The 61098-nt window shown below is 35.7% G+C and overlaps 1 protein-coding gene across 3 annotated transcripts; it reads left to right on the top strand.

Moving 5' to 3' along the window:
- The first annotated feature begins 557 nt into the window (after positions 1 to 557).
- Positions 558 to 36119, top strand: COPS4 (COP9 signalosome subunit 4). Of its 3 annotated transcripts, XM_074324126.1 has the most exons (11): positions 725 to 848; positions 2564 to 2646; positions 9360 to 9439; positions 12065 to 12216; positions 12785 to 12888; positions 16789 to 16942; positions 17106 to 17256; positions 23022 to 23192; positions 27004 to 27119; positions 28877 to 28961; positions 35598 to 36119. In XM_074324126.1, coding segments are annotated over exons 3-11 (1068 nt in total). In that variant the 5' UTR covers positions 725 to 848; positions 2564 to 2646; positions 9360 to 9438; the 3' UTR covers positions 35732 to 36119. The 3 variants fall into 3 exon arrangements, with proteins under 3 accessions (XP_019586885.1, XP_019586886.2, XP_074180227.1); XM_019731326.2 differs by lacking the exon at positions 2564 to 2646 and having other exon boundaries at positions 558 to 848; XM_019731327.2 differs by lacking the exons at positions 2564 to 2646; positions 28877 to 28961 and having other exon boundaries at positions 670 to 848; positions 35598 to 35790.
- Positions 36120 to 61098: the final 24979 nt, after the last annotated feature.

Here is a 61098-nt window from a genome sequence, read left to right as displayed (position 1 = left end):
AAATCAAGAGCAGAATAATGATGTGGGGTGACATCGTTTGTGAAAGCAAGAAAGGAGAGATAAAAACTTACATTTATTTATTTGCTTGTATTTGCAGTATTCTGTAAGGATAAGTAATGAATACAATTACATATAAAGAGAGGGTGACTGTATAATTTGTCATCCAGATGGTACTGTTTCTAGAGTGAAAGGACGTGTTATTAATAATTACTCCTGGACAACAGACGGAAAATGGCACTGTCCTGGACAAACTGGATGTATGATCAACCTATAAAAAGGATATAGAGTAGGAGGGGGAATGTGGACGTTTTATATTGTATTTTACAAAAGTACGGGGCTGTGATAAATTGGCAATAAAAGCAACTCGTTCTTTACCACAGATAGTTTAAGAGCTGCCTTAAAGAACGAGGAACGGTAAACCACAAACGTGAAGCACGGAACACAATGAACACGCGGTGGTTCTGCGTACCCGGCACTTACTGGAGTTGCACAAGTGACGCACGGTCTGTGAGTTCATCCGCCAATCCGAACAGGGAGCGTGCGAGCTTGAGCCTGCGGGAGAGGCCAGGGCGGGCTCCGGACTTGAGGAGTGGAGCCTTCGCGTCACTCAACCCTGGGGGCGGACGTAGCGCAGGCTCACACACCCGGCGCTCTGGCCCACACAGACGTTACTCTATGGCATCTCGGGTTCCCTCTGGCTGCGCTCTGGAGGACTACACTCGTTTTCTTTTTGGCTGTGAGAGGCCCGGCAGCCTCGGCTGAGCTGGAAGAAAGATGGCGGCAGCCGTGCGACAAGATTTGGCCCAGCTCATGAATTCGAGCGGTTCTCATAAAGATCTGGCGGGCAAGTGAGTATTTCCCAAGGCCATGGGAGGTGGGGAGGGAAGCCACAGACTTGTTCCCCTTGGGTTGACGGAGGCTTTCGGATGTGTGGCTAGGAGCAGCCCTGAGGATCAGGGGGGCGGGCCTGAGGTCGGTTGTGGAGGCAAATGTTGGGAGCAGCAGAAAGCTGGAGTCCTCGTGCAGGGAGCTCTTGGGACCATAGACCTAGGGTGACTGTCAATTTGTTCAGCCCTTGATAGCATCCTTACTGGTCTCTTAAGATTGTGGAAGCGCGGTCTGAGGGACGACTGCTCCCACGGCCTTCTCAGCCTTCCCTGGTGCCTTTCTCCATCGCTGGCTGGACTCTCACACCGAATTCTGGCACCTCCTTGGACCTCTTTTTTTTTTAATTGAGGGAAATTTATATTCTGGGACCTGGATGCAGAGTTTTTTTAGGGAGATGGCTTCTTGAGGCTCTTGGGGATTGAGGAGGTATGGCCGCTATCATGTCGTCCGGAACCACTCGGACCATCTTCTGTGGGTGCTTGTGTTTTGGGTACTGTCTCTCCGCCACCAACTCTGAAGAAGGGCACATGGTCGGAATGTCCTTATAATATGGGTCAGGATATCGAGAGTAGTGATGTTTGTAGGAATCTGGATTGGTTAGGAATTTTGTCGAAATTTATGTCGAAGATGGCTTATTAGCAAGTTAAAATTTGTGACAAGTGCCTGCACTGCAAGCAGTTATTATACAGTGTTAATCATAAATAGATAGAGATTGTCTATTTTTCTTTGTAGATTTCACATTGCTGTTCTTTTATAATGAACATGCATTCTGTTTAAGGTATGCTTCTCAATTTGATCCTATGTAGTATTTACATCCTGACAGCTGAGATCACTTTGATATATAGGATACACCTACTCTTACCTGGCTATTGAAACCTTGACTGTGTGTTATGTGGGCTTTGCTGCCTTTTCTTCGGTGGTAAATGTAATCTACTTTTATCAGTAGGAAATTTTGCTGTGTATCATAGGCTTTTTCTTCCTGTGGCAGTTTCCCCCTCAGGAAAATGGGGATAATTAGAGGACTTATTCCTGTCTGAGGACAAAATGAGTATGTGTGTATAAACACTTACATCACTTAGAACAGTACCTGACACTTAGAAAGTGCCACAAGATTGTCACTATTATTATTATTATTATTAAGCAGTTAGTAATTACATATTGACTTATTTATAGGTTGAAAATAAGTTGAATATGTCTTCATGGCTCAATCCTTTTTGCATGTCATTTCTATAGGTTTGGATGAAAGTAAAACTAGCTTGTATTTCTTTCCCATGCTTGCTTTCTTTGTTTTCTTGAAGAAAATAAGTGCATTAGTTGTCAGAAGAGATGTAGTTTTTATGTATTTGCAGAATTCTGAAACTTAAGCATTTAATTCCTCAGTTCTAATTGCAGATAAACAATAGTACCAATCTTATTGGGTGCTCCAGTTATTTATTGCTGTATAACAAACCAAAAACTTACTGGTGTAGAATAACTATTATTTTTTAGGATTCTTTGGGTTGACTAGACTGTTTTGCTGGTCTTGTTTGGGCTCACTCAGACAGGTGCAGTTAGTGGCAGCTCAGCTGGGGCTGGTGGGGCTAAAATGGACTCACATACATATATGGCTGTTGGCTGGGTCTCTCTCTCTCCACATGGTCTTTCATTCAGTTGTTTAGCTAAGGCTTCCTTACAGGACCAACAAAGTGAGAGTGGAAACTGCCAAGACCTCTTAAGGCTAGCTTGGAAGTCTTACAACATCACTTCTCAAGTACCAAAGTAAGTAACAAGACCAGCGCAGATTCAAGGGGAGGGGAAATGGAGTTTACCTTTTAATGGAAGGAGTGGCCGAGTTACATTGCAAAGGCTCATTGTCAGAGGGAGGCATAATTCATTGGAGGCCAAACAATCTATCCCATGGAGGTCTGTGAAGATTAAATGAGATAATGTGCTTGATGACTGATAGCCAGTGCTTTCTGAGGAAAGTTTCAGCCTTGCGTGCAGGTACATATCTGGTTCTATGTGGGCAAGAACGCGTCAGGATATTTATTTTAGTAACAAAATAGTTCTGCCAGCTACATGCTTTATGAGAATAACACTCATGAAATATAGCAGTAGTTTTGGGTTTCCATTAGGAGTCGAGTAACATAGCATTCCATATTAAGGAATGATGGAGAAAATTTGTTTCTAAAATATTGATACTGTGTTCCCAGCAATTAACAAGATATCTATAACAGAGCAGTCATTCAATAAATGTTTGATTCAGTGCATATCTAGAAAGGTGCAGGACTAATGTTTGAATCCAGGTTCGTCTACTCTAAAAAGCACATTTTTAATCTACTAACCTCTACTGCTTTTCTGGCCAAAACTTCAACTAGAAATACTTTCCCATAACTGTGATTTAACACAGCAGTGTAAAATTGATATAAGAAATTGGCCATAGGAGAAGCATTTTTGCAAATTTATAGGCTGCTTTTGTACGTGTATGCGTTGTGTTCATTTTCCCAAAATAAGCCTTAGACAAGAAGGAGAGAAAGAGAGCCTTAACAGGGAACATTTGAGTAGATAACTGTTGTGATAGCCTGTCTTATTCACTTAGCTAAAACCTATTTAGTTTTTCAAAACTCAGTTCAGATGTTACTTCTTCCAAAAATCTTCTCTAAATAACCACTATCATAAACTCAACCACCCACACATAGGACCTGGTTAGTTGCTCTTCTTATGTCCAGTGGCATCCTATATTTCCCTGTATCATAGCGCTTAATTGTTTTGTCTGTTTACTTGTTTGCTTCTCCAGTTAGAACGATTTCTTTGAGGGCAAGTATGAGGTTGGATTATAGGTTTTTGTTGAGTTAATCCTATAGAAATAGAACCTTTTATATTTTTCTTTTCTTTCCAATTTTGGGGTACGGAGGGTACTCAGAGGAAGCTATCAGACCTTTGGAGTCTAAACATTTCATTTTATAAGAAGCTGTTAGCCTGGAGAAAGGGAAGTAATGGGAGACCTTTTAGTGCCTTTGACTAATAGAAAAGCTGTTTTACAGAAAAGAAAAGAGACTCCTCTGCATTATAAAAGTAGACTTTGGATTAGAGTGGAATAAAACTGTCAATAAATGGAGGACACACACACACACAAAACAGAAGATAAAGACGATGTGCATATAACCTCAGAGGCCCCTTCTAACTCAGATTCTCTGGTTCTTGTTCCCACACATAACAGTTTTAGTGGTTTCCATCGCAAGAGTGAAGTTCCCTAATATCTAGTGTTTACTCTGTGCCAAGCACAACTTTACTGACATTTTTAATGATTCTTAAAAAGTAACATTTATATTACATGAGAAAATTGAAGTACAGAGGTAGAATACCTTGTTCCAAGGCCACATAGCTAGCTAGTGGCAAAGCCAGAATACAGCGCTCTTGGCTCATAGCCCTCACCTCTAAACACATCTGCCTTTTGGCTTTACATTATTTTCACGAAACTGGATTGCATTTCAGATAATAATTTTTATTTATTTATTTATTTATTTATTTATTTATTTATTTATTTATTTATTTTTGCCTAGCATGCCTGTCTTCCCCCACTCTTTCCCACTTACCACGAAGTTGAGATATTTAGAATGCTTAGAGATCAACCTCTTTAGGAAATTATTTCTCCTAAAAAATTATATTAGCCCTTACCTGTTTTTAAGATTTTGTCTTTTAATCTCTTGCAACTTCATTTTGATGGGTCTATGTGGATTTTTTTTTAACTTATTAGTTTTTGTTTTGAAATAAACCACTGTAAAACTTAGTAAGTTAAAACAATAATTTATTTAGCTCATAGTTCTGTTAGTTGGCAGTTTGGGCTGGGCTCAGCTGGATGGTTCTCTGCTCCACATGGCCTGGGTTCCACATGGGCTCGAACATGTGCCTGTAGTCAGCTGCAGGTCAGGTAGGCAGTTCTGCTTCTGTGTGCTGGCTGGGGCAGTGGAGGTGACTGCGCCACATATTTCGTTATCCAATAGGTTAGTCTGCCTTGTTCATGTGACAACAGCAGGGTGCCAAGAGATAAAGACGCATGTAAGGCCTCTTGAGGTTTAGGTTCAGAATAGGCACTTCACTTCTCCATTCTATTGGTCAAAAGTAGCCCAGATCAAAGGGTGGGGAAATAAACTACCTCTCATTGTGAAGAGCTACAAAGTCACATTGCAAAGGAATATAGATACAGAGAGTGAAAGAATTGTGGCCTCTTTTTGTAAATGCTCTACTGTATTATCCTTGTTGAGCTTCACTGCATTTCTTGAATCAATAGGTTGGATTATTTCATTGCAGTGGGAAGTTTTCAGCTATATCTCTTTTATTATTTTTCCCCCTTTTTATAAATTAGTTTCATGTGTACAAAACAACTTAATTGACATTTATGCCCTTCACAAAGTGATAAACCGCCCCTCTCAGCTACAGCTCTTTAAATGTTGCCTCTGTCCCTTTCTGTTTTCTCCTCCAGTGTCACCTGTTGGCCCTCTTACTGTGGTCTCTGTCTCTTACCCTGTCTCCTATACTTACTATGTCAGTGCTTTATTCTGGATAAGTTCTTCTGACCGGCTTTCTAGTTTATCAGTTCTTCACATGTGCTGTTAAGAACACCATTGAGTTTTTAAGTTTGATTATAGTATTTCAGTTCTACAGTTTTTCGTAGTTCTTTTTTCAAATGACACCTTTTATGATTCCCAGTTTCTTGCTGAAACTTCAGTTTGTCTTTATGTCTATAAACGTGGTAAGCATAATTGTATTATAGTTTTTCTGATAACTAGTATCTGGAGTTCCTGTTTGTTGTTATTGCCTGTTGCTTTTGTTGATTCTAGTTCATATTGTCATGTGCTTTGTAATCTTCATTTGTTAGGCCAATTATTTAAAAATGTATTTTTAGAAACAATTGGAGGCCTAAGATGTTACCTTTCAGGGAGGATGTTCATTTCCTTCTGCCAGGTAGGTACCTGGGGGTGCTAGCCATCTAGGTTCCAAGGCTTCAGAATTTTTTGATTTACCTAGGTGATCCTTGGAATAGATTTTGTAATCTTATTTCCAAAGTGCCAGTGTTTCCTCCTTTGGCCAGCAAGGAACTGAGATCCTTGTTTTTCTGGTATAGCTCTCTTCGTTGGCCAGAAATTGCAACTCGCTTCTCTGTTTTTCCAGCAGATGGCGGAATGCCTCAAAGCAGAACCCACCTCCTTCGCCCCACCAAAAGTGCCACTCTACCTCTTTGTCTTGCCACAGTCAGCAAGTGCTTTCAGGGAGAAACTATGATTCACGTCTTTATGCTCTCACTCTCACCTGGTTTCTCTTTCTTGTTAGGATTTTATGCTGTTTGTTTTTTTACATTTCTTTTAGCTTACTTTTTTTTTTCTTTTTTGAGGTAGGATTGGTCTAATCACCTAGTTCACCGTTACTGTAAGTGAAATATCTTGTTAATACATGCCTAAATAGTGACTGTGATACATTTTCATGTGTATATGTTTTATTTACCTCCAGATTCCTTTTAAGTGCCAAGCAATCAGGATTGACATACTGAACTTTAGTTCACATGCATATATATTAGATGCTCAGTAAACATTTGTTGATGATACATGGATAAAACAGATATAAGGTGCCTTACTTAATGAAATTTGTTTTCCTTCACATTTTTTAAGGAAAAAATATTTGGTACTTGTCATGTTCTCCATATGAATTACTTTTCCTTCTTTTCCACTGAGTATATACTGAGTGCTCAATAAAAAGCTATTATTGTTTTCTGTGAAACCTCCTCTGACTAATCTAACCCATTTTGGTTTTACTCGCTTCTGAATTAAGATACTTAATTACTTGTCGTATCTCTTACACTGTTCAGTTTCATTTTAACTTTTGTTTGTTTTTGTTTTATTGTAATTTAATACTTGATATGTTATATTATTTTTTATTTCCCAGCTATAAGATCTTCAAAGTCTAAGTTTATTTGAAATTTTTTTAGTGTCACACACAGAATCTCATATAGCATTTTAAAAAGCCTAGGTGCTCAGCATTTTTGGATGATTTTTATATGGCAGTATTAAATGGCTATTTAAATCTTTGATTTAAAACAAGTGTTTTAGTCATTCTATATTATTCTTGTGAAAAAAAGTAAGTCCTTGTTCTTAGGTGCTAGAAATTATGTATTAGAGAAGGAGCAAGGTAGCATCTAGCCCTAAACTCTTAATCTATAAAAGTCAAGAGTTTAAGTAGGCAATTTCTAAGGCCCTGGCAAATTACGCAATTTGTTACTATAAAGCTTTCATTACTTTTTAGATTTATTTTGGTGTGTTCCCAGTACACACTAGTTAATAAGTTATGAAACTGTTATTAAAAACTCAGGTTAATCAGCAAATTTCTGTAAGTGAGACATTATCATCTTTGAATGTTATTATTAGTATAAAATAATCTATGAGGATGTAAGAATAAGAGGGCTTAGCCATAAGCCTTGATTTAATTGAATATGAAAAATATCACCAGAGGGTAAGGGGGGTGGGGGGGTGGGAGATGAAGGTAAGGGGGATCAAATATATGGTGATGGAAGGAGAACTGACTCTGGGTGATGAACACACAATGGGATTTATAGATGATGTAATACAGAATTGTACACCTGAAATCTATATAATTTTACTAACAATTGTCACCCCGATAAATTTAATAAAAAAATAAAAAAAGGAAAAAGAATATCAAAAAAAGAAATAATAAATCATTGACTGTATTAACTGAAAGCATGCCCAGGGCAGTAAAATACATGTATAAATATAGATAACGAAAAATGTGTGTGTGTAGACAGAGAGAAAGAATGAGATAACTGAATTTTATGCCTCAAATGTAGCAATTTTTTTTCTGGAATATAAAGCACTTTTTCATTAAAGTATAGTTGACATACAATATTGTATTAGTTTTAGGTGTACAACATAGTGATTAGACATTTATATAACTTACGAAGTGATCACCATCAGAAGTCTACTAAACATCTGTGTATTGCGATGTTGACCGTATTCACTATGCTGTATATTACATTTCCGTGACTTACTTATAACTATAAGTTTGTACCTCCTTATTCCCTTTACTTTTTTTGTCCATCCCCCCACCACCCAACCCTCTGGCAACTAATCAGTTTGTTCTCTGTATCTATGAGTCTGTTTTGTTTGTTCAACAAATATCACAATTTTAAAAAGAACAATTTCTATTTTAAAACAGCAGTATTTCCTTGCTTTCTTACATAGCTCTTCTCTTTTGGAATTTGCTGTCTTTTCTGTCCGTAGACCTGCTTTCTTACAAAGTCAGTTTGATTCATTGTAGTTTTGAGAAATCATGTAACCAGGGTTGTGAGACTATTATTGTGTGAGTTGAGAATCAGTAAATGCTGAATGGTAGCTTGATGGTGTATCCTACAAAACGCAAGTCATAAATTTGAATGAGTTTGGACCCTATTTACGTATTTTTATTTTTTTGACTAAATTCTTGATGACATTCTGAATAATTGCAATGCTATTACGTTTGTAAAATGCTTTCAATAAGTATTATGATGAAGACAAACGAGATTAAAAAATAGTTTAACACTCAAGTACTCACCACTCAACTTGAGAAATAAAATAATTACCAATAAATAAAATAAAATAAAGCAATAAAATATTACCAATATAAACCTGTAAGTTATTTGAGTGCTTATGATGTGTCAAGTACTGTTCTAGGCATTGTGTATATAGCAGTGAACAAAACAAACAAAAATCTCTGTCCTTGTGGAGTTTATATTTTAGGAAGGAATTTGCCATTACCTAATAATTGTCGTTGTTGCTTTTTTTTTTTAGCATTTCCCCATCCTTTTTAAAGTGCTGATTTGGATCATATATGGTCATGGATATTAGGCAGAATAGTTATTAGCATTGAATGCAAATAAAGAATAGGCACTGACTGACAGCATAAAGGGCATTCTATCAGTGCATTTCGCTTGGTAGAGTTTATTTTGTACATACTAAGACATTTATTCTCTAATATTTGGTTTCATTACCTAGTCAACATTATTCTATTGTCCACAAGATGAAAAGGTTCTAGAGGTTACCTCATCTACTCTTCTTGTGTGTCTGAGTAGTTCATAATTGAAGGAAAAATGGCTTATATTTTAAGACATTTGAAAAGAAATTTACTTTTTAGTTAAAATTCAAGACTAAAACTTTCCAGCAAAAGTGGCACCTTACATCCAGTAACTTGTGATAGGCTTTTGAACTTTTTAAAAGTGGTGTACTGTAAAGAAAACTAGAAGAAGTGGCACCTTAGAATTATAGAGTTAGTGTGTCTCGTAATGGACTGGAAACTTGGAGAAAAAAAAAAAGTGGTGTTCTTTAAAGAAAACCAGAAATGAGAGCACTATGAAAGAAACCATGGGAAACAGACATGATTAAACATCAAAGTTAGCATTCGAATAGATAGTGCCCTCTGAACATTATTTTTATTTGGTGTTGTTTTAGGTATCGTCAGATCCTGGAAAAAGCCATTCAGTTATCTGGGGCAGAACAACTAGAAGCTTTGAAAGCTTTTGTGGAAGCAAGTAAGTGCAATGAAAATTCCATGTTTGCCTTGTATTACTGAGGAGGACTTTAAAGCTTGCCCAAGCCTTGTTTTATATCATATTATCAATATAATTTTCATGAGAATAAATTAAATATACTTTGAGATTGATGGACTGATTTTAGAATTTAAACTATTTACAGCTTGATTTTTTTAATGAATTGTCTTCAGAGTTACATTCTCAATTAAGGTTTTGTATAGTTATTGATACAGTAACCGATGAAAGACAATATGTTAATAGCATAATGATGAAGAGAATAGTCTGAATTCAAATCCTAGTCTGCTATTTTATAAGCTATTTAACCTGGGTAAGTTATTTAACCTCTTTGTGCCTCCTTTTCCTTGTCTGTAAAATGAAGATATGATACGTACTGTGTAGAATTGTTGGCAGGTTAATGAGTTAATATACATAATAAAGTACTTAGCATAGTATCTGGCATATATTAAGTGCTATAGAGTGTGAGCTGTTATTAATGTTAAAAGCATTCCTTTTGAATGGGGACTAGAAATTTCCATTTTTCAAGATACTCTCCTCTACTCCCTGACATCAGTTATCTTGAAAATTACTCAAAATTCAGGCTAGAATTTATACTGAGTTAACAAATTAATGATACTTGATAGTGCTTTATAGTTTACAGTGTGCTTTCACACACATTATCCATCACACAGGTTCCTTTTAATAACTGTGTGACTTAGACGATATAGATACAGATATCCCTGTATAATATATTGCAAGGTGAGTCTCAGGATTAAGTGACTTTTTTTTCTCCAAGTTAGTCAGTGACAGAGCCCAGACTGGAAATTAACTTTGCTGATTTATAGTCCTTATTTAATTACATTTCCCTGAAAAGCGCTAGTTTGCATAGTAATTTTCTAACATTTATGTGTCTAATGGCACTTGTAATGAAACTGTTTTCTAAGTCACATCCAGTATTATCCTATAATGAATTCCAATTAATATATTATAAACTGATTAGTTACAAGACCTGTAAGTTAACTGTCTCAAAAAATTGGAGCCTGTAATGTGAGATGAACTAGCAGTGGTTTCAGAAAAACTTTTTTTTTCTTTTTTTAAAGATTTTATTGGGGAAGGGGAACAGGACTTTTATTGGGGAACAGTGTGTACTTCCAGGCCTTTTTTCCAAGTCAAGCTGTTGTCCTTTCCATCTTAGTTGTGGAGGGTGCCGTTCAGCTTCAAGTTGATGTCCTTTAAGTCTTAGTTGTGGAGGGCGCAGCTCAGCTCCAGATCCAGTTGCTTTTTCTAGTTGCAGGCGGCACAGCCCACCATCCCTTGCGGGAGTCGAGGAATTGAACTGGCAACCTTGTGGTGGCCCATGTGGGAATCGAACCGGCAGCCTTCGGAGTTAGGAGCATGGAGCTCTAACCGCCTGAGCCACCGGGCCGGCCCCAGAAAAACTTTTAAGACTGGCTTTACTGAGAACATTGATTGCACTGTAGTAGGAAAAGAAAAGTGCTATTTGTAAACTGAATCCAGTGAACTGCCAACAAAAGCAGTCTAATGTTAAAATCATTTATATCAATTGAATAGTTTTTGAACCATCATTTATTTTCACAGTAAATGCTGATTTAAAACATTTAAATCAGCAGTGAGTGGGTCACAAGCATAATGCATTTTTAAAACACGTAGTAATAGGGGCAGCTGGATAGCTCAGTTGGTTAGAGCGTGGTGCTCTTAACAACAAGGTTGCTGGTTCGATCCCCACGTGGGCCACTATGAGCTGGGCCCTCCACAACTAGACTGAACTAACTACTTGACTTGGAGCTGATGGGTCCTGGAGAAACCCACTTAAACAAATAAAAGTTTTTAAAAAATATAAGATAAATAAAAATGTAGTAATAGTGATGATAATAATAACTAACATTTGTTGAGTGCTATGTTCCCTGGTATTGTTCAGAGTGCTTTATGTGTATTGCATTTAAGCTTCACAACAACCTTCTCCACATTTTACAGATGAGGAAACAGAGAAGTTTCTTGTTTGGAGGCATATAATCAGGAGTGGTGGAAGCAGTTGGCCCCAGAGCTTTCATCCTTAATCACATACAATAACCTCACAAATGTTTATAAATAATGTCATAAAATATGTCAATACATCTAGTGCTGACACATAATTTCTTATCTGTTGCTTTTATTGGGAAAGCACAAGTGGCAGTAACTATCACTATTGCTTTATTTAAATTTCATGAAAATTATTTTCGTTTTCTTAATTCCTTTTGGTAGCAAGATGGGATATAAGTACATAATAAAGGTGTTTCTGCCTTTACTTTGTAGAAGAATAAAGAAGAGACAGAAAGAATATGAAATTCTCAACTGTTAAAACTTTTTTCCAACCATTTCTGTTTCTTAGAAAAGTTATGGTATTTTTACTATTTTGGTGTAGTCATTTTGTAATCAAATAATCAGTGCAAGGAAAATTTACTCTGTAATATAAGATAATAGGGGTATGGAAATTCCTGTATAATTCGTTGCAGGTTGTATAATATATATTGTTTTTAGTATTAATTTTAGGTAAAGATTGATTGCTTAACAAAAAAAATTACTCATGTTTTCTTATCTCTTGGTTTTTTGTGTGTTTTTTTTAACAAGTGGTAAATGAGAATGTCAGCCTCGTGATCTCTCGACAGTTGCTGACTGATTTCTGCACACATCTCCCTAACCTGCCTGATAGCACAGCCAAAGAAATCTATCATTTCACCTTGGAAAAGATCCAGCCTAGAGTCATTTCATTTGAAGAGCAGGTAAAAATCTAGAGCGGTGATTTTTGAATTTGAGATAGCAGCAATTATTTTGGGAGATATTATTAAATTTTTAAAGGACATGATCATTCAATGTCATTTTGCCAAAATAGTATGGCAGTCAGCATTTTACACTGTAAAATAAAACAAATGTTAGGATGTTGTGACTCCAGCTGACATTTGCTCATTTATTACAATTTGATTTTATGCATCAAATATTGCTCTTTAGACAATTTTTAAAAATTGCTAAAATTTTTAATTATGCTGAAAACATAGGAAAATTCTAGCATTAGATATGCATAAACATAAAAGCAAAACTTAATATTTAAATTAAATTATTGCCATAATCCACATTGCAGAAATGTGTTATTTCAGTTTACTATTTTCATATTCTATGAATGCAAAACTTGTATAAAAATTTGAGTGGTCTAGATAAACTTTTCCTATTTACTTGCCCTCTTGTAAATATGTTGAATGAGAGCATTGTCACAGTAGATAAAGTTACCTATTTATTTTAACTAGTTACTAATGTCAGTTGATATAATATAACATGGTGTACCTACTATTCCAGGTTGCTTCCATAAGACAGCATCTTGCATCCATATATGAGAAAGAAGAAGACTGGAGAAATGCAGCCCAAGTGTTGGTGGGAATTCCTTTGGAAACAGGACAAAAGTATAGTAAATAGTGGATATTGGATGGATATATGTGTATATATATAAGTATATACACATATATATTTATATATATGTATGTATGTATAATTGTTCACTTAATGTTTTTTCTTACATTCTAATGCAGGAAACAGAATAAACAATTTCATGAATAAATAAGTTTTGCAGTATGTTATAAGGTGATAAGCGCTATGGAGAAAAGAAAAGGGCAAAGTGTGGACACGTTGTATCATTACATAGGGTGATTGGAGTGGTAGGGTGATCCTGATCGCACCTCACACACTTGAAGGAGGTAAGGGAATGGCTAAGAGCTACCTAAGGGAAGAGTATCAGTAGATCCTCTTAGACAGGATGGCTAGTGCAAAGGCCCTAAGATGGGGGTATGCTTGGAGTGTTTTAAGAAGAGCAAGGAGACCGTTGTGGGCGGAGTGGAGTGAGCAAAGGGGAGAGTATAGAGGAGATAGAGGATGAGACCAGCGAGTACTAGGGACCAGATTGTGTGGGGTTTTGTAAGCCATTCATTGGCTTTTCTCTAAGTGAAATGAGGGGGAGCCGTTGGAACATTTTGTACAGAAGACTGACATGATCTGACTTACATTTTTTAGAATCATTCTGACGACTGGGTTCAGAATGAACTGTAGGCATGCAATGATAGAAGGAGGACCATTTATTAAGAGGCTTATGCACTGTTGCAGGTGAGATAGAGCTTATGAGAAATGTTGGATTCTGGATTTTTTTTTAAGGTAGAGCTAAGGATGCCTGACAAGTGGCTGGATATGGAGTGTAAGAAAAAGAGCCGAGATAAGTCCTGGTTTTTGGTCTGAACAACTGGAAAAATGGAGTTGCCGTCTACTGAGTGGTGAAGAATAGGTTTTTAGGGAAGATCAAGGGTTGCATTTCAGATATGTGATAGCCAAGTGGAAATACCTAGTAGGAAGCTGAATATATTAGTCTGGAGTTTAGGATGGAGGTCTGGACTGGAGAAATACATTTGGGAGTCATTGGCATGTAGAAGAAATTTAAAGCCATTAGATTGGATGATATCTCAAAGGGAAGGAATATATAGAGAAGAGGACTGAGTACTGAGGCCTGGAACACTCCAGCAATAAGAGGACAGGGGCTGGAGGAAGATATAGCAAATGAAGATTGACCATTGAGGTAAGAAGAAAACTAGAAGAACGTGGAATGTGGTGACCTAGACTCCAAATGAGGAAAATGTATTGAGAAGGAGCAGGTGATCAATATGGTGCTGATGGGTCAAGTAAGATGAGGAGTGAGGGTTAACCATAGGAGTTAGTAATGTGGAGGTCATTGGTGACCTTGACAAAAGCTGTTTTGGTGAAATGGTGAGATTAAAAGCCTGATTGAAGTTGCTTGAAAGGGAATGGAAAGAGAAACTGGAGATGGTGAGCAATTGTTGCAACTCTTTGGGGGAAGTTTTCACAAAGGAGCAGAGAAGTAGGGTAGAAGGTGATAGCAGAGGTTAGGTTAAGAGATTATTTTTTGTTTTATGATCGAGTGGGAAGCAAAAATTTGATACAGGGGAGTAGTGGAGAGGATTTTTACAGGAGTAAACGAGGGGAAGGAATCTAGTGGAGAGATAGGCTTTAAGATGGAAGCATAGATAGTTCGTATTTGACCATTTCTGAACCTGGCACTATTGGCATTTTAGATTGGATAATTCTTTGTTCTGGAGGCTGTTTTGTATGATGTTTGGCAGCATCACTGGCCTCTACGCGCTAGATGCCAATAGCATGACCACTCCCAGGTGTGACAATCAAAAATGTCTGTTGCTATTGCCACATGTTTACTGGGCAGAATAGATCCCCGTGATCTACAGTAACAGCCAGGGACACAAGAGTATATGGCTGCAGATTTAAGGGATGTGGTGGTGGAGTTTATGCAACTATTTGATTGCTTCAGTATTCTTAGTGAAGTTGGATTTAGTCATCAGCTAAAAGTGTAGGTGGGGGTGGGAGTTGGGAGGTTGAGGAGAGATAATATGAGAAAAAATTCTCTAGGAGAGAAGGACAATGAATGGACTAGGAATGTATAGTATACTTGCAGCATTAAGGGCTCATTTGAAGGTTGTAGTGATTAAAATGAAATCAGTCAGACCAGTTGGGTATTTATGAAACATTTATCCAAAAAAAAAATATATATATATATATATACACAAGAAGGGTGAAAGGTGTGAGGCTCTTGGTTGTATTATTAAACTCTTTCAGTTGGCAAGTATAAAAACAAACTGAATGACTTAAAAATATTTTCAACTGCTTTACTCTTTCACCAGGTGAATGAGGGATTCTTTTTGTCTCATTAATATTTGTGATGATAAGGCAGATACTACTTCAGGCATCCTACCTTTTGTGCGTTTATGAAATTATTAGGCAGTGATGCTCTGAAAAAGCAGCCATAATATATGAAAAAACCTTTATATGTAGATACCGAATTTTACTTTCTAAAGCCTCGTTTTTTTTCTTTGACAGTTTTAAAAGGCAGGACTTTTTAAATTGCTTTGGTCTTATTCTGTCTAGAGCATTTTATCCCTAGTACAGAGCAATTGATTTATTTTCACTTGGTAGTTGAAATAAATATAAAATTAGATATTGTTCTTTGCAGTGGTGGTTATTATCATTTTGATAGTACTATAACATCTGTGAGGATACCAAAGGACTGAAAATTTAGTGGTTTTAGAAATAAAGTAACAGTGATTAAAAGGAGAATGTGGATAATTGACTGAGAACTTTTTTCTTTAAAAGACGATTCATCGTGATTATGAAAGTAACATATAATAGATACATTGGCATAAAATATAGAAATTCAAAAAAGTACAGTGCCGTTTATAGAAGTTTATGTAAGTTTGAGTTGTAAATAGAAATAATACAGTAAAAATAATATGACTTGTGGAAGAAAGTTTGAATTAGTATAAAAATTTTAAAAGAATTAATTTCAAAGCTGGGACCAAGTCAGTTGTAAACTCTGTTCTTGCCACATGGTGGCACCACTTTTGCTGATAAATAGAATTAATTCTTCTGTAAGAATTAATCTTAAATTACGTGATTTTTGGATTATGTAAGGTCTTCAGTTATGCATTTCTTGCATAAAATATGATCACATGGCTAAAGAAGAAAATGAAAACCACTTATAATCTCACCACCCAGAGATAATTGCTATTACTCTGTTGATATATGTGTATAGAATACATTTTAATGGTTTTTACATACTGCTTTATCCATTTTTTTCACTTAGCAAAAATACATAATTATTATCACACAGTAATGATGATAATAACTGTATAGTATTCTATCATCTTTATGTACCACAACTTAATTACCATAAATATCATAATTGGTGATTTCCATTTTTTTCTTATTACAGATATTTATGACTTTACAAATGAATATCCTTGTACATACATATATATGCACATCCGTGATTATTTTCTTAGGGTTTATTTTCTAGAGATAAAATGTAGTGGGTAGAGTATATGCAGTTTAAAGGATTCAAAGAATGGTTGGAGAGCATATTGCCACATTTTTTTCCAGTATGGTTGTGCTTATTTATAGTCCCACCAATAATATATGATATATCCTTTAACTGGGCATTTTTTCTTTTAAGATATTTGACTTATGAGATTATCTGAGGATTAGAATAAGCTAAAATATAATATGAAGAATGATGATAAAAATAAAAATTCAATAAAACTTATTTTGGAAATATTTCTTAGGTTTTCTATAATATAATGCAGTAAAGTGTGATTCCCTTATATTAACAGAATATATATATATATATATATATATATATATATATATATGGAAAAAATAACTTTTTTTTACCACCCTTAATAATTTTCTTCTTAAAATAATTAGTCATCCTGTGTTTTCCTGTTACATCGCAGACAGTACAATGTAGATTATAAACTGGAGACTTATCTGAAGATTGCTAGGCTATATCTAGAGGATGATGATCCAGTCCAGGCAGAAGCTTACATAAATCGAGCATCATTGCTTCAGAATGAATCAACCAACGAACAGTTACAGATACATTATAAGGTAACAGATGAACTGATTTGGAATTAATTTTGTAGTATTGGAGAATCCTGCTATACTAAGATGCTCCGTAACATCTGATAAATGCTATTATATATTAGAAATTTTGTTTTATGTTTTTGCTTTTTAATTTCCCCCCCTAATTTAAACTTTTCCCCTTCTACAGGTATGCTATGCACGTGTTCTTGATTATAGAAGAAAATTCATTGAAGCTGCACAAAGGTACAACGAGCTCTCTTACAAGACAATAGTGCACGAAAGTGAAAGACTAGAGGCCTTAAAACATGCTTTGCACTGTACCATCTTAGCATCAGCAGGTAAACATGTCATTTATGCTGTAATGAACGTCAGTTATCTTTGCTTACTATTTTAGGCTCACTACTACTGAAGTATTGAGCAAGGAACTATTCTTCACGGGGATGTCTTATTAATACAGTTATGGTAAATTTAGTTCCAACATTTAAACAGAAACATCGATAAAATGGATTGCTAACTTAAAAAATTTTTAAATGTGTATGTATCAGCCTATTACCCACAGATATTAGGAATAGTTAAGAGACAATATGAAGTTTAATGCTACACTTCATACAACAATGTCCACATGTACCTGATTCCTCACACAGGCATTGCCAGATTTCTTTATCCTTGCTAATCTGGCAGGTGCAAGATAGCATTTCATCCTAGTTTTAATTTGCATTTCATTTATCATGAATGCTCTGGAGCATCTTTTCATGTTAAAAATAAGTCATTATTGAAAAATCTGTATTTTTTTCCCCTTTTTTTAGTGAATGAATCTGTTTATGTCCATTAGCCATTTTTTGAGTTTTTATCTCAAAAAACCTTTCTTGGTGGCTTATAAAAACTCTTCATTTATATAAGAAATTTAACAAATTTTCTTGCCAATCTGTTGTCCTTTTTTTGACTTTGTTTATGAAATTTTTGCCATGCAGAAACTTCAAATTTTTATATAGTTAAGTATATTAATCTTTTCTTTTATGGTCTCTGGGTTTTGTTGACTTTACTTGGAAAGGTCTTCCCTATTTTGAAATTTACATATTTTATATTTGTGCATGTTTTCTTCTAGTACTTTAATTTCTTAAATCCTCTGGTCTCAGGACCCCTTTACACTGAAAAATTGAAAACACTAGAGAGCTTTTGTTTATATAGGGATATCTATTGATTACTGTATTACAAATTGAAATGAGAAATTTAAAATTATTAATTCATTTAAAAGTAATAATAGGTCTATTATATATAAACAAATGACACATTTTCATAAAATAACTATTTTCTAGAGCAAAAAACATTAGGAGAATGGAGTCATTTAAAACAATCTTCAATGTCTAGTTTTAAAAAACAAAAACCGAATTCTTAAAGGTACTTCTATGCTCAGCCTGTTTTACAATATTGTTTTAGTGGAAGTATAAAGAAAATCCAGCCTCACACAGATGTGTAATTGGAAAAAAGAGGCATATTTAATGCTTCTTCAGATAATTGTACATATTATTCTTTGATACTACACTTAACTTGACAAGTGGTATAGTTTCGTAGAGGTTAGTTACAGCGTGGCATCTGAAACCATGTCAATGAGGTTTTGTACTCTGTTATGATTAAAATCTTGGTCCATCTTGAATAGATCTTTTACCTATGCAAGATTTTGTACCATCATGTATTGATTGTTTGGAAAATATTGGTTCACTCAGTTATTCAGAGCTTCCAAATACTGATATACTTTGTTACATAATGTACAAAAATAATATTTGAGTATGTTACTGCTGATCTCATCAGAAAAACCTTTAATTATTGCAAACCTGTCAAGCTTGTGGCAGATAGAAGTTTCCTAAAATTCTAATTTTTTTCTTAAAAACTCATATTTTATTGAGGGCAATAAATGTTGGTGGTTGTAATGATAAGCTCACTTTGTTCATTTTTTAAGAAAATTCTGCCAAATACCCAAATACTAATGTGTCAGTCATTATTTTATGTAAATGGTGTTCCATGAAAAAAGAGTATAGTTCGTTTGCAGTGTTTGCTGGGGAGAACCGCTATTTTTTGAGGTGTGATAAAAAAATACGGTGAATATTTAAATTTAAAACAATTATTACAGTAAAAGACACATTGCCATTAATCCCCCTCAAAATACTCTCCCTCGCTTTGAACACACTTATGCCATCATTCTTGCCACTTTCTGAATCAGTTCTGGAAGTCCTCTTTCATGAGTGTCTTTAGTTATGCTGTCGTGGCCTTGATGTCCTGAATCATTTTGACTTTGGGGAAGAGCCAGGAGTCGCGTGGTGCCAGATCTGGTGAATAAGGTGGATGAGGCCACACCGTAATGTTTTTATTTGACAGAAATTGCTGTACCAGAAGCGATGTGTGACACGGAGCATTGTCATGATGAGGATGAAGTAAAGACATTCACGAAAGAGGACCTTCAGAACTGCTTCAGAAAGTGGCAAGAATGATGGGATAAGTGTGTTCGAAGCGAGGGGGAGTATTTTGAGAGGGATTAATGGCAATGTGTCCTTTACTGTAATAATTTTTTTTTATTTAAACATTCTCCGTATATTTTGATCACCCCTCGTACTTTGGTTTGCAGCAGAAGTGCTGTATGCTATTTCCGGTTTCGTCATACAAAAATTAAAAAGGAGTGTTCTCAGCTATCAAGATTTAATTAAAAAATATTTTTTTTAAAGCAAGGACATTTTTAAGTGAAACTATCTTTTTGTTTTGACTGTCGAGTGTGTGACACAATACAGTGTGGCGCCTGTGTCACTGCCTTGATTTGTGCTATTGTGCCAGTAGTTTTAGCCACCATTGCTTTTGCACCAGCAGTGTAGATGTCTATGGCAGTGCAAAAGGCAAAGGATGTCTCTATGTTTTAAAAAATGTGTCAACCTCACTGATTCCAGAAAGGTTGGGGACTCCCTTTGAGAATTGCTGCTTTAGGGTTTCATTGTTTACCTTCATGCTTCCTCCTAGTCACTGCCTCCAAACCCTGCCTCCAAAGAGTAATCACTAGTATATGAGTTTTGTCTACTTCTTACTTAAATTTATCTACAAATCCTAATCCATTTGGATTTATTTTAGTGTAAGGAATGAGATAGGGAATTAACTTTTTTTTTCCTAAATGGCTAGTCGTTTGACCTAGTATCCTTTATTGAACAATCCATCTTATTTTCCCTTCTATTGATCTGAAGCATGTTATAGTAGATTTCTGGACATAGTATTGTTCCATTGATTAGCTTGTTTATTTATGAATATACTAATACTATGCTTTTTGAATTATTGTAGCTTTATAATATGTTTTATTACCTAGTAGGTATACTTCCCCTTCATTACTCTTTTTCCAATTTTTTCTGAATTTTTATCATACTTGCTTTCTCACTCTGTCACACATACATACATTTTTGATGTATCATTTTAAAGTAACTTGTGGGCCATCATGACACTTCCTCCTTATATATCATCATGCATCTCCAAATAGTAGGAACATTTTTCTACATAACTGCAATACAGTTATCATCCCTAAGAAAATTAACAGTGATTCCACTGTAGAATTTAGCATCTGGTTCATATTATCACTGCCCCAGTTATCTCAGGAATATCTTTTATACCTACCTTTTTCCCCTTACACAGGAAACAAGTTCATGTGTGGCATTTGGTGATTATGTCTTCTTAGTCTTTTTAGACTTTAGTCTAGAATAGTTTCCTCACTCCCATCCTCCAGCTTACTGAGATATAATTAATATTTAACATTGTATAGTTTCCTCATTTAAAAAAAATACTAACTTTTTGAAGTTGTTGTGTAGAATGTCCTTTATTCTCGATTTGTTTGATATATATTATTTATTTATTCCTTAATCCCAAGTATTTCCTATAAAATGGAAGTTAGCAAAAGATTAGATTCAGGTTAAAATTTTTCAGCAAGAATGCCTCATAGTGATGCTGTGTACTTGCAGTTGCATCACATTTGAGATCACATAATGTCAGTGATGCTGAGTTTGGTCATTTGGTTAAGGTGGAAACTCCATTGTAAAGGTACTTTGTCCTCTTTGTATTTGTAAATAATTTGTGGGGTGCTTTGACATTATAAAAATCCTGTTCCCTAACTTCTTTTCACATATTTGATAATTATTTATTAATAATTCTTGCCTGGATCATTCAATATATTGTATAACATAAAGTGCAAATGAAAAATGGTGATTTACTAATTCTAGTCTACATTTATTAGCCACTTCTGTAAGAGCTTTCCTTTTTTTTTTTTTTTTTAGTATCACTATAGGCTTTTTTTTCTGCTATTTTTTTGGTGTGTATAATATACACAAAGAAAAGTGCACATATCAAAAGTGGACAGCTTGATGAATTGTAACAAATGAACACCATCATGTAATCAGCATCCAGAACAAGAAACAAAATATTACTGGCACCCTGAAAGTGTCTGTCATGCTTTCTTCTAGCCAGGAGCCCCAACCTCCACCCACCAAGATAATCATGAGTATATATTAGTTTTACCTGCTTCTTATATTTATATAAATGAAATCATATATATATACTCACCTTCTTTTGCTTAACTTTATGAAATGTATCCATATTGTTACAAAAAGTTACAGTTTCTTCATTTCATTGTTACATGGTATTCCACTGTGTGAATGAACCCCAATTTAGTTGCCTATTGTCTTTGGGTAGTTTCTTATTGGCTGTTAGGAACAGTACTGCTATGAACATTCTTGTATATTTGACTCTGTTTTTTTATTTATTCCATGTGATATTATTATAGTTATTATCCTTTTGATGCTCACATTATCCCAAATATTACCAAATCATGGCTTTTTGACACGGCCCCATTAATCTTTGAATATTTGCCTGTATCATAGCATAAAAAGATGCCTTAAGCTTACCTAGTATTTTCCTAGATCCTGACTTGAAATCAGCTATTTTTCAAGGATCCCTAGTTTCTTTTCATGGGGATACCAAGATCAGGATGCTAGGTATGTTTATTGCTACTGGGTGTCGTTGTGGTTAGGCTCTTTCAGTATACAGAGTTAAAAATATATTTAAAAAGAAAAAGGGTGTTCATAGTATTCTTTCCATTAGTTCCATTTTTCGTGTCATTAGTTGTCATGTAATTTTTCACCATTTAAAGACCATCGAAAGTATAAATTGAAACTATGAATATTAAGTTTCCAATCAGAGAAATATTTGTTCATCTGTTTTTTATTATTATTATCAAAGGAATGCATGTTCATTGTAGAAATACAAATAAGCAAGAAGAAAATAACAATTAGCTATAATTTGAACCATTCGTAACATTTTGGTGTATATCCTAGTCTTCACAAATGAATAAATATACAGTTGATCCTCTGTTCATGGATTCCATATTTGTGAATTTGCCTACTTGTTAAAATTTGTCACCCCAAAATCAATATTCATGGTGCCTTCACAGTCATTTACAGAGATGTGCAGAGCAGCAAAAGATTTGAATCTCACAGTGTATGTTTCCATCTGGGGTTGACCAGGCAGTACTCTGCTGTCTTGTTTCAGCTCTCATACTATGAACAAGTGTCCTTTTTATGGCTTGTTTTATACCATGCTTTTCACATTTTTGTTGGTGATTTTTATTTTTAAAGTGGGTCCTAAGCATAGTGCTGAAGTACTATCTGGTGTTCCTAAGTGAAGGAAGTCTATGAGGTGCCTGACAGAGAAAATACATGTATTAGATAAGCTTCATTCAGGCATGAGTTATAGTATATGCCTTGAGTTCAGTGTTAATCAATCAAGGATATTTATTAAATAAGGTGCCTTTAAACAGAAACACACATAAAACAAGGTTACATACTGATTAGCTGACAAAAATGTTGTGACGAGAGGCTCATAGGAACCTAACCCTGTATTTTCCCCTAGGAACAGAAGTTAAATATTTGCTAATTTCGTGTTGACAGCAACCTTATAAAACATAACTACTGCAAATAATGTGGATTGATTATATATTTTAGCAGGCAAAAATGGGGTCATAAGAAAGATTGTTTTTCATTGAAGAAATAGATTGTGAGAATATTTGATGTTCATTTGTTTCCCTTAGGACAGCAGCGTTCTCGAATGCTAGCCACTCTTTTTAAGGATGAAAGATGCCAGCAACTTGCTGCTTATGGGATCCTAGAGAAAATGTACCTGGATAGGATCATCAGAGGAAATCAACTTCAAGAATTTGCTGCCATGCTGATGCCTCACCAAAAAGCAACTACAGCTGATGGTAATGATCGTGTCTTACAAGTCTGTGGTAGCGAATATTTACACACATGCTAGTGGAAAGTATGTTAAATTTGAAGCATCTTGATATCGTTCTGTAACATTTTTATATAACATTTGATTTTTTAAAATAATATTTTATTGACTGAAAATGAGTAACCTACACAGGTAGGGTTTGAAGTATAAAAATAGCCCTACTGGAAAGCATTTTGTGGAATTACTGTAAGGGAAGAAAAATTATAGGCCAGGCTTTATAATGCCTGATTTTTAAAAAAACTCAAACCATTTGATAAGTACCTAAATTGATCTTAAACATCGATTTGTTTAGTAATTATCCAGTTTAATTTTAGATGCAGCAAAATTTGGCACAGTACCTTGCCCAAGGTTGTTCAGGGTGAAATTGCTGCCAATAAGAATAGAACTTAGTGTCGTATTTCCTAGTTAAGGGATGTTTTTGCTTAAGTCACGCTGTCTTTGCCAAGGAAGAAAATTTTTAATAAATGCTTGTTCATAACATCCATTATTTTACAGGTTTCAAAGTAGCTTATAACAATAACACTTGATAAAAATGTAGGTATAGACCATTGGAAAAATGGAAAGGTTAAAATAATCTTGCAAATTTATTAGATTAACTGTTTTGAATTCACTGTCATCCTATATTGAAGAGAATTTAGCTGTAAAGAGTCATTTATGTAGGATTTGGATAAAAGATGTACACCTCACCCAGTCATACTAACCTGAGTTAAACCAGAGCAGTGAAGGGATTATATTGACCTTCTATTGAATTTCATTTAATTGCACTTTAAAAATCAAACCAGTTGATTCTTATCTTTCTGTGTAAAGGAGATAACTGTTTTCTATAGGATATTCTTTATGTAGATCCTGAGAAAAAAAATTCCTTTTTAGTCTTAGGATTAGTTGTAATTCTCCTGAGCAGTTAGTTTTTTGTCTTATTTAAAAATACTGTGAGTTAATAAATTGATTGGTTTTCTTAATTTGGTTGGTAGCTGGAAAGCTTAAAATTAAATTTGTAGCTCTAGTGTAGTGTATATGTGTTTTGATTGTTGCTACTCTTATTTTTCTGTTTTACTTTTTAAAATTAAATTTATTCAGATGACCTTGGTTAATAAGATTATATAAATTTCAAGTGTATAATGTTATAATACATTATCTATATATTGCATTTTGTGTTCATTACTTCTTTTTTACTTTTATATTCTGTTCTGTGTATTCTCCTGAGCAGCTTTCAAATCTCTTTGAATGAAAATGTCTGACAAACAAGTTAAAAGCTAGATAGAGTTTCCAGAATTGATATGGTTAAACCACAGATTTGACTTTGAGCGTTCTGGTCATGGAAAAAAAAAAAGAAAATGTATAATCCGTTAGATAATTCTTTTCTAAAAAGAGGAATATTCCCTAGGATCTGTTAGAATGAAAGTGATTCTCAAATTTCTCACATGGGACTATATACGAGTAGATAGGACAGATGTTTTGTCTTCTTTCTGTTTCATTTTAGACTTACTTGCTTTCCTTGTTTATCTTTCTTGGACATTTTTGTTGTCATTACAACCCTAGGCGAGCAATCTTGAGACTTAGTATATTACCAGAGTTGTGGAAAATTACTGCTAATCTACTTTCTGCTCTATAGATTTGCCTGTTATAGATATTTCATATAAATGCAGTCATACAGTATGTGGCCTTTTGTGACTGACTTCTTTCATTTACATCATGTTGTAGCATGTATTAGTATACTTCATTCCCTTTTATTGCCAAGAAACATTCTGTTATGTGAACGTACCACATTTTATTTCTTCATCAGTTGATAGACATTTAGGTTATTTTTCACTTTTTGGCTATTAATAATACTACTATGAACATTCATGTAAAAGTCTTTGTATGGACATAAGTTTTCATTCTCTTGGTTCTATACCTAGGAGTTAAGGGTCATATGGTAACTCTATATTTAGTCTTCAGGAGATCCCAGCCGTTTCACAAAGTGGCTACTCCATTTTACATTTCTGCCAGCTGTGTGTAGGCTTCCAATTTTTCTGTATTTTCTACACTTATTATCTATGTTTTTAATTTACCCATCATACTGGGTATGAAGCGGTATCTCATTGTGTTTTTGATTTGCATTTCCTTGAGGGCTAGTAATGTTGAGCACCTTTTTGTGTGCTTATTGGTCATTTGTATATCTTTAGAGAAATGTCTATGAGATTGCAAATTTTTTAATTGAGTTACTTGTCCTTTATTATTGACTTGTAGGCATTCTTTATATATTCTAGATCTGATCATTATCAAATAAATGATTTGCGTTTATTTTCTTCCATTCTTTGTGTTGTTTCTTTACTTTTTTGATTGTGTCTTTTGAAACACAGCAGTTTTTAATTTGATGAAGTCCAGTTTATCTGTTTTGTGTTTTTTTCTTTCGTTGCTTGTACTTTCAGTGTTGTATCTAAGAAACCATTGCCTAATCCAAGATCATGAAGATTTTCTCTGTTTTCTTCCATAAGTTTTATAGTCGCAGCTCTTACAATTAGGCCTTGCATTCAATTTGAGTGAAGTTTTGTATATGGTGTAAGGGAGGGGGGGTCTTACTTTTATGTGAATATCCAGTTGTTGCAGCACCATTTGTTGAAAAGACTATTCTTTTCCCATTGAATTGTCTTAGCATCCTTGTTGACAATCAATTGACTGTACATGTGAGCGTTTATTTCTGGCCTTTCAGTTCTATTCCACTATTCTGTATGCCTGGGCTAATGTCAGTGCCACACTGTCTCATTTGCTGTATCTTTGTAGTAAGTTCTAAAATCGGGAAGTGTGTTCTTTTTGAAGATTGTTTTGGTTCCTTAAATTTCCCTGTGAATTTTAAGATCAGCTTGTCAATTTTTACAAAGATGCCAGTTGGGATTTTGATAGCAATTACATTGAGTCTGTAGATCAATTTGGGGAGTATTGCCATCTTAACAATATTAAGTCTTCCATGTTTCCCCATTTATTTAGGTCTTTACATTTGAAAGTTGCTAAAATTGTAGATTTTAAAAGTTCTCATCACAAGAAAAAAAATTGTAACTATGTGAGGTGATGGATCTTATCAAAACTTACTGTGATAATCATTTTGCAATATATATATATGCATATGTATCAACTCATTATGTTGTACACCTTAAACTAATATAATGTTATATGTCAATTATATCTCAATAAAACTGGAAAGAAAGGAAAAAGAATTGGGTGAGCCCAGTGGTCTAACACCTTCAGGATGGGCCTTTGGTCCAGGATTTTATCAGGCCCTATATTACCTCACTTAAGGGAGGATACTATGCCTAATCTCTCATGAAAGTTAGCTGTTGTTCCTGCATTTTGCATATTTCTCACATTTGCCTCAGAATAAGGTGCTTGTGGAATGCCTAAAAGAATAGAGATATTTTTGTTGAGCTATATGTATTGACTTTATTAAGCTTGCAGGACAGGTTGCCTGATTATTTTGCTGGTACTTGCTAATGAAAGTTAGCTTATAGCAAGAAAAGTTAATGAAGCTGACAGCTGGCTTAAGGAAACAAACCCTCAAACCCAAAGGGTTAAATCCATTCAGTTAGTAATTATTGCCAATCACTCATTTTCTAAATATGTTATTTGTATTTGATTGTACGTTATTTAAGCTGTTTCAGATAAGGCATTTTGGTTATTTAAAAGTTTTTGACAGTGTTTATGAGTTATTGAATGCTTAGAAATTTTCAGGAAAAAAGGATGCATATTTTAAGAGTGTAAAACTAGTTTCAAACTCATAACTGTCTTATTTATATTTATTTAAGGTTCTAGCATCTTGGACAGAGCTGTTATTGAACACAATTTGTTGTCTGCAAGTAAATTATATAATAATATTACTTTTGAAGAACTTGGAGCTCTTTTAGAGATCCCTGCAGCGAAGGTATTTTATTGTTTTTAATACATAAAAAGGAAGTTAAGAGACTAAACTATTGATATAATGACAAAACATATAACTGATAATGACAACAAAAATTACACATAAAAAGTCTCAGGTAACAAATTATTTGAATGTTAAAACAGTATTGTAGTGGAATTGTCTTTGTTTTTTGTTTGTATTTTATAATAAAATGACCTAGAATGGAAATTCTAAAGGGGTTCAGGATATAATACCCATTTTGTGACAGTATCTTTGCTTAGAGTATGTTTAAATCCACTTCATAGTGGTTTCTGATTTCTAACTTAAGATTTCAATACATGCCTTCTTTTTTCTGCCCTAGATTGACTCAAAGGTTAAATATTTCTTCTCTTTGAAAGAGTGACTATGGTAATACACCATGCTATTCTATTGTAACTTCTGTCCGTGATTTAACTTAAGGAGTTGACTGAGTTATTAGGAAATTAATTTCATTTTTTGTCAGGATAAGGATTTAGTTGGCTATGTATAAGTCCCAACAAAGTCCCAATTTTATTTAGAGGATATTTCAGGTATCATTTACAAAACATTCTCTTAATTTTAAATAATAGTAAAAGCAAACAATAACCTCACTTTTACCTAACTTGCAAACCCTAAAGTCATGTAATTATGGGTCACATACCCTTTTATGTGTTAGTGCAATTTTAATTTAGGGTTTTCTAACACAGTTCCTTTGTATGTACACAGTCGATACACAGTAATAGCAGTGGAAAAATTTGGGAACCAAGGCTTCAGTTACTATTAAAATAGATGCTTATTTTCTTAGACTTTGAGGTATTATCCCTTTTTGAGACTAAGGGAAGTAAATACATATATATATATATGAATGTATTTTTAACAATAAATGCTAGTTACAATCTGTTCAGAAGTGATTTAGGATTATTGTGAAGATGGTCAGAATTACTAAAATGGCTGTCATAGTAAACATGAAATACGTCTTTAGGAGCTAGGTAGAGATCCTCTTGCTCTCCTTTAATTGTCTTTTAAATCCTTGCAATTCTCTTTTAAATTTGAACAGCTATTCCTTCTTTCAACTTTTTCTACAGAAATATTACTCTCATAAAAAGTTTTTGTGGTGATAAACACTGAAAATTGAAATGAAATAAAATAAGAAAAACTAGGGGTTTTTTTGAGGTGTGGAGCCCAGTGAGGAAAAAAAAATCATAGTTTGATCTTTTTTTTTTTATTAGTTTCGGGTGTACAGAACAACAAAGTGATTAGATATTGATATAACTCATAAAGTAATAACCCCAGTAAGACTGGGGTTATTAGAATATTATTGACTATATTCCCTATGCTGTACTATATATTCCTGTGACATTTTAAAAAAATTATAGTTGACATTCAGTATTAGTTTCAGGTATACAGCATAGTGGTTAGACATTTATATAATTTATGAAGTGATGATTATAGTTTGATTTTAAGCAGAGATTAAAATTTGTAAGAGGACTACTTATACAAAGGGGTACTTATCTTAGATTCTTATCCAAAATCTCACAATAAGCAAAACAGATCCCAGTTAACTTAAAATAACGGATTGTACCCAAAAAGAACTGGGGGGGATATAATAGGCTGATTATAAGATTTACTCTTGTAATGTATGGCAGAGAAGCAAATGTGTAAGCTTAGTGATGCGTAGCCCAACCATTAATTGTTTGTCATGTGTGGATGTGTTAGATATGATAATTAAAGTGTCTGAGAATTTATTCTGTTTTTTCAAACAGGCAGAAAAGATAGCATCGCAAATGATAACAGAAGGACGTATGAATGGATTTATTGATCAGATTGATGGAATAGTTCATTTTGAAAGTAAGTTTTGCTTGTTTCTGCCTTAATGAAATGTCAGTGAGGTGTTGTATATTTATGATTAAAACATGTTGAACAATTTCCGTTGACCTAGAATCTTACTACTGGAATAAGCTTATTTCCCAAAGAAATAATTTAAAATATTTTTTTGTGAATTTATATTCATGGATCTACTTAATGCAATGCTGTGGAAACATTTGAAACTGGAATTGTCATCAGTTGGTTCAATTACTCATCAAACATTTATTGAACACATACCATGTCTTGGGCATGTAGAAATGACAGCTGCATTTCCTATTCAGCAGCTCATTACATTAATGGAGGCAGAAGATCTCTTGACTTTCTCATTGTCTAATACATCCTCAGCCCCTATTTTACCTCACTTATACTGTGGATCTTGTTGTGGCCAGAACCATTCCATTTATAAAATTTTAATTTGAAACAGCCCTCTAACCATAACCATTTTCCTCTGTTTCTAGTGGTCTATCTCAGTTACTTCATCTTAAATTCTTCCTTAATGGCATTGAAGCCTCTGGTCCACTGACTCTTTTACTTTCTTCTAGTCCGCCCAGGCTTTTTTTGTCTTTAATGCTCTTCCTATCCAGCTGGGATTACATGATTTATTATTTCATTACTCTTTTATGGATGCCCCAGAATATTTGTCTGTTAACTTTTTGTTCCAGCTGTCCAGCAAAACTTGACCTTGAATGAACCCATTCTCCATCTTTTCCATGCCTGTACTTGAGTAGATAACTAATGTTACAGAAGAGTCAGAGCACCAGACAAATTGATACAGCTGTCATGTGTCCTCAACACTACTATGGGTCCTCAAGAAATGTATTCTTGATATATTACTTTAGTCTACATATTCTTTTTCCTACTCTGAAAGATTATTTCAGATGTCATTTTTCCCAAATCTCTGACATTTCTTCTTCTATCTCAGCAGATAACTTTGTTTCTTTTTTCACAGAAAAAACTGTGTAAAATTACATTAACTTCTTTATCAGATGCATAAACTTGTAAATGTTAAATATAGATCTAATTCTGTCTTTTTCTTCCTTCACATTATACTGGAGATGGTTCCGTCCCCCTCTCCAGCTCTTCCACTTGTATTTTGGATCCCTTCTCTGACCTCTGCCACCCTCCCCACAAACAAACAAACATTTTTAAGAACCTGAGCTTACTTTGTCTGTTTTCATCCTTTCTTTTTCTGTTGGCTTCTTTCCATCAATGTTTAAATATACTTGGGTTTCTGTCATATTAACAAAGATCCTTTTATCTTTCAGGCTTCATCTTGACTCAACATTTTTTTATTTTATTTTATGTTACTTTCAGGTGTACAAAACAGCATAATGATTAGACATTTATACCCCTCACAAAGTGATAAGACTTTTCAACGTATTGAGTGGAATTGATCACTCACTCCTTTTTGCTACCTCCCTGTCCCCATCATCTTGATTTCTGTCATCTCCTTCACCCCATTCTCCTGCTTTCCTCTTCCCACTTCTCCAGATATTCTTCCCAGTCATCGTTGTGACTTCTATAGTGCCTTTAAATTTAAATATTGGAGCTGCTTAGGGCTTACTTCTAGGCCTTTTGTCCTCACTCTATTAAGATGAGATTTCCCTAGGCAATCTCATCTATTCCTGTTGATTCACTTACCAGCTCTATGCAGACATGCTTACCGTGTTTCCCTGAAAATAAGACCTAACCGAAAAAAACCCTAGCATGAGTTTTCAGGATGACATCCCCTGAACATAAGCTCTAATGCGTCTTTTGGAGCAAAACTTGATATAAGACCTGGTCTTATTTTCAGGGAAACACGGTAGATTTACCTTTCTAGTATAAATCTCTTTTCTGAGTCCCAGACCCAATGGCTCTAATTGATTACTAGATGTTTCTCACCTGATTGCTCTGTGAGCTTCTCAGAATGAACATATCCCAAACGGCATTCATTAGCTCTCCCACTTGCCTGCCTCCCACAACAACCAACTAACTAACCAGACATCCAAAAACTGCATTGTTCACTATCTTCAGTATTCCTTATCCTTGTTCTCTCCTCTTCTTTACTCCCCAGAACCTTTCAATTGTACCTCCTAGGTACATCTGGAATCCACATACTTTCCTTCATTTCTTATTGTCACCAGCTTATTCTGATCCCCCCTAACCTCTTCTGGGCTTGAGAAATAGCTCTTAACTTTTTTTTCTCATATCTATAATTGTTCCTTTCTAGTCCAGTTGCCCTTGTATAGTCAGAGTGATTGTGATCTTTTTAAAATGCAAATATCAACAAACAACAAGTGTTGGTGAGGATGTGGAGAAAAGAACTCTCTTGCACTGTTGGTGGGATTGCAAATTGGTGCAGCCACTATGGAAAACAATGTGGAGTTTCCTTTAAAAATTAAAGATAGAACTACCTTATGACCCAGCAGTTCCACTTCTGGGTATTTATCTAAAGAAATACAAAACACTAATTTGAAAAAATACATGCACCCCTATGTTGACTGCAGCACTATTCACAATAGCCAAGATATAGAAACAACCGAAATGCCCATCAATAGACGGTTGGATAAAGAAATTGTGGTACATATATACAATGGAATATTACTTTGTCATAAAAAAGAATGAAATTTTACAATAGAAATCTTACAAAAGAATGAAATTTGCAACAACATGGATGGATCTAGAGGATATTATGCTAAGTGAAATAAGTCAGACTGAAAAAGACAAATACCATATGATCTCACTTATGTGTGGAATCTAAAGAACAGAATAAACAAGCAAAGAAAACAATAAGAAATAGATTCGTAGATACAGAGAACAAACTGATGGTTGCTAGATGGGAGGGGGTTGGGGGGTGGACAAAAAAGGTGAAGGGATTAGGAAGTACAAATTGGTAGGCACAAAATAGTCACAGGGATGTGAAATACAATATGGTAAATATAATCAATAACGTTATCAAGACTATGTAGGGTGTCAGGTGGGTACTGGACTTATTGGGGAGATTATTTCATAGATTATATAAACACTTAACCACTGCACTATATACCTGGAACTATAATAATATAAAATAATATTGAATGCCAACTATAATTAAATACATAAATATATAGTCACAGGATGTAAAGTACAGTATAAGGACTATAGTTAATGGTATTGTAATAGCTATGTACTATGTCAGATGAGTAGACTTGGATTTATCACTTTGTGAGGGGTGTAAATGTCTAATCATTATGTTGTTTTGTACACCTGAAACTAATTTTAAAAAAATAAAATGGAAAAAATGCTAACAGAAACAAGAAATAAAAAATAAATTATTAAATTATATTATTCTCTTCCTTGACACTCTAATGAATGGCTTCCCATTGCTTATAGAATAACAAAGTTTTACAAAGTCTCCACAAGGTCCTACATTTTTTATAGCTTTCTCTTTCCAATACAACCATACAGGTCTTTTTGGGTTTTTCTCAGCTTTGTAAATTCTTTCCCACATCAAACATTCTGATATATCCACCCCTCTCCACAGCCAATCTCTCCAGCTATCTTTTATTTGTCTCCGTGTCTTAGTTTGAGCAACATTAATTGGTAATGATTTTCTTAACTCCCCAGGTTAGGTATGGTTTTAAGTTATATGTTCTTGTCACCCTGAATTTCTTCCTAGCATTAATCATAATTATTTTCATTTCTGTAGCTATTTGTCTAAATGTCTGTTTCTGCTAACAAGCTAAGCTTCCTGGTGGTAGAGATTAAGCCTTTCTTGTTCTCCATGGTATATCCAACATCTGTTCCAGTGCCCCGCATATTGTAAGTGGTAAATAAGTATTGAAAAACAAACACAGTATGTGATGAACAGTATAAACGGGTCACCAAGTGAAAGGACCATTTAAATTAATGTATATCAACTTGACAGAATATAGAATATTTTTCTAATTTTCTTAGATTAAAAAAATTACAATGATAAATATGCTCATAATAACAAAGCATCACAAGAATAAATAAAGGCGGACAGAGTTCATAATGTATTTCCACTTCCACTTCCATTCCTTTAATCTCAGCTCCCTGGCATAATTAATATTAGTCTACAGTCTTATACATTCCTTTAATCTCAGCTCCCTGGCATAATTAATATTAGTCTACAGTCTTATACAGACAAGTGAAAACAGAGATTTTTTTTTTTAAAGTAACATCTTATTTTAAAAACATAGTGTTCTGCAAATTGTTTTTAAAAGTTAATATGCCATGGATGTATTTTCAAGTCAGTAGACATAAATCTAATTTATTTGTTTTAATAGTTGTGTAATTTTTCATGGAGTTCAACTATTCACCTATTGATAGTCATTCAGTTGGTTTCCTTGTGCATATCTTTATATATTGGTACCCTTAGTTCTCTAGAAGTCTCAAAAACTGCATCCTTTGTTGAATCAAAGGAAATGTGTATTTTGATTTTTTTTTTAAATGGAACATCAATTTATTTTTTTTAACTTTTTAAAATTCATTTTAAGTGTGTTTTTCCAGGACCCTTCAGCTCCAAGTCAAGTAGTTGTTTCAATCTAGTTGTGGAGGGCGCAGCTCACAGTGACCCATGTGGGGATCGAACCGGCAACTTTGTTGTTAAGAGCACTGCTGAGCTAACTTGCTGCCCCTGTATTTTGATTCTTAATAACTACTAGCAGTTTGCTTTCTAGAATGGTGTGGCCATTTACACTGCCACCAATATGAGAGATTAAAGTCTTTATCACTAGATACTATTCCTTTTTAATCTTCAGCAAATTGTTGGGGGGAAAAACAAAAAAATTATTGTTTTATTGTGCATTTCCTTAGCACTAGTGAACTTTAATGTCTTTCCATGTATTGGCCATTAGCATTTCCTCTTCTGTGAATTAATACTTTTTCTTATCTGTTTTCTTCCTTCCTCCCACACCTCTCCCAGTATCAGTTTGCTGTAGCTTTTGGTTTAATGATAATTTTAACTCTGTGTTTGCTATATGTGTTATAAATACTTTTCCTATTTTGTCAGTTGTGTTTCTGTAAGATAATACACACCATAAACACATTAAAAATATTTTTTGCAGCCAAACATGTGCATTTTAAATTTGAAAGCTTTTGAGTTTCCTGTATTGATTAAGAAGTTCTCTTTCACATTGGTGTAAAACTAATATTTTCCTAAAATTTCTTCTATTTTTATTTAGAAATTTAATCTGTCTGCAGCTCATTTTTTTTGTGTGTGTATAATTTTAAGCTATGATCTGGTTAAATTTTAAAAGATGGATTGCCAATTTTGCAAGTATCATTTACTAATATCCTTTCTAACTTTTGACGTATATGAGGTTACACATATATGTTTGGATCTATTTCTGAACTCTGCTTCTACTGATTTGTAACAATATGGTAATAAACAAATTTATAGTAAATTTTACTATTGGGAAAGCAACTCTTAACCCTTCACTATTTTTTTTAAATCAAGTTGAAATTCACATAACATAAAATTAACCAATTTAACCAATTTAAAGTGAATAAGTCAATGTCGTTTAGTATGTTCACAGTGATGTGCGACCACCATCTCTAGATAGTTTCAAAACATTTCATCTCCCCAAAAGGAAATCCCATGCACATTTCGCAGTTATTCCTCATTCCTCCCTCTCTCCAGTTGATGGCAACCACCAGTCTATATTCTGTGTCTATGGAGTTACTTATTCTGGATATTTCATATAAATGAAACAATACAACATGTGACCTCCTGGCTTCTTTCACTTAACATGGTGTTTGTAAGTTTCATTCGTGTTGTAGCACACAGTCAGTAGTTCATTCCTTTTTAAAGCTGAATAATATTTTATAGCCATTCCACAATCCTGCCACTGTTTTTAATTTTCAAAATTATTTTGGCTATTCTCAAACATGAGTTCCTCTATATTTAGTCGTTTTGTCCTGTTTAGAAAACAAAACAAAAAAAGGAGGGGTTGTCTTTGTAATTTCTTTAAACTTAACATATCAATAGAAAACGACTGATAGTGCTTCATTCCATTTGGAAATGTGATTTGCATCTACTCAAGTTATTTTATGTTCTTTATGAAGAGCGATAGTTCTTTCTTCATTAATTCTGTGTCCATTTTTGTAACGTTTGGTGCTGTTTTAAATAGAATTCCCATCCCCATCCCTCCAGTTTTTCATTTCTAACTGCATATTGCTGATGTAGAGGAAAACCTGCTGGATTTATGATTAGTTTTTGTGTTTGTTTGTTTGGGATTTAAATATTAAAATATCCTTCAGAGTCAAGTAGAGACAGCCTTGAATATATAAATAGATTTACTTTTTCCAGTAGATGGCAGTGTTTTATGAATCATTGGGGATGAGACAGTTGGCTTCAGTGACGCTGTCTTGTGGTTGTAGTTGAAGTTGTTTGGTTGGTTTTGTTTTCACAAATAATAATCTGTGTATATATGTCTTTTTATTGTTTTATACTTTGTGCCAGTGATTTAGGTACTTTTCTTAACTATTGCTTAATTAGCTTAATTTTATTAGCCAAGAATTTTGGAGTAAACTTTTAAAAATGAATGTTACTGCAGTTATCTTTTAACTCTCATTTGCTATGAAAATAAAGGAGTAATTTCAACTTTTTACCTTATTCCTTTTTTCTTTTAGCACGAGAAGCCCTGCCAACATGGGACAAACAGATCCAGTCGCTTTGTTTCCAAGTGAATAACCTTTTGGAGAAAATTAGTCAGACAGCACCAGAATGGACAGCACAAGCCATGGAAGCCCAGATGGCTCAGTGAATCCTTATAGAACTTCTGTGCACACAACCTCTTTTCCCATGTTGTACAGATTAATTTCACTATCTCCAAAGCATTTGCATCATGACCTTACGTATTTCAATCCCTTTTATGCTGGATTCCATTTAAAGAAGACATTATTAGAGCAGGAAGTACAAGCATTTAAAACTATGTAGTTCCCATGTATTCAGGGTCTCTGTGTATCAAGCTAACTCAGATGTTTTGAAAGCTTTTCTTTAAACGGAGTTAAGTGAAATATCTGTGACTGAAATGTTTGGGATTTGTGATAACTTTGTAGTCATGTAAAACTTAAGCGCTTTGTGCCTCTCCAAATGTGGTTATTCTAATAAATGGAGAAGTGAGCCAAATAAAAGTAGTATTTTGTTTTTAATTAGTGAACAGTGTTTTTTTCCTTTTTCCTTTCAGTTCAGCAGACATTTATACCATATGCTAGAAATGCAAAGATAAGCCATAATGCCTACTCTCCAGGCATTCAGAGTCACGGAGCCAGTAGATAGAAAGTCTGATACTTATACTTGTACCTAGTACTAGAACACAGAGGGAGGAGCTTTTCATTTAGCAGAGACAGACTGGGGAGTGTTCCTCAGAAAGGATTATTTCAGTCTAATTTTATAGAGAAAATGGGAACGGACTTTCAAAACAGTTTGTGGGCAACTACCAGTTTCAGCTCCAACCCATAAAGAGCTTCACTCCATTCTCACAAGAAGAAAGCTGAATAAGCTGAAAAAATCAATGCCTTTTGTTAGCTACACCAGAGAATTGAAGTCACAGAGCAAATCACCACTCCAAAAACTGGAGAGACAGGCAAATAGGATCACAGTGGAGATCAGCGTTCCAGGAACGGAATCTGCTCGAACCAGTAACTGATATGAACAGTGAGTTGGTAACTGATGAATTACTGGAGGCTGAGTGTGGACTAGCTTGACAGTTAAAACCCGTGAGTGCCCTCTCTTAGGGAAGTCCCTATGCTTTCTAGGATTTATCCCCAGGAACCCTACCATGTTTTCATGATTAAGATCAGGGACCCCTTAGTGTTTCAGGCAAGCTGGAGAGGAGAAAGGAACTATTTTGAAACACACCCAGATCATTTTCCATGATAAAGGCCTACCCTCTAAGGGAAACTACTTTCTTTGAGCCTTATTTGACCTGGGAAAAGGCAGTTAGACAAGTCCCGTCCCCTTTAGCCTTGTATCATAGCAAGAGGAGGGATAAAAGGCTATGAAACATTTTTGAAGGGCACAGGCCAGGGACTCAGGCCAAATAAATAGAGATAAACTCATAAGACTATAGAATGCTTCCCTAATACTCTACTACCGGAGCAACAGTATAGTATCAGCGAATTATGACGGAGAACTGCAAGACAGACCTTTTAAGAAAGATTTCTTAGGGAAACAACAAGGAAGAAGAAAATATGGAAAATAGAGGAACCAGAAGACGGCCACTTGCAGCTACAGCAAACAATTAGGTGCAGCACAGCTCCTAACCAGATTAACATAAAACCTTATACTAAAGCCTACTTACCTCGGTTCCTATTACCTGACACATCATGTCTGGCTTTAAACCAAAAAAGTTACAAAGCATGATACAAGGGAAAAAAACACAATTTGAAGGATCAAATCAAGCATCAGACCCAGACTCAGCAAATTCCAAAAATATATTTAGTTTACTTCAATAAACCAGGTGAGGCAATACGTACTTCACCTCGAGTGAGTGGCCCGGCTGTTTGTGTATTTTACCGCATATGGCCCTTGGTAAAAAATGTTGAAAAAAGTTTGGACACACCTGCTATAGAGGAACATGAGAAGACTTATATTGGATTTTTTTTTTTTTTTTTTTTTGTCAGAAACGATGCAAGTAAGAACAGAGTGGAAATATTTAAGATGTTTAAAAAACAAACCCATCAATATAGGATTTTATTCAGCAAAATTACCCTTCAAAATTATCCAACAAAAACTGAAGAAATGTTGCCAAGAGACCTTCCTTACAAGAAATGTAAAAAAAAGTTCTTCAGAAAGAAGGAAAATGCTGTGGGTTAGAAACTTGGATCTGCCTAAAGAAAGGAAGAGCTTGAGAGAAGAAATAATGAAGGTAAAATAAATATTTTTTCTTATTTTTAGTTGGTCTAATAGATAATTTTGTTCAAAATAATAATAGCAACAATTTTTGGATGATTATAGCATATAGGTAAGTGAAATGAATGGTAGGAAGGACTTGGAAATATTCTGTTACAAGGTAGCTACACTACCCATGAAACAGTATAGTGTTATTGGAATGTGGCCTTAGATTAGCTGTAAATGAATATTGCAAACTCTAGGGCAACCACTATAAAAATTTTTTAAAGAAATACAATTGATATGCTAAGAGAAGGGAGCAAATGGCATCATAAAATGCTTAATTAAAACCAGAGCAAAAACGTACATGAGACAAAAACTTTCAGAACTACAAGGAGAAATAGATAAATCCACTATTATACTTGGCGACTTCACAACCCTTCTATCAGCAATGGACAGATCCAGTCGCAGAAAATTAGTAAGGATACAGTTGAACTCAACCAATTGGATATAACTGACATCTGTAGACTACTTCATCCCACGATAGCAGAGAACATATTCTCAAGTTCACCTAAACATTCATCAAAATAGATCACCCCTGGGACATAAAACACACCTTAACAAATTAAAAAGAATAGAAATACAATGTGTACTCTCAGACCATAATGAAATTAAACTAGAAATCAATAACAAAGATAACTGGATAATCCCAAAAAACTTGGAGGTTAAACAATTACACTGCTAAATAACACGTGGGTCAAAGAAGACATCTCAAGAATAATTTTAAAATATTTAGAACTAAATGAAAATACAACTTAACCAAAATTTCTAGGATGCAGTGGAAGCAGGGCATATATTAGAAATAAAGGTCTAAAATAAATAATCTAAGCTTCCACTTTAGGAAACTAGAAAAAAAAATCAAACTATAGCAAAGTTGCTGTATACAAGGTTAATATACAAAAGTCAATTGATTCCCTGTGTACAGAGGGTGCCAAAAAATGTATATACATTTTAAGAAAGGAAAAAAACGATTAAAATTGTAATAATATATACCAATAACAAAAGATGAATAGAAGTCATGTGTATACATTTTTTGGCACCCTCGGTATATATCAATGAACACTTGGAATTTGAAATTTAAAAAAGTATGTGTGCTGTACGAAAGATAATGGGGAAATTTGAGAGTGAAGACATGGCGGGAGAATAGGCTACATTATGAAGGACCACAGAAAATTTTTGGTCTGCTTTTTAGAATGTTCATAATTTAATTTGTGGTAGGAGTGTGTAGGATGGAATGGAGAGAAGGCAATGGGAACTGGAGTTACTAAAAGCAGAGAAACTAGTTCAGGAGCTATGAACATGATTCTCCAATTGGAGAGATAATGAGGTTTTGAACTACATCCAGGGCAGTAGAGACAAAGAGGAGAGCACAGATTAATTCTTTCAATAAATCATTTGAGTAGGTATCTACTAGGTGTCAGGTATTGTTTTAGCCGCTGGGATACAACATCAAACAAAATAGATCACCCATTGGGGGTTATCAAGTGGAGATTAAGTGACAGAAATTGGTGTCTTGATTAGATGTGAGGAGAAGGGAGAAGCATGTGATGAGACAATTCAGGGATCACTGATACCTAGATTTCTCACCTTGAACAACTAAGTTGTGATATCATTTGACCTGTTGGGTAGAGACAGCCTCGGGGACCTTCTTCCGGACTTGTTTAGTAGGTTACTGAAGAGACATTCTGAAGATCAATAGTAAGGGAGAAACTGGCAATACAGTCTTCCTTGCATGTAAGAGGCAGCTGAAGCCATGGGAGTAGGTGACACCAAGAAGAACAGGTGTGCAAGGAGTGGACCCAGGACAGAAGCTACATTTTGCAACGTACCGACATCTACAAGGCAAGGAATGGAGGGGGGCATAGCCCTCAAGTTTGCTGAATGCCTATGAAGTTCCAGGTGCTTTTACATTTTATCTCAATGAAATTTCACAATATATTTAAACAGTAGATATTCTCCACCCTCCCCCCAACAAATGGAATGGACTCAGAAGTGTAGGAGGAAAGCTAAAGAAAATTAGGAAGTGAGATTTACATCAGGAAAAACTTGCAGATGGATCAAATAGGATAACAAATAGGAAAAAAAAAACTTGCTTCACATATTTATTCATCAATATTTAACCAAAATTAAGTCATATTGAATTTTTATTATTCACTCTGATACTTCATATTCAAAAGAGAAAGAAATCCACAATGTAACAATGAACACGTCAGGTATACTTGGGAAGCAGAGCATAGTACATTGTTGCTTTGTCAGCATTAAGAATACTTACAGATAACATGAAAAGGAACAAAAGTGTTGGCTAAATGTACCATAAGTGTCTTAAAATAGTTATCTGTAGTCTTTTTGTCTCTGTTTTAAAGTCCTTAGATGAAAGAAAGCTGGGTTGCTGTAGATCAAAATCTCCTGTTCATGAACCAAACTATGAGAACAAAATTATGAGATTGACCCATGAAATTAACTAATGATTTAAAGACATTTTATTGAGCAAAGAAGCATAAAGAAAAAATGTTAGTAAAATCCTTTATTTGGTTTATATTTTAAATGTAAGAAAATAATTATAAACCAGAAAATTTAATAATGTGAAAGCAAGGAGAAACTAAGCTGGGCCATTTAGCAAAACTAAGGGACAACATTCATTTAAAATAAATCAAAATTCTATTTTTCTTTACCCCATTGATTGTAATTAAACATAATCAAATTTCAGTTGCAAAGGGTGGAGATGTACTCAAGCTAAAGAGGTGTCTGCTGATTTAATTGCCTCAATAAGAGCTCTTTACCTATAAGGGACACACAAAAAACTTTTTCTAAAGTTTAAATTATCTCAGTATACATTTTTATTTTTAATAAATTTTTAATTTTAGAATCATTTTAGATATGCAGAAAAGTTGGCAAAGATTGGTTAACATCTTACTATGGTAGGTTTGTCACAACCAATGAATCAATGTTGATACATTATTATTAACCTATTGTTAACCTCTATTTTGACTTAGTGTCCTTTTTCTGTTCCAGGACCCCACTGAGGATAGCACATTACATTTAGTCCTCATGTTTCCTTAGGTTCCTCTAAACTGTGATTGTTTCTCAGACAGTCCTCATTTTTGATGACCTTGACAATTTTGAGGAGTACTGGTAAGGTATTTTGTAGATTGTGCCTCAATTTTAATTTGTCTAATATTTTTCTCATGGTTAGACTGGAGTTGGTTTTAAGAGGAAGACCACAGAAGTTAAGTGCCTTTCTCATTCTTATCACATTTCAGGGGTACTGCTATCAACATGACTTATCACTTGATCACCTGGCTGCGGTACTTATGTCCGGTTTCTCCACTGTCAAGTTACTCTTTCTTTTCCCTTTGTGATGTTATGCTCCTAGAAAGGAAGTCACTATGCAAACCAACACTTAAGGGGTGGGGACTTTGTTCCATCTCCATGAGGGAGGAATATCTACATAAATTATTTAGAATTCTTCTGTATTTCTGGGAGATTTGTATTCTCCCATTTCTTTATATTTATGTATTTATATTAGTATGGACTCACAGATATTTATTTTACACTTCGGGTTATAATCCAATACTACTTATTTTGTTCAAATTGTTTCAGTTTTGACTATTGGGAGCTTTTTCAGTTGCTTCCTACATTCCTTTGTCTCAGTCTGTTTTTAATGTAAATCATGTAATTCTTTGGTCTCTGTCCTTTGATTCTTCCATTTCAGATACTTGTACATCTAAAGTTGTATTGTCAGTTAATAATGTAGGACCAAGTTGATGAGCACAACTCAGGACCACGAAGATATTTTATTTCAAACCAGTTCAAAGATTCAGTCAAATAATTTCCCCAAGGTTGAAAAAACAAATCAGATGTCAGGATTCATTATTATGTATGTGTGGATAGATATTTTATCCAAATTGTCTCATGTATTTATTTAAATAAACAGTGTTGAAAACTGTCTAACTTCACGTCTTTACCTCTGACCTCGTCCTGTGCAGTCTGTGCTATATACCATTATCGGATTAAGTTTTCTAAAGTGTAGCTCTATTTATGTTACTCCCTTACTTAAAGCCTGCAATAACTCCCCACTGCTTACCAAATAAACAGCCAAATCATTGGCCTAGTATTCATGACATTGTATGCCAAGCCTCCAACTCTCTTTTAAAAATCTTTCATATTTCATTATTTTCCTATTTTAAACCATAAGTTCCTGCCAAGTTGGACCAAGCTCACAAAAATGTTTTTCCTCTTTTTGCCTCTAAAGTTTTACTAACATTGCTGATTAGAAGCAACATCCACTTCTACTAATTAAAAACACATCTTAAACATATGGGATTATGTCAAACTAAAAAGTTTCTCACAGCAAAGGAAACCATCAATAAAACAAAAAGGCATCCTGAATGGGAAGATATTTGTCAATGATGTATCTGATAAGGGGTTAATATCCAAAATTTATAAAGAAAACTCTTTCAACTCAACACAAAAAAAAAAAGTCCCAACAACCCAATTAAAAAATGGGCAGAGGACATGAAGTGACATTTTTCTAAAAAGGACATATAGATGGCAAACAGACATATGAAGAAATGCTCAACCTCACTAACCATCAGAGAAATGCAAAGAAAAACCACAATGAGATACCACCTCACACCAGTCAAAATGGTTATCATCAATAAATCAACAAACAAGTGCTGGCGAGGATGTGGAGAAAAGGGAACCCTCGTGCACTGTTGGTGGGATTGCAGATTGGTGCAGCCACTATGGAAATCAGTATGGAGGTATCTCAAAAAACTGGAAATGGAACTACCTTATGATCCAGCAGTTCCACTCCTAGGTATCTATACAGAGAAATCCAAAACTCTAATTTGAAAAAAGTTAGGCACCCCTATGTTTATTGCAGCACTATGCACAATAGCCAAGACATGGAACCACTCAAAATGCCCATCGGTAGATGACTTGATCAAGAAACTGTGGAGTATTACTTGGCTATAAAGAAGAATGAAATCTTACCATTTGCAACGACATGGATTGACCTAGAGAACATTATGCTAAGTGAAATAAGTCAGACAGAGAAAGACAAATACCATATGATCTCACTTATATGTAGAATCTAAAGAACAGAATAAATGAACAGGCTAATCAGACAGTCTCAGAGACATAGAGGAAAAACTGAGGGGTGCTAGATGAGAGGGGAGTGGGGATGAGGGAGAGGGTGAGGGGATTAAACAGCACAATTGGTAACCACAAAATTGCCACGGGGATATGAAAGACAGTTTGGGGAATATAATCCATAATATTGTAAAAATTTTGTAGGGTATCCGATGGACGCTTGTCTCCCATTTGGGAGACCACCTCAGGGATGATGTAGATGCCTGATCTCTGCACTGTACACCTGAAGCTGAAGCTGAACAATAATGAATGTCAACTATAATTTAACACATATACATATGTGTGTGTGTGTATGTATAGTCACAAGAAGTGGAGTACAGCATAATGAATAGAGACAGTGGAAATGTAATGGCTGTGTGCGATGTCAGAGGAGCAATAGATTGGGGGAGGGGTTATCACTTTGTGAGGGGTATAAATGTCTAACTATTACATTGTTTTGTACACCTGAAACTAATTTTTAAAAAAAGGAAGAAAGAAAAAACAAAACACATCTTGTGTCAGATATTCTCTTTGCTCCATCGGATCCATTTCTACCCTCGTCAGCCCTGCTCTGTGCCCTGTGTGATTGACATGGGGACTACTTTTCTGCCTTCTGACTTCCAAGTGGGTTCAAGCCCAGAAGGACATCAGGGAGTAAGGTCTGGGTTTTTCTTTTCCTGACTCCATCCTGAAGGGTTGCCTCAGGCTGCTCATGCCCCTCTACTAAGAGGATTCTCTTCCTCTCAGAGCAAGCAGCCGGCGTCACAGAGCTCTCTCTTTTGGGATTCAGCTAGCTACTCTGTTCTCTCTTCCCTGAGGCCCAGGGGTAGTAACGGTTTATTAGCTGTTGCTAGCCCAGGTTACTCACCGTCCTTTGTCATTTCCCTACGTCTCCCACCCACAGCTTTATAAGTGGTCTTCATTAAATTCTTGTATTTTCACAATTTCCATCTATTTCCTATTGTGACCCTGATAGTCACTTCCTCTTTAGAAACAAAAACCACTTTTTTCAAGAAACTTTCACTTGTACAGCTCAGAGAATATGATCTTTTCTTGCTCTGAACATAAAATAGCATTTTGTTTAAAGGCATTGGTCAGACTGTATTTTGAGGGCTTGTCTAATCCCTTCATTTGGAATCTAAAGTCTCTTAGGGACAAGAGGACCAGCTCCTTTATTTTTGTTCCCCACAGCACCTAGCAGTGTACTAGCTACTTGATACATCATTTGCTAAATAAAAAAAATATTTGTTTACATATCTTCCAAGAGTTATTTTTGTTCACTAATACAGAATTCTCATACACTTGGGAAAGGAAGTGGGATATGGTAAAGGCTATTAAAGGATACTTCTGAGTAACCAGATGAAGAGATACATAGGACGAGGTTAAGAACCTATGGAGTTCGAGGTGTGTCACGCTGCCGGCACCCCAACCCAAAAACTCTCAGAAACCCATCTGTTTGGGTTTTCATGGAGGCTTCATTATACAGGCATTGATTAAATCATTGGCCAATAGAGACTGAACTTAATCTTGAGTCCCATTTCCCCTTCCTGGCCGTATTGGGAGGTAGGGCTGAAAAGTCCAACACTCTAATGGCAAGGTTTGGTTGCCTGGCAACCAGCTCCTATCTTCTAGGGCTTTCCAAAAGTCACTTTATTAGCATAAACTGTAGTTGAAAGAGGCTTATTTTGAATAACAAGACACCTTTATCACGCTTATCACTTAGGACATAACAGATCTTAGAAGCTTTGTGCCAGGAACAGAAATGAAGACCAAATATAAATCACGGTATCATAGCAGTCCTCGCCAATCTTCCTGCATCCAAGCTGATCCTTTACTTCATATTTACAAGTTTACCTGGAGCCTGTGTCGCTATGTCAGTGCTGGCTTGATAGACTCTTGACCCGTGTTAGGAGCAAGCCCTGATAGTGTGTCCCAGCAAAGTCTATTATGAAGTACATTTTGTTAGATTCGTCGTATTTTTCCTCCATCATGAATGTGGGGTCATGGAACATGGATTAGCTTTGGAATGAGAATATTTTTGCTCAAATCCTGGTTTCCTGAGCTGTCTGATCTTGGACTGGTCACTTAAAAGCGTAGTCATTTCACCAATCATTTAAATTTCCATTTACTAATCTGTAAAATGGAAATGGTTTCTGACCAACACACCTCACATGCTTATTGAGATTACTAAATGAGATAAAGTCTGGGAATAAATTGAATGAATAATAAAGAATCAGATAAATACAAGGGAGGGTGAGTATAATGTACAAAAATGTAGCAAGGATATTTCTTTTGATGATTTCCATGCACATTTTTGGACAATAATATGAACTAATATTCATTGAGATGCTACTCTCCATCAGGCACTGCACTAGACTCACATTGTCCACGTACTCTTACAACAGGCCTGCAAAGTAGAAATTATTGAGTTGATAAGGAAATGAAAGCTCAGAGAGTTTAAATTGTGAAATGCAAGTCTTTCTTTGGCTCACTCCATAGCCTGCTCCTCTCTTTGCCCCTCAGCTTTAGAGCCCCACTTCATCACAGCACTTACTACAGTATCATGTTGTCATTGTTTGTTATGATCTCCTTGAGAACCGGCATCCTCTCATATTTATTCCTTTAGTACCAAGCTCAATGTTAGGCTCATAGAAGATACTTTTCATTGTCTTGTATTGAATTAAGTACTTATAATATGCTTGATTCCCTTATAGTGTTCTAGGCACTGGGATGTGATAAATTTTTACTTCAGAATTCAGGACATGTTTTAAAAAACAAAAGAAAAACAAAAATCGAAAACACAGTGCCTCCAGATACTCAGGCAATGTGATCATACTATTTGCTTTCTTATATTTTCTCCCTCATAGAGCAGTTTCAGAAACAAGCAAATTAATTCAATTCCTCCATATTACTTTACACTTTTAAAATTTCTTAAATTAGCTGGTTTCTTTCTAGATCTCATTCCTTAGTAACATCTGGCTAGTTTGGTAGTTCCCTTGGACACCACGAAAGAGCCGTATATGAAACCAGGAATAGTTTTAAAAACAGGGCAACGTCTTGGATATTTTTCCACACAACTGAAAGTATACCACGCAGGAATGGTTCAAACATGTCTAAACCTGCCCAGGCTTCATCATAGCTAATTATGAATTAACCAGGCCTACCCTTACAGATGGTCCCCTGAGTCCTATCAAGCAGCTTCATGCAAAAGATGCTCAGTTATTTGGGGTGAGGATAAAACCAATCTGTTTGTTTCTAGAAAGAAGGAATAACCTTTAAAATGTTCCTTTAACTGTTTATATCTGTTGAACATCATCACCATCAGAAAACAGCTCTAGGTATTTCCCTTCCTATTAGTGAGAGTAGCATGCAAACACCAGATTTTTTTTCAATTTAGTAAAATGATTATAAGTGCACAAAATGAGTACAAAATTTGACTTTAAGCATTATAAAAAACCTCCAAAGTAAGAGACATTTGAAAACCCCAAGGTTGAGAAAATGGCAAAAAAGCAGGAACAGGTTAATTCACAAAAAAAGACATGAAAATGACCCTTAAATATATAAAAAAGATGTTCAAACTCATGTAATGAGTTTTAAATTAAAGAAATGCAAATTAAACACTTGTCAGATTGGCAAAAATTCAAAAGTATGCAACACATTCTTTTGGCAAGGCCGTGGAGAAGTAAGCACTCTAAGATACCGCTGGTGGGAATACAGACATGTGCAAGCATTTTGGAAAGAACTTGGGCAATGCTTAACAAAACTACATATGCACTTATCATTTGACCTGGTAATCCCACTTCTAGAAATTTATCCTGAAGATATACAAAATATATATGAAGGAGGTTATTCATAGCAACATTGTGTGTTTTTGTAAAATATTGTAAATAACCCAAATGCTTCTATTTAGAAGAGTGGTTGAATAAACTATGGTACATCCACACAACAGAGTGTTAGGCAGCTATGAAAAAAAAGAATGAGAACAATCTCTATAAACTGATATGGAAGGACTTCCAGGATGTACAGTCAAGTGTAAAAAGCAATGTGCAAAAGAATATCATGTGATATCCTTTATGGAAGAAATAAAGGGATGTAAGAAAATATACATGTACCGATCTGTTCAATTGGGCAATAAGAATTACAGGAAGAATAAACCAGAAACAATGAAATTTATTATGTTCAGAGTAAATTGGGTAAAAAGGATGGGAAAATGGAAATGGAGTAGTAGGGGTGGGGGTGGGGGGACACTTCTCTAATTGTACCCTTCTCATGTCTCTCTTTGAATCATGCCAATGTATCACATATGAAGTCAACATATAAATAGATAATTAAAATCAACCAGAATGTGCTGTTGGATTGGAGTCAGAGTTTTAACTCATAGTTACTTACACACACATACACATAGATATAGAAATGTGTGTATATGTACGTATACAGTAATATATTTCCTAGCCCTCTCCATTGAGAGGACCTAGAAGCAACAATCCCAGTATCAATGAACATACTTCATGCCCAAATCTTGACTCATAAATACCATTTTCCTATACAAAAGAGCTGGAGTTCATTGGCGAAATGGCTGATTCCAGGGCTCGGGCAGGGAAAGTACAAGATAAGCCTGGAACATCTTGTGGGGCAAAAAGTAAAAAAGGGTTGGAAAATGGATCAGAGACAAGACTTTAGAGCCAACCTGATGGCTCTCCCAGTGGCCAAATCTGGGGCAATTTGAGCAACAAAATTATGTTAATATTGGAATATAATTCATAGGCTAAAATAACTATCCATAATTCCACACTGACATAATTTTTAAAAGTTTAAAAATGAGGGAGAAGGGATAGTGTTTTCTTACTGTAGAACTTCCACTAATGAATGTAGAAGGAGAGATGGAAGTACAAGATCACCATTTGGCAAACACCACAGTAGTAATTGGTGTAGCAAGATTCATAGAGGAACGCTAAAATTAGGAGACTTTGAAAGTATGAGAAACAAGATATTTATATGGTCTCAAAACATCTCGCCACAGGCTACTTACTAATTACATAGGGAAAAATAGCAACTTTATAGTGGGCAAATCTTACTAATTATAAAAAAATATCAGACTTCCACTTGTTGCGTCAGGGGAACACTCTGTCTGGGTGGCACCCGGACATTGACTCCCCAGTCAGCAGGAGTAAACTCGGGAAGGCCTCGCCAGCCCCCCCAACCCCCTTTGAACAATAGCTGACCCTCCGGTGGAACGCATGAATAGGATCACGTAGGTTGCCCTGTGGCCATAGTAACCTCATGTACACTGTGAAACTGCCAAAATTATGCCCCCTGCCTTCTACCCTAGATGATTACCCTGAAACTTGATTCATTGTCCCCATGCTTGCTGATTGGAATCGCTATGGCCTAGCATTCTTTCCCAACTGGTAATCTATTGGAAAAACCCTATATAATTAGTGTCCTGGGGGAACCCTAGTCCGAACTCTTCGACGGGGACGCTCACCGGACACCCCTGAAGCCAAGACTCTGTCTCAGTTCCCCAGCGCCTTGGAAACACTCTTCGGGTGGTGAGAACTCGCTGTTGCTCTTTCTCTTACTTTGCTTTATTCTGTCTTACTTACTGCTTCACTTAATAAACAGTGTTTTGCTGCCTCAACTCCGTCTCAGGGTGCATGGTGAATGCGTATTCGACACCCAAATTCTGTGGCCACTTGAAACGTAGCCCCTTGCTGCTACAGTGAAGTAAGTGAGACAGAGAAAGACAAATGCAGTATGATCTCACTTATAAGTTGAATCTAAAACAAACAAACCAAACTCAGATACAGAGGACACATTGGTGGTTGCCAGAGATGGGGGATGGGAGCTGGGCGAAATGGGTAAAGGGAGTCAAAAGGCATAAACTTCCAATTGAAAAATAAATAAGTCCTGGAGATGTAATATACAGCATGATGGCTAAAGTTATTTGTATTGTATACTTGAAAGTTGCTAAGAGAATAAATCTTAAAAGTTCTCATCACAAGAAAAAACATTTGTAACCATGTGTGGTGATGGATGTTAACTAATCATCTTGCAATATATACAAAATATCAGATCATTCTGTTGTACACCTGAGACTAGTATGTTATATGTCCATTATACCTCGACTGGTATGAGTGAGTGCCAGGCCAGCTTGCAGCAACATCAAAGCCTAGCTGATAGCACCAGGCCAGCTCCTGGATGGCAAGGGCTGCTGTTCTTTTCCTCCGGATGTTAGTGGAACAATTGGCTGAATTTGAAAAAGATCTGTAGATTAATTAGTTAACAGTAGCTTATCAACATTAATGAACTGGTTTCAATGTTTGTACTATGGTTATGTAAGACATTAAGACTCAGGAAAGCTGGGTGAAGGGTATATGGGGATGTTGTGTTCTATTCATTGAGATATGTTTTGCATACCATAAAATTCAGTCATTTAAAATGTACAGTCCAGTGATTTTAATATATTCATAGTTGTACATCACCACAATCTAATTTTAGAACATTTTAGCACACCCACCCTAAAAATCCCCATACTTATTAGCAGCCACTTCCCATTTCCACTCACCTCCCCCAGCTCCAAACCTCCTCTAATCTGCTTTCTGTTTCTATTGGTTTGCTTATTCTAGACATTTCCTATAAATGGAATCATAGAATATATAGAATGCATTGTGACTGACTTCCTTCAGTTAGCATAATGTGTTTAAGGTTTATCCATGTTGTAGCACGTGTCAGTACTTTTCTACTGCTGAATAATAGTCCGTTGTGTGGATATACCATATTGTTTTTATCCACTCATCAATTAATGGACATTAAGGTTGTTCCTACTTTTTGGTTATTATGAATTATTCTCCTATGACTATTTGTGCATAGATTTTGTGGTGGTATTTGTTTTCATTTTTCCTGGGTATATACCTAGAGGTGGAATTGCTGGGCCAGAATGTTGACTCTATGTTTAGCATTTTGGAGGACAGCTATGTTCACCACTATACCACTAACACATGTTTAGCACTTTGAAGAACTGCTTCAAACTGTTTTCCAAAACAGCTGTGTTTTGCATGAGGGTTCCCATTTCAGCACATCCTGACCAACATTTGCTATTATCTGTCTTTATGTGTGGTGTTTTTGCAATATTTTTCATAAATATAAAATTATTTCAAAAAACAACAAAACGAAGCATGAAAAAGAATATGGGAAGAAGGGAGCCCCATAAAATTTAGAGTGAAAATAATCTGTTGCACACTGTAAAAAATATCCCCAAATCCAAGTAGTATGTAATGTAAATATGTACAGCCATTATAAGATTTCTGAACTACAGTTGCAGTTCTCTCTTATAATTCTTAGGAACTATTCTAAAGAATCTCTCTTTTTGTGTGTAAAATAGCATAAAATACATTCAGAATAGTTGAAGCTTATTTTAAATATATTAACTTTGCCCTTTTATATGTATTAAAGTGATTTTGTTTTGATTTTTGCTTAATTTTTAAAAATTACAATAATGGCCTTTTATTGTTCTGTTGCAATAAAAGATAGAGCCTAACCAATGTGGATCTCACAGAAAACAATGCTAAAGAAAGTTCTAGTAAGTGAACAAAAAACAGGTGTGTGTGTGCATTATCTACGGTGTCTATATGGGAAGAAGGGATCTATCTTGAAGGGTAGAAACTTCAGGTGACGGATCAGAGTGATTGTGAGTGGGCTCTACTCTGGCTCCCTTCAGGGAGGAGGGTCATGGAGGCAGAGAACAGGACAGTATTGGGTGGGCCCTACTGTCTACTTCTGGGGCATGTATCCACTTTTCATTTTAAGAGGAAGCAGCCACACTTCTCTGAAACAAAGTTGCTCTGTCAATCTTATGAAAAAGGAGTAAAGAAATTGCAATTATTCCATTTCTGTTGCTCACCTCTTCCACAATTATCAGCTTGGCTGTGGAACAAGTGAGCCTCCAGTCAGACATGTAAGCTCTACCAGGGCAGGGCATTCTCTGGGTTATGTTTGCTGATGTATCTCAAACATAGCACAAGGCCTGGCACACAGTAGGTGCCCACTAACAGGCCCACTACCATGACCCCTTCTTCCCATCTTGAAGAGGCAATGCGTGATGCCCTCGGGAGATGGCACACATAGACACTGGTTAGTGCCCAGCCCTGGAAACCATGTAAACAATGGCATTCTTCCCAGGACTCCTTTCGACCACCAGACATACGTACTAGGATTACGTTCTTCCCCGTATCCCAAACTCCACTACTAATTGATAGAAACCATAGTTTTGGGTGATAGTTTCCCACATTTGAGGCCTGGAAAGAAGCATCACAGGAACTGCTAAAAAAACGTACGTTTAAAATTTATTTTGTATTTCTTTTAAGAATCAAATCTTAGAAAAAAATGAATAAGGCTATACAACAAAATGCTGGGTGATTAACTCTGGGTGATTGGTTGATAGATACTTTTCACTTTTGTCTTTATAATTTTGTGTATTGTCTGATTTTTTTTTTACAATTAGCATTTATTTCTTTTATAATCCACACAAGAAATATACATTTGGGAAACAAAAAGCAAACCCAGTGATTTTAAAAATAATGTAAAGGGGTCTTACTGATTATCCTATAGCTGTCTGTATTTTTTTTCCTTAGACCCTTGCCAATGCCTGGCACCCAATTGGCATTCAATAAACACCAGTTGAGTGAATAAATGAATATCCTCTCCAAGAGCTCGTTCAGAGGAAAAACATGATCATTTAACCTGCTTATTTTTCAAGAATAAATTTTTAATATAATAAAAACTTGCCTGCGATTATAGAATCCTCTCATCCTTTAGCTGACTGTCCTCACTCAATATATACTATATGTATTTGTGTATTCAAATTGGCTATTAGTCCTTGTAGCAGCTTGAGGCCTGATCATTCTCTGGTGCCATGAAGTCCAATCAGTGGTAATCTGTATATTTGGTAGCAGGCAGCTTCATCCATAATATTTGTGTGCTGACTGCCAATTAGCCTGTAGGAAAGTTTACCTCCTCAGTGTAGTGGCCTAAACAGTCGTCAGCCCAACAGTCAAAGCTCTGGGTTTCTGTTTCTTTCAGTACTTTTGACTTCCTCGTCTGAATACAGGAAGCTGTGGTGACTCAGGTGCTTCTGTGGGCATCAGCAGAGAGAACTGAGCAGGCAGTGGTGGCCCCACGAGGTTTCTCATGCTATTTGAAGTGGAGGTTCCTCTCTAGTGAAGGTTGCCTTACAGCAGTGGAGACAGCTGCTCTACCCAGCCCAGCCCTGCCCTGCAGCACAAGAGGGAATCAGCATCCCAGACATAGACCAATTTAGCTTCTTCCGAGAAAACCTCTCACGCGAGATTTCTTACTCGAGGAAAAAAAGTATCCAGTCGTTTTTAACCTTAGCCATACAAGGTAAAAGATCAACAGCAGGAATGGGACAACTTCCTGGAAATCTCTTTCGTGCCCAGTGATGTTTCTAAGAATTGCTGGGACCTTATCTACAAGTCCGGCTTCCTGTTCAGTAGTCCTCCGTGCTTACTGTGTGTAAAAGCCACTTGGAGAGCTTGTTTCCCATGTAGATTCCTGGGCGCTCTCCTCTGAGACTGTGATTTAGGTGGCATGGACTGGGGTCCAGGATCTGTACCAAGTGCCTTTGGGGCTGCTGCTCCTATGCCATAGAGTGCTGTCATGTAAAGTGGAGAAAGGCTGCCCTTCTGAGTAGACACAGCTTGGTGAGAATTAGAACAATGGAATCCTTTTCTCCAGGCAACTACGGCCCATGCCAGGGCCCCCACCTTGCCTGAGGAGCACAGGCTGAAGTAGCCCCACTTGCCCCTTTGCTGCCTGCCCGTGCAGAGCCCTGGCATGCTAGGAGATTCCAGTGCCAGCAGCCTTGCAATGCATACTCTGTAATCTACAAGCCTGGGCTTTTTCATTTCTCTTCTGCTACGATAACAGATCGAATCCAATCTAGCAAACATTTTATCGATCACCCATTGTGTGTAAAAGCCTTGTGTTAGACTTGGTAAAGGACATGCCTGCAGTTCCCTCTCTATGGCCAGCAGCTCTGCCCATCACTGAGTGACCACACAGCTGTTTCGTTTCATGCCATCTTTGATCCCACAGGAGCAGAAAAAGTGGCCTCCACCAAAAAAAGTTGGTGGAGGCCACTCAGGATAAAGGGAAAATGGAGGCAGAAGGAATGGAAATGGGAATCCTGTAGACAAACTTTGAAGACAGACTCCTTTCTCCAGAAGGCTCCTTTCATGGAATGACATCAATGCCAGGGAACCTTGCAAGATTTGGTTCACATTTGAAAAATCCTAATTTTACCAATTAGTCTCAGTTATAACTAACCTTTTACCTGTCTGCCCTGTCCTGGAACACCTCACTCTTAAGAAGGATACTATCATCGTGCTAACATTCATTAATAGCATTAATATATTAAATAAATTACATTATAGCAGTCCTCCCTTATTCACAGGGGATATGTTCCAGACTCCCAGTAGATTTCTGAATCTGAGGATAGTAAAATCCTATATACACTGTTTTTTTCATACACATACATACCTATGATAATGTTGAATTTATAAATTAGGCACAGTGAGAGATTGACAACAATAACTAATAATAAAATAGAACTATTAGAACACTATATTGTAAAAAAAAGTTATGTGAACGTGGTCTCTCTCTCTCTCTCTCTCTCTGGTAACTGATCTGACTCGGAAACCGCTACTAACTGACTAACAGGTAGTGTATACGGTATGGAAATGCCGGACAAAGGGCTGAGTCACATCCAGGGTGGGAGTGAGCAGGACAACGACAGATCCTCAGAATAGTGCACAGTTCAAAACTTATGAATTGTTTATTTCTGGAATTTCTCATTTAATATTTCAGACTTCAGTTGACTGTGGGTAACCGAAACCATGGAAAGTGAAATCGTGGATAAGGGGAGACTACTGTAATACTAATCAATATTATTAATATTAATCAATCTGGCCACTAAATATATTGCTTAAATTTGAATTTTTTTGTTTTGATTGAAATATTTCTGTTTCATAATCTCTCATGTCATAAGCTATCAAATATGAGATAAGAAGGTAACATCTTAGTTTATAAAGGAAGCACCAGAATTTAATGTATAAGCATTCTAATCTGTTTTTTTTTTTGCTTTCATACTGAAAATTGAAGGATTTTCATGATTTATTAGCTAAATCTACAAAATCCCATCTCCTGTTTCTAAATATTTTAAATGGATAAAATCAAGTAAAACATTTTCGAGGCACAAAGAAATTAGACCAGCACAAGTAAACATGCTTAGGTATTGAAATAAAGAATGAAATTTTGATCATGTTAGCAAACATATCACCCAATATATATTTCCTGCTGAAAGCAGTAGTTGACCATGATTCAAGGCTATCTTATACCACTTTGAAAAACATGGCATCTAATGGTTGGCAATATTTGTTGAATGTGACTAAATTTAAGACAATTAGATAAGTCTTTCAGCTGAAACTCAGAATGCAGCATATTAGAAATAAAACCAAGGAAATCAAATTCTTTTATGCCTGACCACTGTGCTGTACACCTGAAGCTGAATAATAATGCATGTCAACTGTAATTTAATATATACATATATATGTGTATATATACATTTTTATATATACATATATATACACATACACATTCACAGAATGAGGAGTGCAAAATAGGGAATAGAGTCAGTGGAATTATAACAGGTATATACGATATCAGACTGGTAATAGATTGGGGGGACAGGAGTTATCATTTTGTGAGGGGTGTAAATGTCTAACTATTACATTGCTTTGTACACCTAAAACTAATTAAAAAAAAAGACCTGCATACCCATAAAAAAATTATTTGAAACAAAACCTTTTTCTTTTTTACAGTGCTAAGACAAGCTTTTAAAAAGGTGCTTAATTTCAAAGTACTTACAGGTAAGAAATATGTTCTGAGCAGGAAGTGTCTTGTGGCTTGAGAATCTAGAAGTGGGCATGTGAAAGGGGAGAAGTAACCATGTTTTCATTGCAGAATGTAGCACAAAGAACAGATTCAGAGCTTTTCATTGGCCAATGTAGTCCAGGCAGAAGGGTTTTAAAGGTGTGCTTCTTTTATCTTGAAAATGACAATATTTCTTGCCAAAAAAAACGTGTGTTCCTTCTCTGGTATTGTGCTAGGTACACTCATAGTGTTTTTTTTTTTAGGGGGAAAAATATTTTATTCGTTATATAATTTGATTGGTTTTACATGCTGGCAGAGCTTACCAATTTTTAAAATTTACTTCCTCCCCTTAATACAATCAATGACTATGATTTAGTATGTATATAGATATATATAGCCATCTTTTTTATTGGGGAGTTTATAGGTAGTATTTGGGAGAAAACGGGTTATCTGGGATTCCACACCTAATCAGACATCTTTTTCTCTCTTTCTCCTTCTTCTCTTCCTCCTCCTCCTCTTTCTTCTTCTTCTTCCTCTTCTTCCTCTTCTCCCTCTTCTCCTTCTCTTCTCCTTCTTTCTTCTTTGGACTCCTTTGTTTGTTTTCCCTAGCACTGATTAAATGCTTACTCTGTGTTAGTCACTGTTTTAAATGCACATATTAATTTGTTGATTTCTCCCAATAATTATGTGGGCTAGGTATGATTATTAGCCCCATTTGACTGATAAGGAAACTGAGTCACAACAACGATAAGTAGCTAGGAGGTGGCAGCTCGAAACTGGCTGAAACAAGAATCTAATCTGTGCACTCAGTGTCTGTACCACATGTTTCTTCACACTCTCACAGTACACTCCAACACTAGTCTCGTCTAATGGGGAAGATTTGCTATTCCAAACAACTTCAGAGTGAGTGAGAAGGCTGGCCTCATTTCTGAAAGGCTTAAATGACAGTATCAGAAATTAAAGACTATGCACAAGTATTTCAAAAGGATGAACTACAAATGTAAGAACGTTGTATAAAGAATTGGATGTGATGTAGTAAAAAGAACCATAGTTTTACAGCATAGGGAATATAGTCAATAATACTGTAGCAACTATGTATGGTGTCAGATGGGTAGTAGATTTATTGGGGTGATCACTTTGTAAATTATATAAATGTCGAGTCACTATGCTGTACACCTGAAACTAATATAGCAATGTTTGTCAACTGTAATCGAAAAATTAAAAAACAGAATTTAAAGACTAAAAAAAGATTCACAGTTTATAGCGGAGCTGATATGGGATAAAATCATAGTTGTGTGACTTCTTAGCTATGTGGACTCTGAAAGTCAACACAGAAATCAGAGCTTTACCTTAAGCAAGCCCTGTCTATTGTTCTTGTGCATCTAGGATGTTTTTGGACTGTCCGAGTAATTTTCATTTCCAAACCCTTCAAAACAGACACACTAGCAGCAGAGCTCCAGGACATCAAAACTCCCTGTTGTTACCCTGTTGCCTACATACCACCTCTATTCACTGTAATTGTTAAATATCAACTATCCTGTGCCCACCAGTGTAGAAAAAGTATATATATCACTCCATTTTTCTTTTTACCCAGTCCTAGAGATTTCCCCCTTTGCCTTCTCCTCCCTTCTTAATCTATCGCCAATAGATTCCATGTAACCTTTCTTACTTTTCTTCCTTTGATTTTTAAATGTATAAAAAGAACTAGAGAATTGCCTTTCTCCAGAGTATAACCTCAAATGAGGTTTTGTTTCCAGGCATGTCCTAAAACTTGACTCAAATAAATCCTTATTAAGACTTTTTACAGGTCTGGACCTTTCTTTTGTCAACACCTTTCACACTGTCATTTCCCAACTAAAACCCTTGCACAGTTCATCCAGTTTTGGCATCTGCTTCTCAGGGGACAAGGACTAACACACATTTCTTCTTCATTTATAGCTGGAATGCTTCTAAAAAGAGAAAATTCTCTTCATCCATTATTTGGTTACCTTAAGGTATAATTCCTATGAAAAAAGCAAATCATGTTTGATTTGGTCCCTTTACTTACCAGTTTTAAAAATAATAAGTTGCTCCCTAACATTTTCCACAAGTACTTAATGAGCTAAAAAATTTTTAATATCGTTATGAACTTATGCATTTAAACATACTGGATGTTTTTCAATCCATTGGGGTTATTATTCTTAGTTTTTTAAAGATTTGTTTTAAAAAATAGAGCTAACGTACAACATGATATCTGTTTCAGGTGTACACCATAGCTGTTCAGGGTTATTATCCTTATCGATGGTCAAATTGGGCTTTGGTAGATTCCTTGCTTTCTTTATGAAAAGATGTTCCCAGTTCATTTTAGATAGTTTCTGAGATATACATATATACATTTCTCCAAGGAGTCCTGGTTTGTGACAGTTTATTGAAGGGCTATCATCTGTGAAAAGAAAAGAAGGACTGGGCAGGGAAGTCATCAGACCACCTTGAGACGAAATCTGTCAGCTAACCACATTCCTCACAGCTTAGGCAGCCAGTCCTTTCCTGAGCGGAATCCTGAGGTGGTGCATTGCAATGCCAGACACAGCACGTGACCCAGGTTATCCATTCATAGAACTCTATCTCCTCGGAACAGTGATTAGCCCAAAAGATTGTGCATCTGACCTAAACAAGGCCAATCAGTTTCTTTCGGAAGATTGCTGTAAGGAGGCTGGAAGGAAAAAGCTCTCTCTTTTCTGTTGGAATTGTTTAAATGGAACAAGAGCCTGGCCTTGCCAGTGGTCATCTTCCTTGGCTACCTGGGAGACATCTGCCTGCACCAGGAGAGGATTCCAATGTTCAGGGTGAGGTGACAGAGGAGGGGAGAGAGTTGAAGGAGCACTGAGGCTCTCCTCCCCACCCTGAGGCTCTGACTCCTGGGAGCTCTCTCTCAGATTCCATGAGCTGCTCCAATAAACCTCCCTGTTACGTGAGCCAACAAATACCCATTTTCCCCAACTGCTTTTTTTCTTTGTTTAAAGAAGCTTAAGGTGTATTTAATTCTTGTCACTTTATACCTGAAAAACCATTGAGTAATAATTTACTTGAAATTATACTGTCCTAGCAGTGGAAAATTATTCTTTGAGAGATCAACAAAGACTGATTCTTATCTGATTTGGACCCCCAAGTACAAAAACAACAAAAACATCGAGGGAATATTGCTTTTAGCATTTTACTTAAAGGGTTTTTGTGGTTACTGGCTACTGATTGAGATGTAGATAGGTAGAGAGAGATATATGTTGGAGAGATGAGAGATTATTTTTTTCCCTCCAAGTGCCTAAATATATATATTTTTTTAATTTTAAAACAGTTTTACTTAACAGAAGTTGCAAAAATAAGCTAAGAGTTTTCATATGCACTTCACCTAGTTTCCCTAAAATTAACGTATCATATAACCATAGTAACATTATCCAAAACAGAAAAAAATTGATACAATAATAATAGCTAAACTCCAGACATTATTTGAATCTCAATGATTTTCCTTTTTCTATTCAAGCATCCATTCTAGGATTCCAGACTGCTTTTAGTTGTCATCTCTCCCCTTAGTCTCTTAAAAATTGGAGAAGTGCCTCCGTTTTTCCTTGTTTTTCATGACTTTGACACATTTGTAGAGAGTACTGATCTGTTATTTTATAGAATGTCTCTTAATTTGGGTTTCTCTGACATTTTCTCAGTGCATCATACAGAGCTTATATTACGTCTACGTCTTATTACTGGTGATGTTAGCCTTGATCACGTGGCTGAGGTATTGTCTGCCCACTGTAAAGTTACTGTTTTCTCTTTTGTAATTCATGCATATCTTGAAGAAGCTACTTGAGATTATACAAATATCCTCTTCCTCCTCTCACTTTCATCTACTAATTTTAGTATCCATTAATGAGATCTTGTCTACAATGGTAATTTTCTATTTCCTCATTTTTTATTCATTCATTAATTGGAATTCTTCTGTAAAGAAAAGAGACAGCTTTCCCCCATTCATTTAGTCATTAAATTTTTATTCATATCAATATGTACTTAAAGATATTTATCTTATTCTATGAATTACAATCTAATACTATCAATATTTATTTTGTGACTCAAATTGTTCTACCTTTGGCCATTGAGAGTTCCTTCAGGTTGCTTCCTGTGTATTTTGCACATGATTTCATCCTTTTAAAGCACTTTCTTACTCTTTGGCATCACAAGATGTCCCAGGGCCCATCGTGTGTTTTTCCTGCCCTGGCCCCGGAATTAACCTCTTCTCCAAGGAGCCCTCGTTCGTTTTATTGCAGAATGGTATTTAGAAACCAAGATCTGGGTGCTAGGTGGGCTCATTACTGTTGGCTTTTCATTGCTTCTTCAGTAAAGCTAAGATATATATGTATATTGACATATACACGTGAATATGTATACATATATGTATTTGCATACATACAGCTATTTTTATCTATCAATCAAAACCATGACCTCTAATTCCAATCCAATACCACAAGGGTTAATTCTAGCCTTCCTTCTAGACTTATTTCTAAGTTCCTTCTCAGACAGTGAAAAATTTAGTTCTCATTATTTACAATATATTTACTTATTTGTTCAATCCTATAATCCTATTTGTTCAATTGTATACAAGATGGTTTCAGAATTTCTAACTCATACTCCTGTGAGAATCAAATTTACTAACTAGATTATAGTGTTTGTGTACAGTTCTTTCTGTTTTTAGTTTTACAGTATCTAATCAAAATACTGTTTTCCAAAGTTACTTAGGTTAGTTTTTTTCTTTCCTACCTCCTTTAGTGTGCTTAGGTAAGATATACTCAGGAAAGTGTTACTCCCTCCTTATCTCTGCTGCCCTATTTTCTTTCCACCTTCCACCTCTTTCTTACCTGTAGGTAACCAATCTCTTTAGTTTCTGGTTTAAAAAAAAAAAAAAAATATTGCTGATGTTGCAGCAAAGCATGTTCCCAAGATTTTTTGATGCTCATTCTATCTAGAGGTGAGATGTATGCCCTCTTCCCTTGAATCTGGACTCTGATTTCTTGACCATAGAATATGGCAGAAGTGACTCTGTGACACTTTCTGGGTCAGGCCATATGAAACTGGCAGCTTCTATTTCCTATCTCTTGAGATGCTTGCTGCTGAAATCCAGCAGCCCATTGAGAGGTACATATGGAGAGGAACTGAAACCCAGCCCACAGCCCATCTGAAATCCCAGTTAACAGTTAGCACTTGTCAGTCATCTTGAAAGAAGAGCCTTCCTGTTCAGCTGCGTGGAATACATGTGCTATTTCCTATGAGCTCTGCCCAAGTTGCAGACTTGTGGACAAATTAATGATTGCTGGTATAGCCACCAAGTGTTTGGGTAGTTTGCTTCCAGAAATAAATATCTGATAGAGTAGAGGGCAAGAAATGTAATATGGATGGATTTAATTTTTTTTTTCATTATGAAGGAGAGGAATTTGGCACTTGAACACATTTCCTCCCCCTGACTCTCGTTCCCCATGAATAAAGCGTTAAGAAAGGACATGAATTCTGATCAGAGGAAAAAATAATTGTAACTATGTATGGTGATGGATATTAACCAGACTTATTGTGGTGATCATTTTACACTATATACAAATATCAGATCATTATGTTGTATATCTGAAACTAATATAATGTTATGTCAATTATACCTCAATAAAAAGTAACTAAATAAAAACAAATCAGAGTCCCAAAGATGACAGATTAGGTAAATACTATGCCTACTGCATCCCAGGATCACACCAAAATTACAAATAAATTATAGAACTATCAAACTCAAGATACATCTGAACACCAGCAGAACAGAACCACCATAACTAAGGATATAAAGAAGAAGCCACATTGAGACTGGTAGAAGTGGTGGAGACATGAAATGGGTGACCCCAATCCCACAGAGACAGGCTGAACATCAGGAGGGAAACCTTAGTGGTGAGGGTCCCCCAGAAAAGGGAGGGGGCTCCCAGCCCCACACTGGGCTCCTCAGCCCAGGGGTCCTGTGCTGGGAAGAGGCATTCCCATGGCATCTGGCAGTGAAAAACAGCAAGGACTCTGCCTGTCCTTCCTGGTGGGTGGAAGGCACCTGAAAGACCAGACATCCTCGTATAGAGCCGGCACACAGTCTCACTGGCTGTGGGCATC

This window comes from Rhinolophus sinicus, linkage group LG02, assembly GCF_036562045.2.
Source record: "Rhinolophus sinicus isolate RSC01 linkage group LG02, ASM3656204v1, whole genome shotgun sequence".
Lineage (NCBI taxonomy): Eukaryota > Metazoa > Chordata > Mammalia > Chiroptera > Rhinolophidae > Rhinolophus > Rhinolophus sinicus.
This window is presented reverse-complemented; position numbering and strand designations above follow the sequence as displayed.

Bases quoted from the DNA above. Each gene is read 5' to 3' on its own strand.
- COPS4 (XM_019731326.2), top strand. From the start codon at position 775: ATGGCGGCAGCCGTGCGACAAGATTTGGCCCAGCTCATGAATTCGAGC. The intron at 23,193-27,003 runs GTAATGATCGTG...TATTTATTTAAG, and splicing joins AAAAGCAACTACAGCTGATG to GTTCTAGCATCTTGGACAGA. The intron at 27,120-28,876 runs GTATTTTATTGT...TTTTTCAAACAG, and splicing joins TAGAGATCCCTGCAGCGAAG to GCAGAAAAGATAGCATCGCA.